Source organism: Natrix helvetica, assembly GCF_964273705.1.
Source record: "Natrix helvetica genome assembly, chromosome: 8".
Lineage (NCBI taxonomy): Eukaryota > Metazoa > Chordata > Lepidosauria > Squamata > Natricidae > Natrix > Natrix helvetica.
Window position 1 is genome coordinate 6,689,456 of NC_138559.1, and position 71,542 is coordinate 6,760,997.

General features: G+C 45.4%; 2 protein-coding genes across 2 annotated transcripts in view; both read left to right on the top strand.

The window, feature by feature from the left end:
- Positions 1-4,619, top strand: part of LOC309395996 (disintegrin and metalloproteinase domain-containing protein 2-like) — a gene marked incomplete at both ends in the record, with an annotated part of 23,016 nt that extends 18,397 nt beyond the window's left edge. Inside the window, 3 exons of the mRNA XM_081960708.1 lie at positions 404-484; positions 1,652-1,763; positions 4,432-4,619. Coding sequence (XP_081816834.1) covers positions 404-484; positions 1,652-1,763; positions 4,432-4,619 — 381 coding nt within the window. The remainder of the gene's footprint in view (positions 1-403; positions 485-1,651; positions 1,764-4,431) is intronic.
- Positions 4,620-15,288: 10,669 nt separating this feature from the next.
- IDO2 (indoleamine 2,3-dioxygenase 2) lies at positions 15,289-44,021 on the top strand. The gene is made up of 10 exons (XM_081960709.1): positions 15,289-15,417; positions 18,613-18,708; positions 23,712-23,831; positions 26,113-26,231; positions 27,237-27,290; positions 28,777-28,876; positions 30,369-30,486; positions 36,189-36,240; positions 41,303-41,451; positions 43,594-44,021. The coding sequence occupies exons 1-10, from the start codon at positions 15,319-15,321 to the stop codon at positions 43,938-43,940; spliced, it is 1,254 nt and encodes a 417-aa protein (XP_081816835.1). The 5' UTR covers positions 15,289-15,318; the 3' UTR covers positions 43,941-44,021.
- Positions 44,022-71,542: the final 27,521 nt, after the last annotated feature.

Consider the following 71,542-nt stretch of genomic DNA (forward strand, 5'->3'; position numbering starts at 1 on the left):
TTTCTCTCTCTCTCTTTCTCTTTCTCCCTCTCCCTCCCGCTCCCTCTTTCTCTGTCTCTTTCTCTCCCTCCCCCTGCCCTCCCCTCTCTTTTTCTCTCTCTTTCTCTCCCCCCCTCCTGTCCCCCCCTCTCACACACACTCATACAAATCTTCCCTCGCCACTAGTGCTGAATGATGTTCTACTTCTGGTTGTGTAGATTTTATTTAGCAAAAACACTTTTTTGTGGGGTCCTTGGTGCTCTCTGAGTTTGGTTGCTTTCTTGCAGGCGGACAGCTGCTCTGAATTGCCCTGTGGTGACTTTGTCCCAGTTCAAGTTTAAATATGCTTGGAGTGAGCACATGGTTATCATCGGGGGAAAATAATAAATTTTTTTTTAAAAAAAATCCCTTTTCCTCTTTTAAGATTTGCATGAATCAGAAGTGCGTCGATCGGGCCGTAATCAGAACAGCCTGTAATCCAGAAGTACAGTGCCACGGGAAAGGAGTGAGTCCATAATAAATTCTGCAGGGTCAAGTTCACTGTTGCATGCCTACATTGATTTCACCATCACGCCTTCTCCTGGGGCAATTATAGGACAGGTCCCTTTTGAGGCGCGGCAAAGGATCACTCCTTTGGGGTGAAGGGTAAACAATTTTAGCTGGCCGACATGATAGCGGTGTTCCAATACTTGAGGGGCTGCCAGTGAGGGGGGGGGGGTCCAAGCTATTCTCCAAAGCACCTGAAGGCCAGACGAGGAATAATGGATGGAAACTGAACAAGGAGAGATTCAATCTGGAAATAAGGAGGAATTTTCTGAAAGTGAAAAAATGCACCAGGAAAACGACTTGCCTTCAGAGCCAATGCAATCCTAAATTGCATTAACAGAGGGATACAATCAAGATCAAGGGAGGTATTTATACCACTCTATAAAGCCTTAGTAAGGCCACACCTAGAATCCTGCATCCAGTTTTGGTCACCACGCTATAAAAAAGATGTGGAGACTCTAGAAAGAGTGCAGAGAAGAGCAACAAAGAGGATTAGGGAACTGGAGGCTTAAACATACGAAGAACGGTTGCAGGAAGTGGGCATGGCTAGTTTAATGAAAAGAAGGATTAGGGGAGACATGATAGCAGTCTTCAAATATTTGAGAGGCTGCCAGTGAGAGGAGGGGGGGGAAGCTATTCTCCAAAGCCCCCAAAGGCCAGACAAGGAATAATGGATGGAAACTGACCAAGGAGAGATTCAATCTGGAAATAAGGAGGAATTTTCTGATAGGGAGAACAATCAACCCATGGGACAGAAGTTGTGGGAGCTTCATCCCTGGAGGCTTTCAAGAAGAGACTGGACTGCCATCTGTCAGGAATGGTGTAGGTCTCCTGCTTGGGCAGGGGGTTGGACTAGATGGCCTACAAGGTCCCTTCCAACTCTGTTAGTTAGAAACTTAAGGGAAGGTGGTGCTGGTAAATTGACAGCCATTTTGTGAGGGCACCCCAGCCGGCACTCAAGATTCCTTGTGGGATCTCAGGCCTGAAAATATCAAGGATTCCTGCATCCCCCACCCAAGCCCCAGGATTGGAAGGGTGGGAGGGAAATGCTGGAGTGGAAGAGGGAGCTGAGACCAGGCAAATGATGATGTTTTTCTTCCCTTCCTCTTTCTCGGATGCAACTCAGAAGTGCAACAACAAAGGCCATTGCCACTGCAACCCAGGCTGGGCTCCCCCGGAGTGCGATGTATCAGACGAAGGAGGCTTAGGCGGAAGCATCGATAGCACTTTCCGAAGCGGTGGGTTTCCTCGCTTCTACATAGTTTGAGAAGGAGAAGTTGTGCTGAACCCTTGTGTCGTGGGCAGGGGTGCCTGCAGCAAAACAGGACAGGTTGTGGCTAGCTCTGCCCTGCAGCGACAGCACCAGGGTGGGTGGGTGCTACGGGTTCTCCCACCTTCGGGATAACCCTTAGCTAAAGTTATGACCGGTTCGGAGAAACTCCAGATCAGGGGTGACTCTAGCAGGTTCTGACAGGTTCTGGAGACCTGGTACTGGAAATTTTGCATACTTCGGAGAACCAGCAAATATCACTTTTCCTTTCCTTTCCTTTCCTTTCCTTTCCTTTCCTTCCCTTCCCTTCCCTTCCCTTCCTTCCTTCCTTCTCTCTTTTCTTCCCTTGTAAAAGAGCTATCCTTCCTTCCTTCTCCTGGTTTTCCTTCCTTCCTTCCTCCCTCCCTCCCTCCTTCTTCTCTCTTCTCTCTTTTCTTTTTTCCTTCCTTCCTCCCTTCCTTCCCCTCTCCCTCCCTCCTTCTTCTCTCTTCTCTCTTCTCTCTTTTCTTTTCCTTCCTTCCTTCCTTCCTTCCTTCCTTCCTCTCTCCCTTCCTCCCTCCTTCTTCTCTCTTCTCTCTTTTCTTTTTTCCTTCCTTCCTCCCTTCCTTCCTCTCTCCCTCCCTCCCTCCTTCTTCTCTCTTCTCTCTTTTCTTTTTTCCTTCCTTCCTTCCTTCCTCTTCTCTCTTTTCTTGTAAAAGAGCTATCCTTCCTTCCTTCTTCCGTCCTTTCTCCCTCCCTCCCTCTTCTCACCTCTCTTTTCTTTTTTATTTTTCCTTCCTTCCTTCCTTCCTTCCTTCCTTCCTTCCTTCCTTCCTTCCTTCCTTCCTTCCTTCCTTCCTTCCTCTTCTCTCTTTTCTTCCCTTGTAAAAGAGCTATCCTTCCTTCCTTCTCCTGGTTTTCCTTCCTTCCTTCCTTCCTTCCTTCCTTCCTTCCTTCCCTCCCTCCCTCCTTCCTTCCTTCCTTCCTTCCTTCCTCTTCTCTCTTTTCTTCCCTTGTAAAAGAGCTATCCTTCCTTCCTTCTGGTTTTCCTTCCTTCCTTCCTCCTTCCCTCCCTCCCTCCTCTCTTCTCTCTTTTCTTTTTTCCTTCCTTCCTTCCTTCTTTCCTTCCTTCCTTCCTCTTCTCTCTTTTCTTCCCTTGTAAAAGAGCTAGCCTTCCTTCCTTCTCCTGGTTTTTCTTCCTCCCTCCCTCTTCTCTCTTTTCTTTTTCCTTCCTTCCTTCCTTCCTTCCTTCCTTTTCTCTCTTTTCTTCCCTTGTAAAAGAGCTATCCTTCCTTCCTTCTCCTTGTTTTCCTCCCTCCCTCCTATTCTTCCTGACCTTTCTTCCTCCCTCCCTCCCTCCTATTCCTTCCTTCCTTCCTTCCTTCCTTCCTTCCTTCCTTCCTTCCTTCCTTCCTTCCTTCCTTCCTTCCTTCCTTCCTTCCTCCCTCCCTCCCTCCCTCCCTCCCTCCCTCCCCTTCCCTTCCCTTCCCTTCCCTCCTTTCCCATTTTCCATTTTGCAAGGTGTTTTTTGGGGGGCGAGGTGTATGCTGCAAATAGAATTTATTGACGGTATAATTTTATTATGATGTTTGAAGTTCCACTTTTGAGCCCGGATTTTTCCTGATTCGAAGTAGCATCATATTTTCAATTGAAAGTTGTGCAGAAAGGTTGCTAATTGCCTTCTGGATTCAGTTTAAACAGTTGATCATTTTAGGTGCTTGATAAGATTTGTTGATTTGAAGGAATAAGGAATTTTAGGGGTAAGTGATGTAATTTGTAAGGAGAGAAGCAACTTAGAACTGAGGAGAAATTTCTTGACAGTGAGAACAATTAATCAGTGGAACAGAAGTTGCCTCCAGAAGTTGTGAATGCCCCAACACTGGAAGTCTTTAGGAAGATGTTGGAGATCCATTTGTCTAAAATGGTATAGGACAGTGATGGTGAACCTTTTTTGGCTCGCATGCCACAAGTGGGGAGAGCGCAGGGGGGTCGTGTATGGGCGTGCCGCACCCATAATGCAATGTGTGACCCCCCCAGTGCGCATGCGCACACAACATGTGCGACCCCCCCATTTTTACATACTTTTTTCACTCTCCCCAGGCTCTAGAGGCTTTATAGGAGCCTGGGGAGGGTGAAAAGAGCCTTCCCCGCCCCCCCAGAGGCCCTCCGGAGGCTTCAGGGACCGTCCGGAGGCTTCCCTGAAGCCTTCGGAGTGCTCAAAACGACCCTCCGAGCAAACTGGAAATGACTTCCGGTTTGCTCGGAGGGTCGTTTTAAGCATTCCGAAGGCTTCAGGGAAGCCTCCGGACGGTCCCTGAAGCCTCCGGAGGGCCTCTGGGGGGGCGGGGGAGGCTCTTTTCGCCCTCCCCAGGCTCCTATAAAGCCTCTGGAGCCTGGGGAGGGTGAAAAAATGGCTTTTAAAAACGGTGAACTCAGCTGACGCAAACTGGCCAGCTGACAGGGCAGTGCCTCGCGTGCCCTGACAAATGGCTCCGCATGCCACCTGTGGCATAGGTTCGCCATCACTGGTATAGGGTTTCCTGCCTAGGCAGGGGGTTGGACTAGAAGACCTCCAAGGTCCCTTCCAACTCTGCTATTGTATTGTATTGTATTAATTTCCTTAGAAGAATTTTACATTGTTGTTCTTTCTTTTCTAGTTGTAGTCCGGAACAATAATCAACCCAAACCGTTTTCAACAAGAAACTGGCTTCTTGTGGGTTTCTTTGTCTTTCTGCCTGTTGTGATTGGCGCCCTCATCTTGGCCATCAAACTGAGAGAAGCTTTATTACACCCCAGCGTGGAGGAGGAAAAAGACGAGGAGGAAGAATACGATACAGAAGGGTAAAGTAACGAGGCTAGAGTTTTTAGTGCAACCTTCTCAGAATAACAGAAGAGTTGGAAGGGACCTTGGAGGTCTTGTAGTCCAACCCCCTTGTTCAACAGTCTTCCTTTGCGGGAGGGGAGATGAAATGCAAAGAATATTTTGTTTTTGCAAATCTGAATGATTGTTGTAGGGAGCACTTGTTCTCCCCCCTCCTTCTCTCCCCTCTTCATCCATCTATATCTATATATCTATCTCTATCTCTATCTCTATATATCTATATCTATATCCTGTCTGTCTGTCTGTCTGTCTGTCTGTCTGTCTGTCTATCTATCTATCTATCTATCTATCTATCTATCTATCTATCTATCTATCTATCTATCTATCTATCTATATCATCTCTAATAGCTATTATCCATCTATCAATTATCTGTCTGTTTGTCTGATTGTCTGTCTACCTACCTATCTAATATACTGCCATTCTCACCTAGAGGTGACTGTAGGCATTTAACAATCAATAAAAACAACAATAGGAAATATTAAAACAATGAATAGTGACACTAAAATTTGAAGTTGACAAGAACTTCTATTATTCTATTCTATTCTATTCTATTCTATTCTATTCTATTCTATTCTATTCTATTCTATTCTATTCTATTCTGTGCCGTGCCGTGCCGTGCCGTGCCGTGCCGTGCCGTGTCGTGCCGTGCCGTGCTATGTCATGCCATTATAATTTTCTTCTGTTCTGTTGTGTCCTACTCTACTCTACTCTACTCTACTCTACTCTACTCTACTCTACTCTACTCTAAAGTTTCACATGTTCCCCAAAAGATTATTTTAAAAATGCGTATCTTTCTTCCTTTTGCAGATCAAAATGTCCGGAAGCTCATGAGTCAGCAAGTGCAAGGTAGATTTCTGATGATGCATTCTTTACCTGTCCCTGTTTCCTTTTGGTTTGAATAAGTGGGTGTTAGATTCGGGCAAGGAGAGGACAGACTCCATGACGCTCTGGAACAGTCCAGGGGCAATACTCACACCGAATTGTAGGCGGTTGCATTTGAACGCACCCCTATGCGTCACAATAGTCTGGGCCTCCGCTGTGGCGCTATCTACAGGCAACTGCTGGTAAGCCTGTGCCATGTCTAATTTTGCAAAGATTTTTCCTGGCCCCAATGAGTGTAATAGATGTTGTACTACGGGCACAGGGTACGCACTCTGCTGTAGAGCGACATTAATTGTACATTTATAGTCCGCGCAGATGCGGACTGACCCATCTGGCTTTACCGGGGTTACTATTGGGGTTTCCCAACGAGCATGGTTGACTGGTTCTAGGATTCCTTGGTCGACCAGCTTGTCGATTTCCTTATCAATTTTTTGCCAGAGGGCAAAAGGCACTCTCCTGGGTTTTAGTCTGATAGGCGCCACGTTTGGGTCCAAATTAAAAGAGATTGGCGTCCCCACGTACTTACCAAGGCCGGGGCTGAACACGTCCTCGAACTCCTTAAAAATCTCCTCGGTGCTGCTGTTTCCCACGGCGTTGACTTCCAGACCCAGGGCTTTGAACCAGTCCAGTCCCAGGAGGCTTTGCAATGGTGCGCTGGCCATGGTTACGGGCAGCTGGGCTGTGATGTTCTTGAACTGGACCCGGAATGTGCTTTGACCCACGATGGGGACCCTGTTCCCCTGGTAGTCGCGTAGCAAGATGTCTGGCTTACGCAGCTGGCGCTTCTTAAGACAGGGGATCGCCTTTTTCATGGTCGACCATGAGATGATCGTCAGCGATGAACCCGTGTCGACTTCTAGCTTGCATGGAGCGTCCTCAAGGAGGACAGTGAGTTTCAGCTTTTTGGGCCGCTTTGTCGTTGTGAGATAGGTTCTCAGTGGTTCTCTCTGGGAATACTCTCTCTCGGCTGACTCCCTTGGTTCTCTTTCTGGGCGCCCTTTGTTTTTCCACCAAGCCCCTGGGGTGGGCTTCTGTTGGCAGTAAGATGGCGGTTGCCATGTTGGGGCAGGGACCTCGCTCCGGCACACCTTAGCAATGTGCCCTATTTTGTCACAATGCTGGCAAACAGCGTCCCTGAATCTACAGGTAGACCGGGGATGTTTTCCTCCGCAACTCGCGCAGGGCGGCAAACGGGATTCAAATTTCCGCGCCGGTTTTGTGCGGCTGTTGCGCATGTGGTGGCTGTCTTCGCACTCGCTGTCCTCGGTCTCTTGGTTGGTGGCTTCGTGATGCACACGGGTCTGTCTAGTCCCGGATTGGGGTGTGCTGTGCTGGCGTTGTAACGTCTCCGTTGATCTGTCTGCCGATTCCGATGCTCTTGCCTCATCCAGTGCGATCTGCAACGTTAAGTTGGATTTCGCCAACAAACGTTTCTGCAGGGAGATGTCCCGCACTCCGCATATGAGGCGTTCCAGGATGTGTTCGTCCAGATTTCTGAATTCGCAATACGTTGCTGCCTTCCGAAGTGCTGCAACGTATTGGTTGATGGTTTCGTCCGCCTTCTGATTCCTCATGTGGAATTCGTGGCGGCGAACGTGACGGGAAGGCTTTGGTGCGTAGTGTGTCTGCAGCGTCTGTTGTAAAGCCGTCCATGTTACTGCCTTGATGGGGGTTGGCTCCGATAGATCTCTGGCCGTCTCGAAAACCTCCTGACCGCAGTAACCCAGGAACATGTTTTTTATCCGGGAGTCCGGTACTCCCATGAGATCGTTTGCCTTGAGGAAGCATTCAAACCTCAGCATATAAGATTCCCAATGTTCGGCCACTGGGTCGTACAGGGTTGGCGGAGCGTGCATAACCATCTTGTCCTGCGATTTGAATTTGCCGCACCGAAATGGCTGCTGGAGTTCCCGCCGATTCCCCGGGCTGGATCACTTGCTGGAATGTCTGTTTGTGGTTCTTCATCCTATCTGCCTCTCGATCCCACCTTCGTCGCCAGTGTTAGATTCGGGCAAGGAGAGGACAGACTCCAGACGATCGTGACAACAGCTCTTTATTTAGTCAAGTAGATCCGATCCAGCTCTGATACGGGGTCGTGCAGCTCCCCTTTTATGGGGAGCTGGCAGACCTCCTGACCAATCAGAGTAACTCTTTGTTCCCGCCTTAACGGCGGACCTGAGTGAAGACTACAGCAGTTTATGCAAATATCTAACAGTGGGGCTCAGTGCAGTCACCTGGCCAGCCATTCCAGATGCCTCTAGAAAAACCCTCAATGATTTAAACAGTCAATGGTGACATTTGCACAGAGTACTTAAATTGATTGTGGAATTAACCCATGGTCATACAGCCATAAACTAATATAGAATAACAGAAGGGACCTTGGAGGTCTTCTAGTCCAACTTCCTGCCTATACAGGAAACCCTACATCACTTAAGACAAATGGTTATCCAACATCTTCTTAAAAACTTCCATTCAAAACTTCTGGAGGCAAGTAGTTCTATTGATTAATTGTTCTAACTGTCAGGAAGTTTCTCCTCAGTTCTAAGTTGCTTCTCTCCTTGATTAGTTTCCACCCATTGCTTCTTGTTCTATCCTCAGGTGCCTTGGAGAATAGTTTGACTCCCTCTTCTTTGTGGCAACCCCTGAGATACTGGAACACTGCTGTCATGTCACCCCTAGTCCTTCTTTTCATTAAACTAATAATAATAATAATAATAATTTGAATTTATTAGCCGCTCCCTTTCCAGACAGGACTCGGGGCGGCGTACAATGGAGCATATAGAACATAAAACATGAGTACAAACACATAAACATACATATATACAAAGACACACATGCACGGAGGAGGTAACAAATTACAACATTTAGACAGTTAAAAATCACCATTAAAATACCCCAATTGTAAGAAACCCAATGTACAATTAAAATTTAAAATTTAAAAAGACAGTCAGGAGGAGTAAGAAAAATTACGGTTGAGCCAGGCCAGATAATTGAAAGAGGTGGGTCTTCAGCTGTACATGGAAGGAGCGGAGATCGGAAGTAATCCTGATGTCATGGGGGAGGTCATTCCACAGGGCTGGGCCCATCACAGAGAAGGCTCTGCTCCTGGGTGTCGCCCCCCGACACTGTTTGGCGGACGGCACCCGGAGAAGTCCCTCTCTGTGTGAGCGAATTGGTCGTAGGGATGTGTGGGGCAGGATGCGATCCTGCATGTAACTAGGTCCTGTGCCATGAAGCGCTTTAAAGATCATAATCAAAACCTTGAAACGCACTCGGTAGACCACAGGAAGCCAGTGCAGCTCGCGCAGGAACTAGACATACCCAGTTCCTGCAACTGTTCTTCATATATTTTAGCCTCCAGTCCCCTAATCCTCTTCATTGCTCTTCTCTAATCCCAAAGATTGGATTGGTGCACAATGGTAAACCAAGAAAACATGGCCAAGCATAGCAGTTGGGGAGTGCGCAATGTGCTAGCTTTCCCTCCCACTTCATGTGGTTGAACACGGGGTGTGAAAAGGGTGGAGTACTTTAAAAGTGTGAGCTCAAGAAACCTCTCCCATGGTGAGCCATGTCCAGAATAATTCTGAACAGAATAATAGAGTTGGAAGGGACTTTGGAGGTCTTCTAGTCCAGCCCCCTGCTCAAGCAGGAGACCCTATAATGCAGGGCTGTCAAACGCCCAACCTGCAGTCCGAATACGTCATGCGCTGGCCATGCCCACGCCGGTTTAACGAACGGGGGGAAAAGCTCTGATACATCATGTGACGTCACCATGACGATGTGAGTTTAACATCCATCCTGTAACATTCCAGACAAGTGGCTGTCCAGTCTCTTCTTAAAAGCCTCCAGTGATGGAGTAGCCACAACTTGTGAAGGCAACTTCTGTTCCACTGGTTGGTTGTTTTCACTGTCAGGAAATTCCTCCCTAGTTCTAGGTTGCTTCTCTCCTTGATTAGTTTCCATCCTGTTTTGGCCCTCCAGCGGCCAGCAGATTCGGACAGTGAGGAGGTTGGGGAGGGAAATGGGCCGGTCCTGGAGTCTGGGGAAGGCTCTGATGAGGGCTCTGTGTCGGAGGCAGAGAGGGGGCCAGGGCCGTATGCCAGTTATCAGCTGCCTTCGGAGTCAGACATCAGTGAGGCAGACGAACAGCTGGAGCCTGTTCCCATTTACGCATGTGCAGAGCTGCCAGACAAAGGGAAGAGCTAAAGAACAGGGGGTGACTTGAGAGTAAGATCACAGATCGACGATGAATGACCCCTTCCAGAAAAAATAAAAGAGGAGCGAAAGGGGAGTGGAGTTTGCAGGAGACCATTTGTTCCCTTAATTGGCTCCTGACTCTCTGAGATTCCTGGCCAAGTTTTGCAGATATCGGCTTGGCATCTCTCCAAGCCAGATAAGGTCGGTGACTGTAAATCCTCCCTTGAAAGACTTTGCTGGATGCGAATGAGCAGAATTCACAATTAATAAAAAGGTTTTTTGTCGGGACAAGGAGTTTGCTTCATGCTCTTGGGAGGCCTGGGTCAGAACATGATGTCCAAGCATAGCAAAATCCCCTGAAGCTTGGAAACGGGACTTATGAAAGTGTACAATTTTCTCTTGAGCATTCTGAAAACCCCCAAGTTCCTTCTCCATTCCTTCTTTCACCATCCTTTTGTCTGGGGACGATTGTGAAAGAAGGCGGTTAATAAGGTTTTGCATGGAGAAGGGTCCTAAATAGATTTTCCCCTGGTCTCTCCCTGGGGTGGAATTCTAAGCTGTGATATTTACAATGCGAGCATTGTGTCCCTCCAGTGATTATGCAGGCAATATGTTCTTCTGGATCAGCTAAATCTGCTTTAAATCTCATCAGCTCTTGACTGATCAGCAGCAAAAAAATATCTAGGTATTACTCCATCCCTAATTTTACTGATGGCCCTCAGGGATCTAGGCTGGGAGACAAGATTTGTATGGCTTGTAGGAAGTTACAACCAATTTCGTTGAATTTAAGTTCAATGAGAATAAAGATTATACTTATTATGTTAGCACCTGCTCCTCTCCTGGAAAAATGAAATATTTTAGGAAACATTAAAAAGGGCAGAATATCCCCCCTAAAATGAAGGCCGAAAGTCAGCCCCCCTGCCTTTGTCAATGGGCCATTAAGGCCTGAGCCAGTCTATTCTACATAACAAAGATCTGCCTCCTTCTGGCAGATCCATAATAGGAATCCCAAAGCTCTTTCATAGCATCATCACCCAACAAGAGTCAACCAAGCCTGGGACTCAGGACAGCCTACAGAGTTGCCCCTGCATGGCCCCATGGGAGCCTGACAACCAATCTCAATCAGAATGCAAACTCAAATTCAAAGCCCAACAGAGGGTATAAATCTCTCTCTCTCTCTCTGTCTCTCTCTGACGCTCTGTTTGTCTGTCTCTGTCTCTCTCTGTGTGTCTGTCTCTCTGTTTCCCTCTGTCTCTCTCTGTCTCTCTGTCAGTCTCTCTCTCTCTCTCTCTCTCTCTCTCTCTGTGTCTCTCTGTCTGTCTGTCTGTCTCTCTGTCTCTTTCTGTCTCTCTCTGTCTCTCTGTCGCTTTTTGTGTCTCTGCCTGTCTCTGTCTCTCTCTTTCTCAAACCATGTGTTCTTATCCACCATTAAAAGCCATCTTTCCAAAGAGCCGCCATTGTTTCCAGTCTCTTTCTCCCCATTTGGAACTGAACCCAGAAGGACATTTCTTCCAACAGGCTTATATTTTGGATTTTGACCACCTTCCATGTAAGACCCAACTAGCCAATTTGAAATATTTGAAATAGCACAGGAATGGTGCGTATGGTGGGAAGAAGGAACAGCAATCAATTTGCATGGATTTTCCACCTGGTGTCTATTTCCACTAACTTCCCTCCTCTGTTTTTGCTCTTCCTTTTTTGTAGTGTATAGACGGCGACCCCAGAAGTTGCCAGAAGGTGGACCAATTTCCGAAAGGTTACAAAAGATCCTCAGGAAAACAAAAGCCCTTATCCCTCCCTGTCTGTCTGAGTCCTCCTCTCCATCTCTTACTTTATACTGTAATATAATTCTTCAAACAGTTCAGTATCTACAATAAAATGCTTTTATGCTACAGTACCATGACCATGTCGGTTGTGTGGATGAAATTATGTGAGCCTGAGGAAAGATGTGGTAAGTTAAGAGGAGAGTGAATCTGGCCCCCAAGAAAGGACTTTTGACTTACAGTGTCAGGTTTCCAAACAATGCCCTAATTGATTCATGAGTCTCGAGCCAAGTTTCAAAAGAAAACTAGTCATTTATTAGGAGTACCATTGGGCAAGACCTTATGCAGTCAGATCTGAGCCTTTTTTTAAATTATAGCTGAATTTTACCCCTGTTCCTTCCCTCCCCTCAGTCTGTGTCATAAATCACATTCTCCAATGAGGTATACCCCTCCCAAACCTGCTGCAGTAATCTGAGATCTGACTCTAGCCAAAACTATGCATGGAATGCGCTCCCCCCCTTCCTCACCATGGCAACTTTATGAGTTGACATTCGGCTCCCCTCATTTTCCAAAAGCAACCTTTTGGTTGACATACGGAGTTTGAAAATAATTTTTAAATGGATTTTATTTAACCCACCAAGTGCGCTTGAGACCCAGCTTAATTTTAAATCTCAACACCCACAGCCAGTTCCGTGAAGTGTGCCATAGTATTTTAAGATCAGAGAACAACTGGAGAAATTGCTAGTGAAATGTCACAACTAGGATGAAGGAATGAGAAAGGTTACAGGGTATCCTTAATTTACAACCATTCATTTAATGACATGTGTCAAGGTTCTGAGGGATGCCCTAATTAGCTCATGTGCCTCCAGCCAGATTTCTACAGAAAACCAATTATTTATTAGGAGCAACATGTCAGCACATACCTGAGTGAAGTCAGCTCTGCCCCCACATAAATTACGGCCCAACTATGACCCTGTTTCCCCCCTCCTCCCAGGGTGTGTCATAAATCACACTCTCCAACGGAGGACTTTTGTGGGCTGTAGAAAACACGCCTCTCCAGCTGGCTCTGGTAACCTGAGATACAGCCTTGAAAAAGGTATGCATGGAATGTGCCTCTGGTTGTGGCTGCCGAGCTGCTCCGTCAGTTCTCCCCTCTCCTGCCTATGGCAACTCGAGAGCAGATCAGGGATGCTTTACGAGTTGACAGACTGTTTGAAATTACAATGGCACTGGAAAAAGTGACTTATGACCGTTTTTCACAGTTATAACCATTGCAGTATCCCCATGGTTTGCCGTTCAGAATTTGGACATTTGGCAACTGGCTCTTATTTCTGACGGTTGCAATGTCCCAGGTTCATTTGATCCTCTTTTGTGACTTTCTTGATAGGCCACAAGTCAACAGGGAAGCCAGATTCTCCTATTCTATTCTACTCATCTTCATCTTCATCTTCTCTTTTCTTCTATCCTACTGAACTGCTGACCTTTCTGTTCGACAAGCTCAACATCTTAGCCACTGAGCCACTGCGTGCCCTACAAATGTACCTATGTGGTTGGAAAAAAAGACAAAACAACATATTGATTTAAAACCAGAAATATTTCTATCAGGGATTCTACCCAAAAAATACAGTAAGGAAAATGCATATTTAGTTATCCGTATATTAACTGCTGCTTGCATTGTATTTGCACACAATTGGAGGAGTGAAGAGATACCTACAGATGAGAATGTGATTAGGAAAATATTAGAATGCACAGAAATGAATAGATTAACACCGGCAATTAAGGAGAAAGAGCAAACTGAGATCTATTTTGCCAATGGTTAAATAATAAAAATGGGAGTTAGAAATAGGGAAACAAAATAAAGAAAATATGTTAAAAGAGATAGATAAATATTATGACTAGTATGTTGAATATTATTATGTTAATATTGTAGAATTAATATGTGGAATATTATTATGTTCAAGACTGCAGAATCAATATTAATTTAACAAAGGATGTTGTAATTTTGATTATTGTGTAATAAAGATACACACTGTTCAACTGAAGATGGAATGATTATATTAAAAAATAAACTTTTTATTATTACTAAATAAAATCAAGGCCAGGCACACTGGCACAGGGGAAAAAATATTCTGAATTGACGTCTCAATATTTACATCAGCATATGCAAAATATTCTTTCAACAGCTCCTTTGGCAATATGCAAACAACCAGCATAGATTAAGTGTCCAACAAGCCACAAAGATTTCTTGAAGGAAGCAATAGAATTCCAAAGTCTCAAGTGGGGAAGATTTCCCATCATCGCTTCATATCCAGCCTTTCTCCCTGGAAGCAAGCAGGGGTTGAACTTTGGACATCTGTAAGCAAATTCCAGGCACTGCTGCTGAGATTTGGCTCAACTTAGTCTGCCAACAATCTTCTTGTTATCTAGGGGGTCTTACAGAACAAGAACAAGAACACAAGTGTTGGAGAAAGAGTGTTTCTGCAATTCACGCTAACAAATGTTTAATCCAGCATTCTCCACAGGCAAACAAAGATGAGATGGCGATTACCCAGAGCCGAAATCAGACGACAAGGATGTGTCCTGTTTAATAACTGAATTAGAAGTTCAGCTGAACTATCCCAGATTTCTTGACACCCTATAATCAAGGAACTGCAAAACAAGCAAACATTAAACAACCAAAGAATCTCCACGACCTCTTCCACCATCACTGATAGGCAGAGGTGGGTTCTGGCAGCCACTACTGCTGGTTCGTTCATGAGTGCGCAGCGCATGGAGATGCGCTGTACAATAAAACTTTCTGCACATGCACAGAAGCCAAAAACAAGGTGGCACTGCCAATCATCTTGGTTGCTCTTCATTGTTCATTTTCTAGAGTCTCAACATCTTTTTTACAGTGTGGTGACCAAAACTGGATGCAGGATTCTAGATGTGGTCTTACTCAGGCTTTAAGACTTTGGAAAAAAGCTTGACCACCTCCTCTCTGGGGCAGCCCCTCAAATATTGGAACGCTGCTATTATGTCTCCCCTGGTCCTTCTCTTTTCTTCACTAGACTAGACATGCCCAGTTCCTGCAACCATTTATCATATGTTTTAGCCTCCAGTCCCCTAATCATCTTGGTTGCTCTTCTCTGCACTCTTTCTAGAGTCTCCACATCTTTTCCATAATGTGGTGACCAAAATTGGATGAAGTATTCCAGGTGTGGTCTCACTAAGACTTTATAGTTAGTATATAGTTATAGTTAGTATAAGTTATAGTTAGTATAGTATAGTTTAGTACAGTACTAGTATAGTATGGTATGGTATGGTATGGTATGGTATGGTATGGTATGGTATGGTATGGTATAGTATAGTATAGTATAGTACAGTACAGTACTAGTATGGTATAGTTAGTATAGTTAGTATAACTTTATAGTTATAGTGTTAGTACCACACCTTCCAACTCTGTTATTCTGTATTTCTTTTGTTTTTTTATACTTATCAAACAAGTTGGCAGATTTTGCCTTTATGCTTTGTAGATGCTTTGTAGATGCTCCCTTCCCTTCTAAATTCTTTTCTGTTTCTGAATTTGGCCTATTTGAGGGTGTTATCAGCGCACCTCCCTGATGTTTATCCAGCGTCACCGATCATTGGTCAGTGACATTCAACAGGCCAAAGGTCTGGGACTATGAGGAGGAGAGGAAATAATTCACCCAATCAAGATCTACTAATAGTTACAACTAAGCTTGTCTTGGTCAACAATTACTGTGGGATTCTGAGCTTCACTTCATCCCAAATCCAGTCCGCTAAAAATTCCCAAGCGTGGCTGTTAAATCTCATAAGAATGGAGAACGCTACGCATTCTGTGAAACAGAAGCCGGCATTCACACTGAAGAGATTTCATATTTCTGAAGACTTTGGTTTCCTTCTTCCAAATCCACTGGTAGGTACAGCCTTTTGCCAAAGACTAAAGGTGTGGGAAGAAGGAGAAAGCGTTCAAACGGCTGGGTCCAAGGAAGGAAGGAAGTTGAGGAAGAAGACTCCCTCTGATCTTTCCCATGATTGTCTACTTTTGTTGATGGATTTGGGCTTGCAGAGAGAGGCAGAATGATCTGGGATCGTTTTGGGATTTGGGATTTGAATATTTAAGAGACCAAACCAAGCTTTCTGATCAGGAGAAGGAGGAAGAGGAAGATTTGTCTTTGCTCTGGTATCCTTACACAGTTGTAAGAATGACACTGGTGAAGGGAGTCTGGTACCAACAAATGTGAGAATAATTTTCTCCCCAATCTAAAGAAGGACAGATTAGTAGAATGGAATGTAATAGACTGGAATAGAATGGAACAGAATAGAATAGAATAACAGAGTTGGAAGGGATCTTGGAGGTCTTTTAGTCCAATCCCCTGCTTAGGCAGAAAACCATACCCCACTTCAGAGAAAGGGTTATCCAACATCTTCTTAAAAACTTCCATTCAAAACTTCTGGAGGCAAATTCTTCCACTGATTAATTGTTCTAACTGTCAGGAAGTTTCTCCTTAGTTCTAAGTTGCTTCTCTCTTTGATTAGTTTCCACCCATTGCTTCTTGTCCTACTCTCGGTGCTTTGGAAAATAGCTTGACCCTTCCCTCTCTGTGGCAGCCCCTCAAATATTGGAAGACTGCTATCATGTCTCCCCTGGTCCTTCTCTACAGTAGACTAGCCCTCCCCAGTTCCTGCAACTGTTCCTCGTATGTTTTAGCCTCCAGTCCCCTAATCCTCTTTGTTGCTCTTTCTAGAGTCTCCACATCTTTTTTACATCGTGGTGACATAATGAATGTTGTCTGTCTCTGAATAAGTAGAGACTTGAAGATACCATTCCATTGAGCTAGTGATCTGTGGAATGACATAAGATAAGCTTTGTTGGGAGAAGAAAGCTTTTTAATGGATAATTTTTTCATTGATAGCAATCAAATGCCTGTAACAATGCATAACCTTCTGGGGCAAAAGATCTAAGGAGAGAGAATGATTGAAGCTAGCAGAAAAATATATATAATTGATACAAAATAAATGAGAATTAAGTCTGCTTTACATAGTAGTACGTTGCTCAGAGTAGGTAGGATGTTGTTAGGTAGAATGGGAGGCTATGTAAATTAGATGAATGAATAAATAAAATCAGTTACCTTAATGTCAATTATGAATATATCCCTTTGCACCTGCTGAAAAAGTTTCTTTCCATGCCTCCCCAAACTCTTTGATGTGTCCTTCTGCTATATCTCTTGTTGAGAGTTGAGACTCTAGAAAGAGTGCAGAGAAGAGCAACCAAGATGATTAGGGGACTAGTGGTCACAGGAAGTGGGCTTGGCTAGTCTAGTGAAGAGAAGGACCAGGGGAGACATGAGAGCAGGGTTTCAATATTTGAGGGGCTGCCACAGAGAGGAGGGGGTCAAGCTGTTTTCCAAAGCACCTGATGCAAACCTAAATTGCATTAACAGAGAGATACAATCAAGATCAAGTGAGGTACTAATACCACTCGATAAAGCCCTAGTAAGACACACCTAGAATACTGCATCAAGTTTTGGTCACCACACTATAAAAAAGATTGGAGACTCTAGAAATAGTGCAGAGAAGAGCAACCAGGATGAAGAGGGGACTGGAGGCTCAAACATTTATTTATTTATCTATTTATTTATTTATTTTATCAGACTTATTAGTCGCCCCCTCTCCCCACAGGGACTCGGGGCGATGTACACAAGCAACGGTCTACGGACTACAAAGGAGGAGGTAAAAATAAATAAATACAATAATCAGGGAAGTTAAAACCCCAATAAGAATAAAAGTTTAAAAGCTAACATTGACAATTAAAATTAACCAAGGGGTGGAACAGTTGTCAAGATTATGCCAGGCCGGCTAGCCGAAACAGGTGGGTCTTCAGTTTACTGCGGAAGGAGCAGAGATCGGTTGTTGTCCTGATGTCTGGGGGGAGGTCATTCCAAAGGGTGGGACCCGCCACAGAGAAGGACCTACTCCTGGGCACCGCCCTCTGACAGTCTCTAGAGGACGGCACCCGGAGAAGGCCCTCTCTGTGTGAGCGAATGGGCCGCAGGGATGTATGGGGCAGGACACGATCCCGCAGATAACTAGGCCCTATGCCATGGAGCGCTTTAAAGATGGTGACTAACACCTTGAAGCGCACCCGGTAGGCCACAGGAAGCCAGTGCAGCTCGCGCAGGAGAGGTGTTATATGGGAGAACCTCGATCTCCCCATGATTACCCGCGCGGCTGCATTCTGGACCAACTGCAGTCTCCGGGTGCACCTCAAGGGGAGCCCCATGTAGAGAGCATACGATGAACGGTTGCAGAAACTGGACATGGCTAGTCTAGAGAAGAGAAGGACCAGGGGAGACATGAGAGCAGTTTTCCAGTATTTGAGGGGCTGCCACAGAGAGGAGGGAATCAAGCTGTTTTCCAAAGCACCTGAAGGCCAGACAAGGAATAATGGATGGAAATTGATCAAGGAGAGATTCAACCTGGAAATAAGGAGAAATTTTCTGACAGAGAGAACATTCAACCGAACAGAAGTTGCCTTTGGAGGTTGTGGGAGCTCCATCTCTGGAAACTTTCAAGAAGAGACTGGACTGCCACCTGTCAGAAATGGTGTAGGGTCTCCTGCTTGGGTAGGGTGGGGTTGGACTAGATGACCCACAAGGTCCCTTCCAATTCTGTTAATCTGAAACAAATCTGTCTTAAAGAAAAACAAGAAACGAACACATGACATTCACTATCCTCACACAAATCCACTGTATGTTGGCCAAGCTTAGAATATTAGTTCTTCGGGACACAGGTAGCGAATGTGAAACTGGATTTTCTAGCTGGTGCACCTGGGAATTAGCAACTATTGGAGAACTCCAAGTTCTCAATTTCTCCACTTTGAGGATGATAATTCCTTTTAGAGGCTTTTTTCAATTAAAGGATAGAAAAACTGCACTGAACTATCCTCAACATCCTAAGCCAGTGTTCACAGTAGGCATTGGATGCTGGGAATTGTAATCTCACAATGACTAAGGATCATGGGCTCTTCATTTCCTACCTAATCTGTACAATTCCATGTATACATTTAATTTATATAAACACATTACTTTTTTTGATCTCTCTTTTTAAGGAAGAACTTCCTCCTTTCTATAGTCCATGGATGGAGATTGCTCACCAGTTGGTTTACTTGATTGAGAGCCATCAACTTCGTTCCCAGGTCAACAAGGTACTGAAATCCCTTCTCACGCATGGCATTTAACCATGGAGATCCCACATTGTGCTTCATCATGCTATAGGACAGGGGTCTCCAACCATGGCAACTTTGTGGACTTCAACTCCCAGAGTTCTTTTGCTGGCTGGGGAATTCTGGGAGTTGAAGTCCACAAGTCTTAAAGTTGCCAAGGTTGGAGACCTCTGCTCTATGAAGCATGTTTCCTTTCTTTATTGCATACTAGAGGAGTGGATGCTAGCTTTCCTATCAGCCTTGTCTTTGAGTTGGGATCTCCACTTTTACTTTTTGAAACACCCTGAACCATTTGTGTATATTGTGGCCCATGAACGGCCAGCAGAACTGGCAGCAAAGTCGGACAGTGAGGAAGTTGAGGAGGAGCATGGGCCAGTCTTGGAGGCTGGGGAAGGCTTGGACGAGGGCTCTGCATCGGAGGCAGAGACAGGGCCAAGGCCGTCTAGCAGTGATCAGGTGCCTTCGGAGCTAGACTGAGGCAGAAGAACAACTGGAGCCTGTTCCTAGTATGCACATGCGCAGAGCTGCCAGAAGAAAAGAACAACTCAGAAATTAGGGTAGACTTGGGAGTAAAGGCACAGGTGGAAGGTGATTGGAAATAAAAGAAGAGTGAGTGGGCTTTTGCAGGAAACTATTCGTTCATTCGGTCGTTAGATTTGTTTCAGGAGTGTGAAGATCTGTCCATGAATCTCAGAGACTCTGTGCCCAGTCTTTCCTTGCACAGCACCCCATTTGGAAAACATTTACATGGCAGCTTTTCAAGATTGATAAAGTCTGTGGTTATAAATATTCCTTTGAAAGACTGTTTGCCAGGCCTTGGCTGAATGTGAATGAGAGGAATTCACATTCGTTTAATAAAAGAGGTTTTGTCTGCCTCGTGCTTTTTGGGGAAGCCTCGGTCAGAACAGTGTGCTTATTCTCTCAGTATTTGTCTTGTTGATTAAAAATAGGATATGAGTTGGCAGGAGATGTTTGATTTTGAAGTGCGAGGCAGGACAAAGCAAGAGGAAGAGAACAAAATGTTTGCAAACCATTTGGAAAGGTAAACAAAACACGAATTCTTTAAAAATACATCTGGAATAGTGAACCTTCCGCTTTTTCCTCTGCAATGCTGCAAACGTTCCTGTAGGTGGCACTTGTTCCACAGAAGAGAAAATAACGTTGCTTAGATGTCATATTTAAAATCTGCTTTCTATTTATATGTAATCCTGTAATTTACATGTAATTAATGACACATCAAAAGACAAAACAGAAAGTAACAAAAACAAGATGGTGCAAAAAATAAAAAGAAAGTATATATATGATGAGAGCTAAATAGCTCGAAATGGATCTATACTAGTCTCCCTTTATTTTATCAGCACAAATACAACATATATATATATATATATATATATATATATATATATATATATATATATATATATATATATATATATATATATATATATATATATATATATATATATATATATATATATATATATATATATATATATATATATATATATATATATATATATATATATATATATATATATATATATATATATATATATATATATATATATATATATATATATATATATATATATATATATATATATATATATATATATATATATATATATATATGCTGGTTTTGTTGTATTCGGGTCTTTTCCTGTGTAACCTTACACGGGAAAAGACCCGAATACAACAAAACCAGCATACCTACACCCGTGAAAATCTACGAAAACAAATTATATATATATATATATATATGTGTTGTATTTGTGCTGATAAATAAATAAAGGGAGGGAGGAGTGAGTTCCCTCCCATATTTGGGCATACCAGGGGTTGTAACACAAAAACACACACACACACACACACACACACACACACACACACACACACACACATATATATATATATATATATATATATATATATATATAGCAAACCCTATATAGAAGGGGTGTCCAAACTTGGGAACTTCAAGACTTGTGGACTTCAACTCCCAGAGTTCTTTTGCTGGCTGGGGAATTCTGGGAGTTGAAGTCCACAAGTCTTAAAGTTCCCAAGTTTGGACACCCCTGCTATATACCATTTCAGACAAAGGGTTCTCCAATCTCTTCTTAAATACTTCCAGTGTTGGAGCATATGGATATTTCCAACCTTCTTTCCAACAGATTGTTGTAACCTTATTTTACAAATATTTTACGAAGCTGCTCACCCCTCGTCTGCTTAACCTTTAATTCCATAAATCATCCATCCCTTTTTTTTCCCATCAAGAAGGGCATACAAGGCTCATAGTCTTCCCCCAAAATGTTTTTGTTATGTGTTCTTCGACCAAATCTCTTTAGCCATTTCTGCAAATTCTGACATTCCCTCTCCTTTTAAAGTAGACTGGTAACAATTAATATAAAGAACTTGAACATTGGGCACTATCTAACAAAATGAAATTCAATGGTGAAAAAAGTAAAGTTCTACATTTAGGCAAGAAAAACGAAATGCACAGCTACAATATAGGTGGTACCTTGCTCAACAGTACTAACTGTGAAAGGGATCTTGGAGTCCTAGTGGGCAACCATTTAAATATGAGCCAGCCGTGTGCAGCAGCTGCCAAAAAAGCCAACACAGTCCTAGGCTGCATCAACAGAGGGATAGAATCAAGATCACGTGAAGGGTTAATACCACTTTATAATGCCTTGATAAGGCCACACATGGAATATTGTATCCAGTTTTGGTCACCATGATGTAAAAAAGATGCGGGGATTCTAGCAAGAGTGCAGAGAAGAGCAACAAGGATGATTAGGGGGCTGGAGGCTAAAACACATAGAGAACGGATGCTGGAATTGGGCATGTCTAGTTTAATGAAAAGAACGATTAGGGGAGACATAATAGCAGTCTTCCAATATCTCAGAGGCTGCCACAAAAAAGAGGGAGTCAAAGTATTCTCCAGGGCACCTGAGTGTAGAACAAGAAGCAATGGGTGGAAACTAATCAAGGAGAGAAGCAACTTAGAACTGAGGAGACATTTCTTGACAGTTAGAACAATTAATCAGTGGAACAGAAATTGCCTCCAGAAGATGTGAATGCCCCAACACTGGAAGTCTTTAAGAAGATGTTGGATAGCCATTTGTCTGAAACGGTATAAGGTTTCCTGCCTAGGCAGGGGGTTGGACTAGAAGACCTCCAAGGTCCCTTCCAACTCTGCTATTATATTGTATCGTATTAAGAATCTAGCACTCAATAATCAATAATATTGATGAGAAGGAATGATAAAGGTAAAAGAGTTCCAACAAACACCCTTCTTGAAACAGGCAATGTGGCATAGCAAATCTCTTGCCCATTTCTTCTCGGTTTTTCTGTGTTAGCTTGCTTTTCGTGAAGCAGTAGTAGTACCAATTACTGTTTTATAGTCTCATTCCTAAGGAAAGCAGGGGCTAAGACTCTGAGCTTGTCGATCAGAAAGGTTGGCAGTTTGGCAATTCGACTCCCTAGCACCGCGTAATGGAGTGAGCTCCCGTTACTTGTCCCAGCTTCTGCTAACCTAGCAGTTCGAAAGCATGTAAAAAATGCAAGTAGAAAAATAGGAACCACCTTTGGTGGGGAGATAACAGCGTTCCATGTGCCTTCGGCATTTAGTCATGCCAGCCACACGACCACAGAGACGTCTTCGGACAGCACTGACTCTTCAGCTTTGAGAGTCGGGAACGACTAGCATGTATGTGTGCGGGGAACCTTTAGCTTTACCTTAGTCTCATTCCTAACGGTGTAATAGCTCTCATGTAGCTGAACTGGGAACAACATACAGCCAAGCCACATTTGAAGTTACCTTATTCATGTTTTAATAGGCCATGTGCAGGAGCTACAGTGGCGTTAGAATGCAGTATTGCAGGCTAACTCTGCCCACTGCCAGGAGTTCGAAGCACAGTGTGACATATAGTCATAAGTCATTTTTTCCAGTGCTGTTGTAGCTTTGAATGGTCACTAAATGAATTAAGGACTACCCATGCAACAATCTCTACTGTATGCTTTTCCTTCCTCTTTGTTTCTTTCCTTTTCAACCATTCTTAGGGGATGCATTAGATCAGGGGTGTCCAAACTTGGGAACTTTAAGACTTGTGGACTTCAAGTCCCAGAATTCCCCAGCCAGCATAGCTTGGTTGAAGTCCACAAGTCTTAAAGTTCCCAAGTTTGGACACCCCTGCATTAGATAATGAGGTGTGATCGGTGATTTCCTTTCTAGTGTTTGATGTATGATGGCTGATTTACACACCATCATCTTCAAGCTGCAGAAATTGAGTGCTAAATGCACAGGCTTGTCACTTCCTAGCCCTCAGCAGCTGTTGCGCTGTGATGCGCCGGAGAAAAATGGGAGTTTTGCAGGCGTTATGTCGGAATGAAAGAGGCAAACTTATCAAAGTTAAATAGAAATGGAATGAGTTTATTGATCAGATGTCTTCCACAAGAGAAAGTATTCAATTGTGTAAAAAAGGGTTCAGATGGTTTGAAAAACTGCTTTTATGTATTTATTCTTAATAGAATAGTCTTTAGTGGAAGGAAGGAAGGAAGAAAGGAAGGAAAAGGAAGGGAAGGGAAGAAAAGGAAGGAGAAAGAAGAAGGGAGGGGAAGGAAAAAAAGGACGGGAGGAGAAAGAAGAAGGGAAGGAAAGGAAGGAAAGGATGGAAGGAGAAGGAAGAAGGAAAGGAAGGAGAAGGAAGAAGGGAAGGGAAAGAAGGAAAGGATGGAAGGAGAAAGAAGGAAAAGAAAGGAAGAAAAGGAAGGAAAGAAAGAAGGAAAGGAAGGGAAGGAATCACTGGAGGCTTTGTCTGAAATGGTATAGGGTCACCTGCATGGGCAGGGAGTTGGACTAGAAGACCTCCAAGGTCCCTTCCAACTTTATTGTTCTATGTTCTATGAGGGAGGGAGGGACGTGGTGGTGGGATGAGACCCATTAATAACAATATTATGTTTCTTTAACGATTTTTCTCTTTCAACAGATGCCTCTACTAAGCTGCCAGTACCTCCAAGGCCACCGAGAACTCTACTTGGCCCACCTGGTCCTCAGTTTCATCACGATGAGCTACGTCTGGCAGGAAGGCGAAAAAGAGGTCCCCAAGGTATATTAGCCTGTACTTGAGAATGTTGGTCTTTCTTAAGCCTGATTTGGCCCAGCGGTATCTGCAGGAAACCAGGAGGATGCAAAGAGTAAACCCAGATGCAATGGTGCCACCCTACAAATGCCACAATTAAATAATGCCGGTTTGCCAAGTGCCCAAATTTGATCCTGTGACGATGGGGATGCAGCAACAGTTGTAGGTGCAAGGAGCAGTTCTAAGTCACTTTTTTGTGGTTATAACTTTGGAATGGGTGCTAAACGAATGGTTCTACGTTAAGGTCTCCTTGTAGTTTTCTTCAGTGCTTTTAGTCTAACATTGGGCAATAGGGACTTACAAAGTTTTCTTCTTTTTGTCCCAAAGTTGCTTTTTTTTCAAGAGGCAACTGGACTTTCTTGGTTTTTCTTTTGAAGACCTTTCGCTTCTCATCCAAGAAGCTTCTTCAGCTCTGACTAGGATGGAGGGGAATGGAAGGATTGATACTCCTTGAAGACATCTGGACATTTGCATCCTTTTAGAGGGTCGTTGAGGCCACCTGGAGGTTTACCTGTGTCCTCAGGGTCACCTGAGTGGTGTGAATGGTTCCTGTAGTCTGCAATTTTTTCTCTGGGAATCCATTCCTTCTCCCACACCATTCAAAGGTTCTTCATCCCAAATCGTCTAGCTAAAAGTCTGTGGAGATTCTCAGCCATTCAGGTCATGGATGTCCCACAGGTGCTTTTTCAGGAGGCAACTGGACTTTCTTGTTTTTTCTTTTGAAGACGTTTCGCTTCTCATCCAAGAAGCTTCTTCAGCTCTGGCTGGATGGTGGGGAATGGAGGGATTTATGCTCCTTGCAGACAGCTGGACATTTGCATCCTTTTAGCACTGTGAACGTATGGCACAGGTGGCACAGGTGGCACATGGAGCCCTCTCTGTGGGCAGGCGAACCATCACCCCAGCTCAGCTCTAACCTGCATGCTTGGGTTCCCTCCCACTGGCCAGCTGATCTTCGGGTCACTGTCACACATGCGCAGGGGAAGGGGAGCATGCAGGAGATGCTGATGCATATGGGGGGCACACATGTATGCACGGGGGGTGGGGGAGCAGCGTACCCCCTGTGCTTTGTTTTTGGTCCCAGGAGACTGCAGGGAGCCATGCTAGGTCCAAAACGGGGCACGCAGGATGGGGTGGGTTCGCACACACTGTGTGTGTGTGTGTGTGGGCACATACATGTGCATGGGGAAGAGCGTATTGTGGTGCACACATTGCATTATGAGTGTGGTCACGCATGCATGCACGCTTTCGGCACAGGACAACAAAAAGGTTAGCAAATCAGAGGTGGGTGCCCACCAGTTTGGACCGGTTTGGCTGAACCGGTAGTGGTTTGGTGGCCTGGGTCTCTGGAACCAGCAGCGACGCAGGCCTGCCACGCCCCTGAACCGGTTCTCCAATGGGGCTGCCATCTTGTGCAAATGTGCGAGCGAGCGAAGCAAGAGTGTGACATTTTTGAGCACACCAAACCGGCAGTAATGCTGGAAGCAACTCACCCCTGGTGCAAATGGGTGTGCAGCCGTGGTGGGTTGCAGGCGGTAGGCCCCGGTAGGGGCGTACCAGTGCCAGTGCCTGCCTGGAGCACCGGGTACCGTTCCAGTACGGTGCTCCAGAGGGCCCACCCGCCCGCCTGAGCTCCTTACCTGTATTTGAGCTCTTTGGCGCTTCCGCGTACAGAACGCACGGCACCTGCGCCATGCTCCGCCGAGCAGCTGGAGCGTCGCTGAGGCTTGTGGAGGTGTTGCAAGAGATAAGGACGCATGTGCATGCTGCGCGCATTCATGTAGTGGATGCCGGGCCCCAACCTTGTTGCACCATACCGGTTGCACCAGGATCCGGAACCCAACACTGGTGTGCAGCCTTCTTGGAACTGTCGACATGACTGTTCAACAGTTCCAAGAAGGCTCCCCACCCATTTGCACCACGCAGGTGACGCTGAGGACACAGCTAAACCTTCAGGTGACCTTAACGGCCCACTAAAAGGATGTAAAAGTCCTGCTATCTGCGAGGAGTGTAGATCCTTCCATATCCAGTCAGAGCTTCTTGGATGAGAAGCGAAACGTCTTCAAAGAAAAACCAAGAAAATCCAGTTGTCTCTTGAGAAAAAGCACCTTTGGGACAACCGTGACCTGCATGACGGAGAATCTCCATAGACACTTTCTACTTCTTCTAACCATCTGGAACTCTACTTAAACCCAGTAAGACATGGACACAGGAGAGCTGGTGTTGACCTGCTTGTCTTGTCTTCCAGATTTTGCCACGAAACCTGGCCATCCCTTTTGGAGAAGTCTCTGAAATGCTAGGTCTGCCTCCGATCCTGGTCCACACGGATTTTATTCTGGCGAACTGGAAGAAGAAAAATCCCCAGGGGTAATAAATCTATTGGCAATGATATCTGTGCTTAATCATTGGAGATCGATCGTAGCTGGAATCTTCAAGCTCAGGAAATCGGGAACCCAAGGGGTTCAAATGAATATCGCCTGTTAACGCTCTCTACAAGAATCTGAACTACTAACGGTCAAAGCAAAATGGCGGTGGATAAGAGTCAGGGGAATTCAAGGTGGCCTGTAGATAAGAGTCAGCGGAATCTCTCTTTTTTGGGGGTGGGGGGGGGAGAAATAGAATTTTTTAAATTTTTGTTCTCTTACATACCATTTTAAGTATACATTAACATAATTCTTCTTCTCCTTTACCTTTGTCATTCTTATACATTTACATTTATTATTTCATTTAATAGGTTATAATATACAGTTTGGGTTGCTTTATTTATCATCCCTTCCTCCTGTTGTGACACCACCTCTTTCTTCTTTCCCGTCTTCCTTTCATGCTCTCCTACTCTCTCCCTTTCTTTTTCTATTGTTGTAGGTGTCTCTTTCAGACATTTCCTTGGGATAGTATTTCGAGTCAGCGATGAGAATCTCTGATGGGCACAAAGGCACTCGAGACTGATGACATGCTTGACCCATCCCTCTGGCTCAGTGTGGTCATCTTCTACATCAACCTTAAATGTTAAATTGTCTAATGGGCTGTTTCCACATGGAGCAGTTTTTATCAGCAACTTTTTTTTTTTAAAAAAAGCAAATGACTATAGAGTTTATTGGAATTCTAATATTAAAGAATTACATTTGAACAATAGCTTACTAGCTCTGTTAATATCTCACGAGGCTCAAGGTTGACTCAGCCTTCCGTCCTTCCTAGGTGGGTAAAATGAGGACCCAGATTGTTGAGGGCAAGAGGCTGACTCTGCAAACTGCTTAGAGAGCGCTGTAAAGCACTGTGAAGCGGTATATACATCTTATGTGCCATTGCTATTGTTGTTAAAAGCACAGTTGTACCATAATGGACTTTACTGATTTCATCTCTTGATTTTGCTTCCTTGGGTATGTTGGCGGATGTCACCTCAATTTCTCCAAGGCGTCTGGAAATTGAGTAAGTCTTTGAGAATCCCTAGGGTTTTTTTTTTTTTTTTTTTTTTTGCAGGACAAGATCGGTTTAGTGATCACCTTGGAGTCAATTTTCAGGCTGTTTGAAGTCAAACAGCTGCTACTTTTAGGAAGTCAGCTTACGTTTACATTGTTCACAGCTCCTATTTTTTTTTGCCAGTTATGCTCCCACAGAATAGCAAATGGAGATTTAGGAGAATCATCTTTCTTCATCAAACACCTGCTTGGTGGTAGGTTGTAGCTTTCCTCTCAAGCGCAAATGGCAAACTAACCAGAAATGGGTTTGTTTAGCAAGTAATTGCTTGCCTCCTTTCTGGGCCATTACTGACACCCAAGGTGTATTTGACTCTTTATTTCACCGAGCTTTGTTTCTCCTTGGCTTAGGATTCTCTATTGGAATTCTAATCTAATGCCAAATTGAGATATGCCCTTCAAGTGGTTCTGGTTTATTTCATTTTTCATTGTTAAAGGTAAAGGTTTTCTTGCACATATGTGCTAGTCGTTCCTGACTCTAGGGGGCAGTGCTCATCTCCATTTCAAAGCTGAAGAGCCAGTGCTGTCCGAAGACGTCTCCGGGGTCATGTGGCTGGCATGACTAAATGCCGAAGGTGAATGGAACGCTGTTACCTTCCCACCAAAGGTGGTCCCATTTTTCTACTTGCATTTTTACATGCTTTCGAACTGCTAGGTTGGCAGAAGCTGGGACAAGTAATGGGAGCTCACTCCATTATGCAGCGCTAGGGATTCGAACTGCCGAACTGCCAACCTTTCTGATCAACAAGCTCAGCGTCTTGGCCACTGAGCCACCACTGTTACGCTTCCCTTTTTAAGTTACTTATAAAGAAACAGGGTGGAAAAAAAAGAAAAGGCTAGCAAACCTTTTGGTGTTCAGGCACGAGTGCCCTGTGAGAGGGAGCACATGCAGTGAATAGACTTGTATAAGGTCAGCTAGGAATTACCAAACATCATACAGCAATATGCAATATTGTTTTTGTTGGAATTCATTGTTGAAATGTATTTTTATGCAACAGCTACAATAGTATTCAGCCAGTAGATGGCACTGTTTACAACTTAGGATCGATAGTATATTCTCTATGCTCTTTTGTTCCTGTTTCCTGTCACAGTTAAAATAGTTGAGCAGTAAAGCACATGGTGACTGTACTCTTTGTTTACTCTGTGCTGCTGTATATAAACAGAATTTTTTTGGCCAAACAGAATTTGCCCAAAAAACAGCCTGAAAAACGGCCTGAAAACAGCTTGAAAAATAGCTGGAAAATAGATTTTTTCTGGGCTGTTTTCCATGCATGCACATGTATTTCGGTTTGGGCATTGGGTGGCGAAAATGTTCGCCATCCCTGTTAAAGATTGTTTTGTACACCTTGGGCTTTTTCAGAGAAACAACCCTTCCTTTGAAAGCAGTAATAAACACTCGTACCTCCTTTCCTAGACTTTTGGTTTTGTTCTCTTCCCAGGAATCTGGAGCCCATAGTTACCTTCCCTGGAGGAACAAGCACAGTTGGGTTCATCCTTGTCAGTTTACTGGCTGAGAAAGTTGCTGCACCAGGATTGAAGGTCTAATTGCCTCCTAAATTAATTATCAATGTTTGCTTTGGCTGTTTTTTAAGGGATGAACAGGAGCATTCCCAGCATTTTGGCTAATCTGAAAACACGTTGAGTTACACCTAACAAGCTAGACTAGGTTAAAACAAGCTAGTAGCCTATAATTCAGCAGATGGTGGTAATCCAACCAGCGTCAATGTGGTCATTACATTAAGTTCTAATACAGGAGTGACAAATGTAATTTCATTGAGGGCCACATCAGGGTTGTGTTCAGGGGTGAGTTCCTGCCAGCATTACCACCAGTTCGGTGCCCCAAAAAGTTTGCTCTGCATTTGCACCTTAAAAGTTCTGCGCATGCACACAAAATTAAAAAAGGAAAAAAGATTTTTTTTTTCAATGACAATTGTTCTGTACATGTGCAGAACAGAAAATCAAGATGGAACCGCCGAGGATAGAACCAGTTCGGGTGCTTGTCCGGCCGAGTTACTACCTCTAGAAATCAAATAAATAAATAAATAAATAAATAAATAAATACTTGGCCGAACCAGTCCGAACCAGTAGGAACCCACCTCTGGTTGTGTTTGGCCTTGGGGTGGGTGGGATGGGGGGTGGGGGTGGTCAGCTCAATGTCACACATGTGGGGGGCGCCTGTGGTGACCCGAGGGTTCTGCCAGTGAAAACAGGCTCCCGAGCTTCATTTTCGGCTGCGTCGGCCTCCTGCAACCCTCTGCGACCGAAAGAGGAGCACTGGAGGGCCTCATGCAGCCCTCCCAATCTCCCTTTTCATTGGAAGAGGCACTTCGAGCCAGTCCTTATCTGTTTCCAGGGTGGCCCCGTAGGCCGTATCTACCCATCCCAGGGGCCGGATCTGGCCCCCGGGCCTTGACTTTGACACCCCTGTTCTGATGTAATGCCTTGGCAAGTTGGGGAGGCACAGCATGTTCTGTGAACAAAGCACATGTGTTTTGTTCATCCTTGTTCAGGGTGATATGAATCCAGCTACGGCTCACATGGTAGAAGTAGAAGAAGTGCAAGAACGAGCGGAGTAGAATTCTGCCTATGCTAGGCATCGTAGAGACCGTTCTCTGGGTGGTCTGTAAAATGACTCAACCAGGGGTGGGTTCCTGTCGACATTGCTGCTGGTTTGGTGCGCGTGTGTGCGTTTGCACCTAAAAAGATCTGCACATGTGCGCAACGTTAGAAAAGGGAAACAAATTACATTTTTGCAATGAAGGTTGTTCTGCGCATGCAGAAAACAGAAAACCAAGAGGATAAAAACCGGTTTGGGTGTGTGTCTGACTGAGTTACTACCTACTCATCCGAACCAGTACGAACCGGTACGAACCAGTAGGAACCTACCTCTGAAATCAACGCTTTAAAAATAAATAAATAACCCGCAAAATGGAAAGCTCGAATGAAGCCAATGGATTCCTGCAAGGCAATTCAGCATTGCTGGGGATCAGGCAGCATGTAAATTTAAACAGAGTTGTCTCCTTTCCTGCAGGCAATTTCCAAGGCTGTGAATGGACTTCTTCAGCCAGATGACAAAATCCTGGCTGAAGCCTTGCAAGAAGTGACAAACACACTTCAAGAAATGACCAAAACTCTGAAGAAAATGCATGGTAAGCCTGTGATCCCCACATACTTAGATATAGACATAGAACATCAGAGTTGGAAGGGACCTTGGAGGTCCTTTAGTCCAACCCCCTGCTCAAGCAGAGGTCTTTATACCATTCCAGACTGGCTGTCCAACCTCTTCTTCATGAGCTGGCAATAAAAACATACTCACATTTAGAAATGTCCACTGTAAGAGAATATTAATGTTTTAATATTATATATTAAATAATAAAATAATGAAAGGGACGCGATGGCTCAGTGCCTAAGATGCTGAGCTTGACAATCAGGTTGGCAGTTCAGTGGTTTGAATCCCTAGTACTGTGTAATGGAGTGAGCTCCTGTTACTTGTCCCAGCTTCTGCCAACCTAGCAGTTTGAAAGCACGTAAAAATGCATGTAGAAAAATAGGGAATTCTCACCTTTGGTGGAAAGATAACAGCGTTCCATGTGCCTTCGGTGTTTAGTCATGCCAGCCACATGACCACAGAGATGTCTTCGGACAGCGCTGGCTCTTCGGCTTTGAAACAGAGATGAGCACCGCTCCCTAGAGTTGGGAACAACTAGCGCATATGTGCAAGAATGTGAACATGCATGTATTTTATTGGTTTGGGCGTGCACACTTTGGGCACTCGTTCTGGAAATGGTTAGCCATCACTGGACTAGAAGATCTACAAGGTCCCTTCCAGCTCTATTCTGATTCAGGATTGAACTTCCTGGCAGTCAGCAGAATTAGCCTGCAATACTGCATTCTAACCACTGCACCACCACAGCTTATATACAGTTATGTAAGACTCCTGTGTTTTGATTTTTTTTTAAAAAAAGATGCAATCGAAACTGCCTAAATCTCAAACCGGAATAAAATACCTGAGAGAGAGAGAAAAAAAAAATATAGCCCATGGATTCTAATTGCACCTGAACTGCACAGGGATAATTCTAGTAAGAAAACCATTTTGCTGAATCTTCCTCCAGGGTTGCTTCGGGGGGAACATTAGAAAGAGCATCAGTAGTTGTGACAGGAGAGAGAGCAAATCTTTAATGTTGCAAGGAGGCTTTGAATTTCCCTCTGTGCTCGACAGATCTCAGCTGCTTTTGAATCACAGCATTGTGTGGCTCAATATTGTTGATTCGTTGCTTGGTTATTTTCTCAGCATTTTTTTGCAGCCTCGATATTAACGAAGCCCTTTGATGATTACCCACCGTTTAGTTCTGTAATGATCTCTCGTGATTAGGGAAAGCAACCTCCATTGGGGGCTACATGAATAGAATTGATTTTCAAATGTTGGCCCCTCTCCTGCCTCCAATCTCAGCGGTGCATTTGGAGGCAGATAATAGATGGAGGCAGGGCCAACCAGAGGTAGCATTTACCAGTTCTCTAAACTACCCAAAATTTCTGCCACTGGTTCTCCAGAACTGGTCAGAACCTGCTGAATACCACCTCTGGAATGGGGCTAGCAGAGTGTTTTAATGGCCGGATGCCCTTCCTGTCGCCAATGTGGAGTTTTGTTCAGCAGATACTGTATATTCTCAGTGTGCCCAGAGGAAAAAAAATCAACCTCTAGCTAGGATATAATAATAATAATAATAATAATAATAATAATAATAATAATAATAATAATAATAACAACAACAACAACAACAACAACAACAGCAACAACAGCAGCAGCAGCAACAACAACAACAACAACAACAACAACATAACCTGGCCCCATAAAAACTCGCCAACCCATACAATATGGTGAAAGAAATGACTAAAAATTCTATACCGCATTGGTCGCGGGTTAACAAGGGCCGCGGCGGATGTTGAGGTCCCTGGGCATCCATCGACAAGTGGGCTACAAGTGGACCAGCTAACAAAACGACAAAAATATTGTGCAGATGAAAATCGTGCCATAATGGCCTGTTATTACAACTCAGAGCCAAAAAAAAGAGGCTATTTAAAGCGAATGTATGATTTATGGAAACAACAATATCCAGATTCAAATGTTAGTGAACAACGACTAGCAGATCAAAGGCGATTTATTATACGGAATAAAGTGTTTAGCGAAGTTGAACTTGAGGAAATTCAGGCAAATTGCAAAACAACAACAACAACATCACAAGAGGAAATAACTGATACTCATGACACAACTAAAGAAATCATAGGAGAACTCCCAGAAGAAGCTGCTGGAGAGGAAATAACAACACTACCACCAGAACTAGTTACCATTGAACCAACTGATGAACCAACTCAAAAACAAAATGAACTGAAGGACAAGATCATGGAGCATTTTCTGGCTAGGGAGGAAAGGCAACGTTTACCATCATTAAAAACTGTCCCTAAGAAAATTTTGGGTCCTATCATGAAAATGGTTAATGCAGTGCTTTCAACAATTGAACCGGGATCCATCTTGGAAACGAATGAGTTAATGTACAGTGCAGCTGTAATAGTCACTAATGAACTAGGCATTAAAATCAAAGTACCTAATCACACAATGGAAAAAGCATCAAAGCCAAAGTGGAAAATCCGATTAGAACAAAAAGTCAAAAAATTAAGGGCAGATGCTAGCAACATGAAGAACATGCGTGAGCAACGGCTTAAAAACAACAAAATTATAGATCAGCTAATCAGAAGATATAGATTGGATACAAGAAACATCAATGAAGCTGTAGAGATTGTAAAATAGCAGATAACAGCAACAGCTAGAAAAATTGAGAGAGATGAGGCACGAATCATCCAATACAAACAAAATCAACAATTTCGATCAGACCAACGGCATTTTAATCAAAGTCTTAATGTGAATGGTGACACCAAAAGTGAAAAACCAGAAAAGCAGGCCACAGCTGAATTCTGGAAAGGATTGTGGAAAAATGCAAAGGACTACAATAAGGAAGCAAAGTGGATACATGACTTTGAGGAAAGCATTGGTAATAAACAAATGCAAGTATTAGAAATAACAACTGAGATGGTCAAAAATCGAGTAAAAAAAGTAAAGAATTGGACATCACCTGGAAATGACCAATTACATGGTTTCTGGATCAAATATCTGACCAGTTTACATTCAATACTGGCCAGGCAACTACAAAATGGTCAAATTGATGAATGGTTGACAACTGGAAAAACATACTTGATTCAGAAAGATGCAACTAAAGGAACAATACCTGAAAACTACAGACCAATAACATGCTTGCCAACAACCTTTAAATTACTCACAGGCATTATTGCAGATAATATTATGGATTATTTGGAAACAAACAACATCTTGCCAGTAGAGCAAAAAGGCAATAAAAGAAGGAGCAGGAGCACAAAAGATCAGCTCCTGATTGATAAAATGATATTAGAAAATTGTAAGAAAAGAAAAATGAACTTGAATATGGTCTGGATTGATTATAAAAAGGCATTCGACTCATTGCCACATAGTTGGATCATAAAATGCTTAGAAACAACTGGCATTAGCAAAAATATTACATCATTCACTGAAAAGGCGATGAAACAATGGAGAACTTAGTTGGCAGTAGGGAATGAGAAGTATGGAATGGTTAATATCAAGCGAGGAATTTTCCAGGGTGATTCACTTTCACCTCTTCTCTTCATCATCGCGAAGATCCCGCTATCGGTAATCTTAAAAAAAAAAAATTAGGCTACCAAACAGCCACTGAAAAAAATTCACATTTATTATATATGGATGATTTGAAACTCTATAGTAAGTCAGAAATAGAAATCTAATCACTGGCAAACACAGTTCAAGTATTCAGCAGCGATATTTCAATGCAGTTTGGCATGGAAAAATGCGCCACTGTATCCATAAAAAGGGGCAAAATCACTGCGTGTGAGGGAATTGAAATGCCCAATGGCCAACTAATTAAATGCAACGAAAATGAAGCCTACAAATACTTAGGCATTTTGCAGTTGGATAACATCAAACATGGAGAAGTAAAAAGTATTGTCAGGAGAGAGTACACCAACAGAGTTAGGAAAAATCCGAACAAATGTCATTAAGGCCAAAATAGAAAAATCCTCTGATGATGCCAAATGAAGACTCTGCAAAGAAGTTGATGAAACTGTTGACCACATACTCAGCTGCTGTAAAAAATTGCGCAGACTGATTATAAATTGCGGCACAATTCAGTAGCACAAATGATCCACTGGTATTTGTGCAAAAATTATAATATTAAAACAACAACAAACTGGTAGGAACATAAGCCTGAAAAAGTCACCGAAAATCAGATGGTCAAGATCCTATGGGATTTTCGTATACAAACGGACAAAATACTGGCGCATAACACACCAGACATCACACTGGTTGAGAAAAATAAGGTTACAATCATAGACATCGCAATACCGGGTGATAGCAGGGTCAACGAGAAGGAACAGAAAAAATCACAAAATACCAGGACTTAAAAATTGAAATTCAACGATTATGGCACAAACCAGCAGTGGTAATTCCAGTAGTAATCGGTACACTGGGAGCTATTCCAAAAGCACTGGAATTACATTTAAAATAGTTAAAACTTGACAAAATCACCATCAGTCAAATGCAAAAAGCTGCACTGCTTGGATCTGCACGTATATTACAAAAAGAAGTTACGACATCCTTAGGCGCCTGGGTGGGGCCCGACAAGTAATCAATGCCAAATCCGGCGAAACAACTGGCCGCTGTGATACAATCGAATAATAATAATGTAATGTAATGTAATGTAATGTAATGTAATGTAATGTAATGTAATGTTATAATAATATAATATAATATAATATAATATAATATAATATAATATAATATAATATAATATAATATAATATAATATAATAATATAATATAATATAATATAATATAATATAATATAATATAATATAATATAATATAATATAATATAATATAATATAATATAATATAATATAATAAATATAATATAATATAATATAATATAATATAATATAATATAATATAATATAATATAATATAATATAATATAATATAATATAATATAATATAATATAATATAATATATAATAATAAGCGTAGCGTAACGTAACTTAACATCACATCACATAACATAACGTAGTGCAGTGCAGTACAATACAATGCAATTATGGTTAGGACAAACATCCTCTTTGTCTTCAATAGAAAACAAACAACGGTCATACTTGATGGTCCGTAGAGCAGGCATGCAGAATTACACAATAGCAGAGCTGAAAGGGACCTGGGGAGGTCTTCTGCTTGAGCAGGTCTCTTCTTAAAAACCTCCAGTGATGAATCACCCACAACTTCTGGAGGCAAGTCGTTCCTCTGGTTAATTGTTCTCACTGTCAGGAGATTTCACCTTAGTTCTAGGTTGCTTCTCTCTTTCATGATTTTCCACCCGTTGCTTCTTGTCCTACCCTCAGGTGCTTTGGAGAATAGCTTGACTCCCTCTTCTTTGTGGCAACCCCTGAGATATTGAAAGATTGCTATCATGTTTTCCCCTAGTCCTTCTCTCTATTAAACTAGACATACACAATTCTTGCAACTGTTCATCATATGTTTTAACCTCCAGACCCCTGAAATTATCTCTGTTGCTCTTCTCTGCACTCTCTAACTCACAGCACTGCTGTTGAGCCATGTACCACCTATTCTGTGTTTATGCACTTGGTTCTTCTTGTGTAAGTGTAAAATGTTACATTCATACTTAATCTTGCACTTATTAAGTATATCCAGCAAACTGACCTGATCTTTATGTGCTCTGATTCCTAGATTATGTGGATCCGTCAGTCTTTTATGGAGTGACAAGAATATTTTTTTCTGGGTAAGTACAGCTATATTCCTTTGGTTTTAAAAAGCATTTTCCAAGGAGAACCGTAGAGAGGAGCAACTGTTGATATTGAGAAAACCCACAGTGCCAACTGACTTGGGGGCTTTTCTTGTTCTCCAAGAACTGACCCAAACATCTGTACTGATTAGACATGGCAAACAAGGGTTCCTACCATTTTCCTTTGGGATGTACTATTCCTTTTCACAATTTTCAGACCATTTATTCTGAAGTGATACATATGGCTACAAAACTCTTTATCTGTTTGGGAAAGGGGGGTAGCTCAGGATTATCTTCCTTCTTCTTTCCCCTTTCTCTCTCTCTCTTTCTTTCCTTTCTCCTCTCTCCCTCTTTGGAAGGGTATCTCAGGACTAAACTAACTTCCTCTTTCCCACTTTCTCTCTCCTTCCTCCCTCCCTCTTTGGGAGGGGTATCTCAGGCCTAAACGTCCTTCTTCTTTCCCCTTTCTCTCTCCTTCCTTCCTTCCTTCCTTCCTTCCTTCCTTCCTTCCTTCCTTCCTTCCTTCCTTCCTTCCTCCTTCCTTCTTCCCTCCCTCTTTGGGAGGGATATCTCAGGACTAAACTTCCTTCTTCCTTCCCCTTTCTCTCTCCTTCCTTCCTTCTTCCCCTTTTTCTCTTTCTCTCCCTGCTTCCTCCCTCCCTCCCTCCCTCCCTCCTTCCTTCCCTCTTTGGGAGGGGTATTTCAGGGCTAATTTCCTCTTTCTCCTTTTCTCTCTCCTTCCTTCCTTCCTTCCTTCCTTCTTTCCTTCCTTCCCTCCCCCTTTCCCTTCTCTCCTTCCTTCTCTTTTCTTCTTGAGCAACCATTCATCTCACCCCATCCTTTGGCCTGCATTTTCCATTAATATCTATGTTTTAATACCCCATTATTTTGACCCTCCCCAAACCACCATCCTTCGGTGTGAGAGGACAGATTTCAGCACAAAGGATGCCTTCATTTGTTGCTCCACTTCGAACATGTGAACTGTGCAGAATTTGCATCGAAATCTGAATGGGGGGAGTGCCTTCCTGACCTTTCTGACTCCTTAGTGTTGCTTTGAGAAAGTGCCTGGATTGTAAACGAAGGAGGAGAATGGATGAATTCAACCCCTGACCAGCACACTCTCAATCCAAATCTTTACGACCCCTTCTCTTGCACAAAGCATGCCAGAGGGGGGCAGGGGGGGGGCTTGTCAATCTCTTCCCTAATGTTTGGTTTCCCAAGGCCACATTAGCTAATTGTGTTGCCTTCACTTAATCAAGGTCCCTCATTAAACCTTCATTAAAATTCGGATGTGTTGAAGCGGAGAGGGGAAGAAATGATACTTAGGAGGAAATGGAACTTGACTACAAAGCAAAATTCTCCCTTTGGGCATTGCACAATCCCTACATGGCTACAAACTTGTTGCTAGATCGCCAGTGTAAAAGTAGGTTACGAGAAACCATTTTGTCAGGGTTCCAAGTAAGACCCCCAACGAAAGAAAACTCCGAGGCTTGAGTTTCCTCAAAGTTCCGTTTTATTAGAGAAATGGCACATCTGGGAAAACCTGAATCTGAAAGGCTCCAGGTTTTTCCCACCCAAAAGCAAATCCAAGTCCTTTCTTTTAAATAAAATTTTTATTTTATTTTAATTCAAACATCATCTTCCATTAAGCAGTGTGTCATCTGGGTACACATATATCGTGTGCAAATATTTTATACAACAATTACAAATTTCAGCCAGATTTATTATTTTATCTATTCTTAACTTAATACTAATATATACCATACCTAATACTGTAACAATCCTCTTAACTTATTTAGCTTTGTTAAAACATTATCTCTTATTTCACTCCTTTGCTTTTTTCCATTTTTCATATTTATTCTCTAACCATGGATAAAATAATTATATTGTAATAATCAGATAGTTCCTTCTCTTTAATTTCAAGAACCTATTCATTTCTGCACATTCTAATATTTTCCTAATCACATCCTCATCCGTAGGGATATTTTCATTTTTCCAATTTTGGGCAAATACAATCCTACCTGCAATTATGACATCAATTACACGGCAAGATGTCCTTAACTCTGAGAAAGGAATGTTATTATGACTATATATCTCCCATACTCCATATAACTCCACCTCCCAGTTTCCCCCACTTGAAAATATAGCAGGCCTGAAGGCCCAATGTAAAAGATGGCTTCCAGGCCTGACACCTTTGTGACTGACACAAGATGAGGCTTTTGCAGGGTGGGATTCAGCCGGTTCGCAATGGTTCGGCAGAACCAGATGTTACTTTTGCATCCAGTTCACCAAACCGATTGTTGTAAGAACCAATTGACCCTGCCACCCCTCCCCTCCCCTCCCAGGAGTCTCCATGTGGCCCGTTTTGGGTGCGAGGTGAGAGCAGGGCCATGCGGAGGTTCTGGGAGACTCAGGAGTTTGGGGAGGGCAAAAACTCCCCCCCTCACCTTGGTTCCTGTAGTCTGCAATTTTTTTCTTTGGAAATCTGATCATACCCCAACACCATTCCAAGGGTCTTCATCCCAAATTGTATAGCTAAAAGTCTGTGGAGATTCTCAGCCATTCAGGTCATGGATGTCCCACAGGTCCTTTTTTCAGGAGGCAACTGGACTTTCTTGGTTTTTTTCTTTTGAAGACGTTTCGCTTCTCATCGAAGAAGCTTCTTCAGCTCTGACTGGATGGCGGGGAATGGAAGGATGTATGTTCCTTGTGGACAGCTGGTCATTTGCATCCTTTCAGAGGGTCATTGAGGCCACTTGGAAGTTTATCTGTGTCCTCAGGGTCACCTGAGTGGTGCAAATGTTTCCTGTAGTCTTCAGCTTTTCCTCTGGAAATCCATTCTTTCTCCCACACCATTCAGAGGGTCTTCATCCCAAATTGTGTAGCTAAAAGTCTGTAGAGATTCTCAGTCATCCGGGTCACAGTTATCCCAAAGGTGCTTTTTCAGGAGGCAACTGGACTTACTTGTTTTTTTCTTTTGAAGACGTTTCACTTTTCATCTAAGAAGCTTCATCAGCTCTGACAGGATATTGGGGAATGGAAGGATTTATATACAGACTACAGGAATCATTTGCACATTCAGGTGACCCTGAGGACACAGATAAAGTTCCAAGTGGCCTCAGCGACCCTCTAAAAGGATGCAAATGACCAGCTGTCTGCAAGGACTATAAATCCTTCCCTTCTCCACCATCCTGTCAGAGCTGAAGAAGCTTCTTGGATGAGAAGCGAAACGTCTTCAAAAGAAAAAAAAACAAGAAAGTCCAGTTGCCTCCTGAAAAAGCCCCTTTGGGACAACCATGACCTGGAGGACCGAGAATCTCTACACATCTTGTCTTCTCCGTTTCTGTTCTAGCAACTCAGAGATTGGGGTGTCCATGAAAGCTCACCAGCCTTGAGCTGCCACTCTCTGCCTTAGATTTACAGTAAATAGCAAAGAAACTCTCTTCTGAGCATCCGAAATAAAAGGCACGTCTCCAGCTGATCTATTAACTTTATTATGATTGCTGATTGGCATTGAAGAGATGGAGAGCGCAGGCCCTCAATGGGCTTCTTCGCATTCCTAGTGGAAAAAGGTCTGAACAGAGGCTGCGTGCATTCACAGTACATAGCACATCTCCTTCATGGTCACCTGTTGCTGGCCAAAGAGGCTGCGTGGCATAGCAAATGCTGCCTCTCCACCTCTTGAAAAGGGCTCCCTGTTGCTTGGAGAAATGCCTCCGGGCAACTCAGGTCTTCTGAGCAGCTGCTAGGAAGGCAGCTTCTGTTTTAGCTCTGTGTGAGCATTTGAATAAAACAGCAGCCTCAAAATAGATCGGCTAGCTCCCTGGTGCTTCGGAAACATCTGGCGAGGAGGGCAGGTGGCACAGGTCAGCTAATGAGCTGCACACAGCTTGAGTCTCTATGAGCACCAGCTTCTCCACAGTTGATCTGTGGCTCTTGAAATGCATCACTTGGCAGAAGAATTGGAGGCTCAGAAGCTGCCACCCTCCTCCTTTTGCTACTTCCTCCTCCTCCTCCTCCTCCTCCTCCTCCTCCTCCTCCTCCTCCTCCTCCTCCTCCTCCTCCTCCTCCTCCTCCTCCTCCTCCTCCTTTTGCTTCTACCTCCTCTTATCCCCCTCCAACTCCAATTCCTTCTCCTTCTAATTTTGCTTCTTCCTCTTCTTATTCTCCTCCTCCTCCCCATCCCCCTCTCCCTCCTCTTCTTCTCCACAAACAGTACTGTCTTCCAGCACTGATGATGTTACTTAGTTGGATCATGAAATGTCTGCAAGGAACAACCAAGCTCAAAGAGAACCAAGGATCCCAACCTCCTCTTCTTCCTTTTGCTTCTTCCTCTTCTTATCCTCCTCCTCCTCCTCCTCCTCCTCCTCCTCCTCCTCCTCCTCCTCCTCCTCCTCCTCCTCCTCCTCCTCCTCCTCCTCCTCCTCCTCCTCCCAGATCGGAAAGATTCACAACAGTGAGGGAGTGAAGATAGTTGCAGTTGCAGATAAACTGTGGTCATACAACATAGATCAGTTAGATACTGTAGGTAGAATAACCTATTCCAGTGCCTTGAAATTTCCTGACAGATCATTCTTGAACAATATGCATTATTGTTTGTTCTGATGCTCCACAATCGCCTTGCAGCCTCTCAGCTATTCCCCACATAGAGCTTTGCCTTAGTTCTGGCCTGTCCTGATTCTGTTGAGGTCTTAGGGTATTATTTCACCATTATTGATTAGCTGCTGCTGCTTCTGCTTATTTGGTACTGAGTCGTGGTGGTGCAGTGGTTAGAATGCGGTGCTGCAGGCTACTTCTACTGACTGCCGGCTGCCTGCAGTTTGGCACATCGAATCTCACCAGGCTCAAGGTTGACTCAGCCTTCCATCCTTCCGAGGTAGGTAAAATGAGGACCCAGATTGTTGGTGGGCAAGAGGCTGACTCTGTAAACCGCTTAGAGAGGGCTGTGAAGCACTGTGAAGTGGTATATAAGTCTAAGGGCTGTTGCTATTGGCTGCTACAGAAGGCTATGCATTGGTCCTCTTTTGTGCAACCCATCGGTGCCTTTTCCCTTTTCCAGTTGGAAAGATAATCCCGTGTTACCAGAAGGGTTGCTGTACGAAGGCCTTTGCGAACAGCCTCTGGCGTATTCTGGAGGAAGTGCAGCTCAAAGCTCCACCCTGCATGCCTTCGATGAGCTGCTTGGTATCCAACATCAGAAAGAGAGTGGTAAGAGCTGTCCTTTGCTTGCATGTAGATCCGGCATTGTGCATTGCAATTAGGATGAAACCCCAATGGGTTTTCCAAATCTATCAACTCTTCTTGACCTGGTTCCCAAACACAACAAACCTTCTACAGCTAAATAAATGTTTCCTTTATTAGGAACGCCAGTAGCCCAAGCAAAAAGTCTCTCTCGGTCACAGCAGGCTAACAAATCTGTCCGGTAGGGAGATGAATAGTTGTCTGCCACATCTATTCATCTCTGCCGCCTGCCTTTTAGCCCCAGAGCTACGGTGGGGCTTTGCTAGCAGCAGTGGCTCTTCCGTCCCAAGGACCGGCCCATAGATTTCTACTGCTCTCCTCTCCTCTGCCTTCTGAGCATCCGTGCAACAGGCATTGGACCCAGCTGTTCCTTCTATTCCTCATCAGCCCCCTCCAAACCTGGGGGCTGTTGACTCTTCATCTGAGGGCCTAGGCTCCACCTCTGTCTCTCTCACTCTCTCTGCCAGCTCTATTCCCTCTTCCTCCTCCTGCAGATGTCTCCCCCATGGAGGAAACTAATTAAACTTCTTGTAGCTCCTCAAAAGTTGAAAATTAGAGGTCAGGGAAGAAGACTTCTTCCTTTGCCAAGTTAGTTTTGATGCTCAGGATGAATGTTGACGAACATCAAAGAGGATGTGCAGATTGGAAATTAAACAAAGAGATTGTGAAAAGGCATGGAAAGAATTTGGATAGTAATCCCATCATGTACTGTATTGGCTTGTCTATAGTGACTCAGTTGCTGATACTATAAAACAGTTTTCCTTAGCCATATACTTATTTCTGTAACTTTTACCAAGTTGCGTTTCAGGTGTGAAGAATCAACACCATATGTTAAGTTGTGTTAAGATTTGTTGCTCAAACCTATCCACAAGAATCTAGTCAACTAATTTTTTTTGGCCTTTTAATGACCCCGTAATCCCTTACAGCGGGGTGGAGTCATGGCAACTGAATGGAGCGGTGTTTTTACTGGCCAGATGCCCTTCCTGTTGCCAATGCAGAGTCCGCAGTGCCCAGAGAAAAATATCTGCCGCTACCTAGGATCGAACTCACAGCCCCCTGATTGTGAGGCAAGACCTTCACCTCTAGGCCACTGCACCACTCAAATCTAGTCAACTAAATGTCAAGGTTCCGAAAAGCATCCAAAAGTAAATCAGAGTCCAAGGCAAAGTATTGCTCAAAGTTCCAATTTATTAAGAGAGCCATATTGGCACAATCTGAAAGCTTCCCAATTTTCCCCACCCAGTTGAAAGTTCAAGATCTTGCCCCCACACCCACAAGTCCATCACATGGTCCAATCTCCCACTGCCATGCTGACAGCTTCCACCCATCCAGTTCTGGTCAGGTGCAGAGGTTCAAAGACAAAGGATGACCTTCCCCCACACCCACAAGTCCATCACATGGTCCAATTTCCCACTGCCATGCTGGCAGTTTCACCCATCTAGTTCCGGTCAGGTGCAGAGGTGCAGAGACAAAGGATGACCTTGGCTTTCTAGAACGAATGTTGTTATGGCTACATATCATCTAACTCCTTACAATCCCCCCTCCTATTTTCCCATAATAGAAAATGCATAGTAGAATAATAGAAAGTGTGTCAGGCCAAAGAGCCAAAAGAAAAGATGGCTGCAGGTCTGACACTAATGCGTAGTGCTAAATTGACACTGGATAAGAGTCAACAGAGTTTGAGAGGGATTGGATTTAGATTGTTTATGGGAACATGATGACTCTAGGCTGATGACTTGCTTCACTCTACCCACAGGTGGGTTGCTAATTTTTTTAGTAGCAGTTTGGGTGTGCTCCCACACGTGTTTGCGCTCACACACAAAACACTTCTGCGCATGCAGGACACCTCTGTGCAGAAGCGTCCAGGCAGGTGGGCAGAGCCTCCTGCCGCCGCTACTAATGGTTCGGCCAATCTGGGCCAAACCGATAGCAACCTACCTCTGACTCTGCCCCCTAGCTTTCCCGGCTCTTCTCCTACATCAACCTTGTGGGCTAGAAATTATGAGGGATTTAAAGATATCTAAAGGGCTATTTGTTGAGTAGGCGGACTCAATCATTTTAAATTGCCTTGAACCCCACTTATCCATTGCTTTGGTATCTTTTTACCAGCGGCATTTTTGCACAGGATGAGAAAATACATGCCCCCTCACCATCAAGCCTTCATTGAAGAAATCCGGTCTGTTCCTCGACTGAAGGATCATGTCTTATCTTCTGGAAACCAAGACCTCCAGACCCTGTATAACAAGTGTGTGGCTGCTCTTTCTGAACTAAGGACCTACCACATCACCATAGTCACCAAGTACATCGTCATAGCAGCCAAAAAAGCCAAGAGCAACGTTTCTCAAACCACGAGCCCTCCATCGTTCCTGGAAGGGGTGGGGACTGGGGGTTCGCGGGTTCTGAAATTCTTAAAAAGTGTCCGCGACACAACAAAAGATGCTATGATGCAACTCTAAAAAGACTGCACTTTTCTGTCTAGTATAGTCTTTATTGACATTGTACATCATGTATACAACAAAATGTATTAAATAGAGATTAAAGCAGTGGTGAAATTCAATTTCTTTTACTACTGGTTCTGTGGGTGTGGCTTGGTGGGTGTGGCAGGGGAAGGATACTGCAAAATCTCCATTCCCACCCCACTCTGGGGCCAGCCAGAGGTGGCATTTGCTGGTTCTCCAAACTACTCAAAATTTCCGCTACCTGTTCTCCAGAACCTGTCAGAACCTGCTGGATTTCACCCCTGGATTAAAGTCCTGATTATGGAGCCCACGTCAGTCAACATCTCTTGATATGCATATAATAGTAGTGAGCAACTCTTCACCCAGACTGTCTAAAGCAGGGGTGTCAAACTCAAGGCTGCAGTGCCTCTGCCAGTGAAAATGGAGCATGAGAGGGCTGGCAGCGGCCCTCCCAAGCCCCGTTTTCACTGGAAGAGGGTTGCAGGAGGCCAACACAGCAGAAAAGAGAGCTCAGGAGCCCATTTTCACTGGCAGAGCACTAGGGCCACCGTAGGCACACCTGACACACCTGATGTTGAGCTGGCCGCACCCACTCTGGCCACACCCACCATGCCCCCCCTCCCAAGGTCAAACACAACCCTGATACAGCCCTCAATGAAATCGAGTTTGACACCCCTAAAGGTTGAATCATGGCAACCAGACCAATCTTTGTTAATCTGAGGCATTTCATTGCTCATCCAAGCAGCTCCATTACTCAGAGCTAACTTAGTTAGGCAGAAAGTCAACAAGTTGTTGAAATGTACCAACTCTTGCCACACCTACTTCAGGGGTTTCTCCCCAAAATGCAGTCTGATATGTAATGAAGACTCCATCATCCAGGCCACCGGGGTCTAAATAGTTTATAGTTATAGTTTATTTAATTTATAGACCGCCCCCTCTCCCCGTAGGGACTCGGGGCGGTGTACAGACCATTCGTAATCAAAACAATAAAATGACATAAGACATAAGACATGCAACATAAACAACTCACACACACGGTCTGTTATAAAATCCCAAAACCAATTAAATATGAAGAACAATTTTAAAACCCATTAAAACCCCAATATAAAATTTAAAAATTTAAAAAGCCATCCAGGAAGGTTTGAATAGATGTTAAATGCAGTTACGGTTATGGTTGTAATTAAGCCAGACCTGCTACTCGAAACAGGTGGGTCTTGAGTTTCTTGCGGAAGGAGCGGAGATCAGAGGTGGTTCTAATATCGGGGGGGAGGTCGTTCCAGAGGGTTGGGCCCATCACAGAGAAGGCCCTACTCCTAGGCACCGCCCGCCCGCACTGTTTAGTGGATGGTACCCGGAGGAGGCCCTCTCTGTGAGAGCGGATTGGTCGCAGGGATGTATGGGGTAGAATGCGATCCCGCAAATAACTAGGTCCCGAGCCATGGAGCGCTTTGAAGATGACAATCAACACCTTGAAACGCACCCGAAAGGCCACAGGTAGCCAGTGCAGCTCGCGCAGGAGAGGTGTTACATGGGAGTACTTAGTACTCCCCATAATAACCCGCGCGGCTGCATTCTGGATCAGCTGGAGCCTTCGGGTGCATCTCAAGGGGAGCCCCATGTAGAGAGCGTTACAGTAATCAAGGCGAGAAGTCACTAGGGCATGAGTGACTGTGCAAAGGGCGTCCCGCTCCAGTAAGGGACGCAATTGGCGCATCAGGCGAACCTGATGGAACGCCCCCCTAGCCACGGCCGTCACATGATCATCTAGCGACAGCCGGGAATCTAGGAGGACGCCCAAATTGCGTACCCTATCCACCGGGGGCAGTTGTACCCCCCCAATGGCCAGAGATGGAACACATTGGCTAAAGCGGGGCGCCGGTAGCCGCAGCCACTCCGTCTTGGAAGGGTTGAGTCTGAGTCTGTTGTCGCCCATCCAGACCCGCACGGCTTCCAGACACCGGGACATCACCTCGACGGCTTCGTTGGGGTGGTTCGGGGTAGAAATGTATAACTGAGTGTCATCTGCATACAGATGGCACTCAACCCCGAATCCTCGAATGATCTCACCCAGCGGTTTCATGTATGTGTTGAACAGGAGAGGGGAGAGGACCGACCCCTGTGGCACTCCACACGTGAGTGGCCTCAGGGTCGATCTCTGCTCTCCCGCCAACACACATTGCGTCCGACCGGAGAGGAAGGAGGAGAACCACTGCAAAACGGTGCCCCTCACCCCCATCCTCTCCAGCCGACGCAACAGGATACCATGGTCGATGGTATCGAAAGCCGCTGAGAGGTCTAACAGGACTAAGATGGAGGAACAACCCCCATCTTTCGCCCTCCAGAGATCATCCACCAACGCGACCAAAGCCGTCTCTGTGCTGTGGCCCGGCCGGAAACTGGACTGGTGCGGATCTAGATAAGTAATTTCCTCCAGGTGTCGAGGGAACTGCTGTGCCACCACACTCTCAACAACCTTCGCTAAAAAGGGAAGGTTGGAGACAGGACGATAATTGGCTAACTCAACTGGGTCTGGGGAAGGCCTCTTAAGTAGGGGCCTCACCACCGCCTCCTTCAAGGAGGCTGGCAGGAACCCCTCCTCCAGCGAGGCGTTCACCAGACCCAGGAGCCAGTCACGTGTAACCTCCCAGGTTGCCAGTACAAGGCAGGAGGGACACGGGTCCAATAAACATGTGGTGGCCCGCAGTCGCCCGCGTAGCCTGTCCATATCCTCGGCGGCAACAGAGTCAAACTCCTCCCAGATAGGTACCTCAAGACTCGCCTCCGGTGTCTCCTCACGATCACTGAAGGGGACCCATTCGCTCCGGATCTGAGCGATTTTGTCCTACAGATATTCCCCAAATTCCTCTGCCCTCCCCTGTGAAGGGGCTTCCCGCGACCTCTGTGATAGGAGGGAGCGGGTCACCCGAAACAGGGCGGCAGGGCGGTTTTCTGAAGACGCAATAAGGGTGGCATAATATCGACGTTTAGCCACCCTTAGTGCCACAAGGTAGGTCCGTAAATGGGCTCTTACCTGTGTTCGGTCAGATTCGGCCCGAGAGGATCTCCATCTGCTCTCTAGGCGTCTCTTGTGGCGCTTCATCACCCTCAGCTCCTCGGAAAACCAAGGGGCCAGGGTGGTTCGCTGCCACCGGAGAGGCCGCAAGGGCGCTACCCGGTCCAAGGCCCCGGCCGCCGCACTGTTCCATGCAGCCGCCAGGTCCTCCGTCCGGGAGCGGGTCAGGGCAACAGGAGGTGGCCCAAGCTCCGTCTGGAACCTGTCTGGTTCCATCAGTCGCCTGGGGCGGAACCATCTAAGATCCTCTGGTTCCGCCTCCCCGCGATGGGGGGTGGCGTCAGGGAAGTCCAGCCGGAGAAGCGAGTGATCTGACCATGACAGGGGAGTGATCACCTGATCCCCTATTCCCAGATCGCTCTTCCATCGACCAGAGATAAAAACAAGGTCCAGCATGTGTCCTCCTTCGTGTGTGGGGCCCTGAATTATTTGGGTCAGGTCCAAGGCTGTCATGGAAGCCATGAACTCCTGAGCGACCTCGGATGATTCACCCGTCGATGGCAAGTTGAAGTCCCCCATGACTAATAGTCTAGGGGTCTCAACTGCCACCTCCGCAATCACCTCGAGGAGCTCAGTCAGGGTCGCTGAAGCATAGCGAGGAGCCAAGTATGCAATCAGCAGGCCCAACTGACTCCCTGGGCCCCATCTCACACCTAGAGTCTCACATCCGGATATCTGAGGTACGATGAATTCTCTCGGTGTCAAGGCTTCCCGTATAATGACCGCTACCCCACCACCCCTACCCCGGGCACGAGGCTGATGGAATACACGGTATCCTGGTGGGCACATTTCCACGAGGGGCACACCCCCCTCATGGCCCAACCAGGTTTCCGTGATCCCTGCAAGGTCCGGCTCCCCCTCAGAAACCAGATCATGGATGAGGGGGGCCTTATTAACAACGGACCTTGCGTTACATAACATCAGTCTCATGCCACGGCTCTGTAAACCCTGACCACCTAGGATGCGGGGGTTGGTACAAACGACCGGGCGTAACCAACGCCCCCGGTCTCCCAACCGACTGCAGGATCTTCTTCTGTCCTCGCATCTACCCCTTCCTGCGACCGTTGGAATATAGGAACCCTCTAAAGGAACGTTATACTGACTCCCCTCCCCCGCTCCGCTCCCTTCCTCCTCAGCCCCACCTGTTCGTCTGGCTCTACTCCTATTCCTGGTCTGGCTAGACCCACCCCCGCCCTGGATCCCATTAAAACATTTAAAAAACATTTACACAAAAACCCCCGGAGCCTCCTCTTCTTCCACCTCTCTGGATTAATACATCCGTCATCAAGGTGGGCCCTCGAAAGGGCAGAGGGCCATATTTGCGAGAGGGGGGACTCCCGCAATAAAATCAGGTCTACCCTAGAGTAAAAATAAACCATGGTTCAGCAGGGCCTCAGATCGAATTGAGGGTGCTACAGATATTAAAATTACTTTACAAAGATGTTAAAATAGGTGCTGCATACAGCACTGAGTCCAGGAGAAAAGGGAAATGCAGAGGGATATAGGGAGCCAGGGCCTGGATACTGATGGTAAAAGGCCATAAGTCCTAGGTGGGGATTATGGGTGTAGCAGACCAGTCCATCAGTCTGTACCTGGTCTATAGATGGTCACAGGATGGTCAAAAGATGGTCAAAGGATGGGTGGGCAGTAGAAAAACAGTAGGGAGACGATACAAGCAGATGGTCGATAGATGGTAAATAGATGGTAAACCAGGGATAGTAACAGGGCTAATAGGCAATGATGAATAAAGCAGTGGTGGGATTCAAACTTTTACTACCAGATCTGTGGGCATGGCATGGCGTGGCTTGATGGGCATGGCAGCGGAATGATACTGTAAAATCTCCATTTCCAACCCCACCCCCCTAACCTGCTTTCCAGCTTTATTTCCCTCTGCAGGGCAACAGAAGAAGAGCCAGCTGATCAGCTGGGACTTGGGAGGCAGGGAATAGATGGGGCGGGGCCAGCCAGAGGTGGTATTTGCCGGTTCTCTGAACTACTCAAAATTTCCGCTACTGGTTCGCCACAACTGGTCAAAACCGGCTGAATATCACCTCTGGTCTAAAGGTTGAATCATGGTAACTGGGCCAAACTTTGTTAATCTGAGACAATTGATAGTTAATTTTTGCTTTGAGTGATGAAGTTACTTGGAGGAGCAATGAAAGACTCCTTTGGCCTGGATGATGGCATCTTCATTGACATGTTGTGGCGGGCCACAACACTTAGTACATTGAATTTGACATTGAATTCCTACCTGTGTTTCTTCGCAGCCATTTTGAAGCTGTCTCCTTTCTTTTTGCTTCCCCCCCCCCCCCGACCTTTCAACAGACGGCTTCAGAAGTTTCCCATATTGGCAGCTGTTTATCCTGTGCAATCTCAGAAAATAATTTGTTTTCTTTCCAACCAGTTATTCTTCAGGCATCTTTAGATGGTCCCTGCAGCTGGATGGGATGCTGCAGTGGCTAAATGTAAAAATTAATGTTCTGAGACCTGGAGGTTAAATTCTGTGCCAAGAATTTTCCAGGCAGATAATATGCAAACCTGCTTGTGATAGGCAAATCACAAGATTGTTGATTGGCAGAAAACCTGAATGGTGGCCAAACTGAAATGAAAGAAAGTTCAGAAGAAAATAAAATGGGAAGTAAAAATCAGCACAAATCCCCAAACTGACCACTTTTCATGGGTGAAACTTCACACCACATATTTGCTGTTTTTTTGGTTGATTTCACATGCATCTTCTATTGTACCACATCCATTTTCACTATTCAATTTAGTTTGGGGGGGGGGGGGGGAAGACCTCATTCAGTAAGCCCATAAAACAATGTTTTTCATCCTTGATAGGTTCAAGCTAAGATGGGTAGACTTCAACTCCCAGAATTCCCCAGTCAGGGTGCAGATCATCTGGGAGTTATGTGCTGCTTTGGGAGCCTCTGGAGTCGGACATCAGCGAGGCAGAGGAACAGGGGAAGCCTCTTCCCAGAGCGCGCATGCGCAGAGCTGCCAGAAGGCAAGAATAGTTAAAACAAAAGGGAGAACTCGGGAGTAGGGCTTGGAGGTGATTGGCCCCTCCCATAGGACATAAAGGAGGAGCAAAGGCACGTGAGCCTTTCCAGGAAGCAACTCATGTTCATGTTGGTCGGTTTACATTCTGAAGGTCTGTTTTGACTCTGTGCTCCATGTGGCCTTGCCAAGCTAATTGCCAATTAAGTCTTTGGCAGTGTTTCAAGGAAGATAGAGGTAGGTATTTATCAGCCTTATCCCGAAAGACTTTGGCAGCCTACTGTAGGACTCTTTACAACTATTTGGGACTCCTTACGGGCTGTGAATGAACATAATTCACAGCCTTTGAAATAAAAAGAGGGTTTTGGGGATTAAGCATGTGCTTTTTACTGTATCAGGAAACCTAGGTCAGAACAGAACTCATGGCATGTGTGCCTGAGCCCTCTCTGGGGTGTCACTAACTGCACCTGAGAACAACCCAAAAAATGGCCATAAATGCCCCCCCCAAAAGACCGTTTTTGGGCTGTTTTCTGGGCCTTTTTCAGGCCATTTTTCAGGCTGTTTTTCAGGCTGTTTTTGGCCCAAAAGACGGCCTGAATAACACCCCCCAAAACAGCCAATACTGGCCCCAAAACAAACATGCATGTGCCAGCCAGCTGATCTTTGGGTTTCCAGCCCTTGGGCACATGCACTCAAATGCACGAACGTTCCGGTTTGGCCATTCAGTGCCGAAAAGGTTTGCCATCACTGGTCTAGGGTCTCCTGCTTGAGCAGTGGGTTGGACTAGAAGACCTCCAAGGTCCCTTCCAATTCTATTGTTCTGTTAAAAGACTGATCTAAGTATTCAGCCCCAAGGACAATTAACATCACCGGGGCACATATAATGGAAAGTCAGGGTTGGACTCAGCAGGAGTTCAACAGGCTGCCATCTTGGCTTTTTTCCACCTCCCTGTGGCCCTGCCCTACAATAAAATCAGTTATCCCCTTAAATACCTTGTGTATTGCTCCAAAACCTTCATAGTAGAATTTATTGCTACTCTACACAGTTTATCTTATTATCTTCTCCAAAGATCCCTTGCAATTGTCTTGAGATTGCTAAATCTTTTAGTTTCATATAACAATGATTTAATGGAGCCATTTCCTTTTTTTTTTATTTCTTAGTGTAAAGAAACCGGCCCTCTAATAAAAGGATGATGAGGGGACTGGAGGCTAAAAACATACAAAGAACAGTTGCAGGAACTGGGCATGGCTAGTCTAGGGAACAGAAGGACCAGGGGAGACATGAGAGCAGTGTCCCAATATCTCAGGGGCTGCCCCAGAGAGTAAGGGGTCAAGCTATCCCCTAAAGCAGCCTTGAAGACCAGACAAGGAGTAATGGATGGAAGCTGCACAAGGAGAGATTCAACCTGGAAATAAGGAGGAATTTTCTGACAGTGAGAACAATCAACCCATGAAACAGAAGTTGCCTTCGGACGTTGTGGGAGCTTCATCACTGGAGGGTTTCAAGAAGAGATTTGACTGCCATCTGTCAGAAATGGTGTAAGGGTCTCCTGTTTGGGTTAGGAGTAGATGACCTACAAGATCCCTTCCAACTCTGTTATCTGTTACAGCATATGATGAATGGTTGCAGGAACTGGGCCTGGCTAGTCTAGTGAAGAGAAGGACCAGGGGAGACATGATAGCAGTCTTCAAATATTTGAGGGGCTGCCACAGAGAGGAGCGGGGCAAGCTATTCTCCAAAGCACCTGAAGGCCAGACAAGGAACAATGGATGGAAACTGAACAAGGAGAGATTCAACCTGGAAATAAGGAGGAATTTTCTGAAGGGAGAGCAATCAACCCATGGAACAGAAAAGTTGCCTTCGGAAGTTCTGGGAGCTTCATCACTGGAAGCTTTCAAGAAGGGACTGGACTGCCATCAGTCAGAAATGGTGCAGGGTCTCCTGCTTCAGCGGGGGGTTGGACTGGATGACCTACAAGGTCCCTTCCTAATCTGTTATTGTGTCTTCTATGTTCTAATACAGTGTTATACAAAATTTACTTTTTCTTCACGACTTCATTTTTCAGAAACATTGCTCAATAAATCCTAGGTCTGGGGAGAATTGCCTGTTGCTAAACATTATTGATGGTAAACAAATTCGCTTAGAATAATTCCACTACCAGTGCACAAAAATCTACTTTTCCCTTTCCTTCCCCTCTAAGAAGAAAAACTCTCAAGATCGTTGTAAGTTTTAAACAGTTTTTAAAGGAATGGTAAAACAATGAGTCAGCTAGTTAATCTAAGTATCAATTAAAAGACACAGGCTGTATATCTAATTACATTATTCCACAGCTATGACTTCATTATACCTGATGTTCTTTCTACAAATAGGTCCTTAGCGTGTGAAAAATATAATTGGATCATCTGCATTCTCCAATAGGTGTTGCAATTTTCTGAATTTAGAATCCTTTTGCGTTTGTTTGTCCCAGTTATCTCCTCAGATGTATTTGATTTGGTGATACATTCGTGCTGCTTAAATAATTCCTGATTCGGAGGAATTAAATACATATATATTTAGTCTTTCCCCCCCTGCAGCTGGTTGAAATAGATACCGTTGCCTTCTATCCAGTCCACAATTTAATCATTCTATATTGTTGCCATGTGGTAAATTATCAACTTTTGTACTTCACTGCGGATCACAGCAACTGAAACCCCCTTGTGGGTTTAAACAACATAAATAAACTCTCAATTTCCCCTTCAGCTATTCATAAATCTGGAAGGATATAAATAATCCAGCAGTCCTGAGTGCCTAGAACTTCACAATTCAGCTGATTTTTAGACTGCTATCTGAAGTGTATTCTTCTTCTTGTGCCCTATCCGTCATTAGACGTTGGCAATTATGTTGGCAATCCTATTTTTATCGACAGAAAAAGCGCTGCTGAGTTTTGTTCCAACCGGTCCCGTAGATTTTGAAGCCATGATGTTCTTCTTCTGCCTGGACCTCATTTGCTTTCAGTCTTTCCCTAGAGGATGAAGTGAAGGATGCCGTATTTTTCCAGGTGTCGCATCATATGTCTGAAATATTCTAACTTTCTCTTTTTGATGGCTTTGATGATTTCCCTTGGCTTTCTCAGGCAGCTTGTCCCCTCCTCGTTTCTGATTTTGTCGACCCAACTTATATGTAACAGCCACCTGTCAATCCACATTTCAAATGCTTCTAGTCCCTTCCAGTGGCTTTCTGTCCGAGACCAACTCTTCACTCCGTAGAGCAGGATAGAAAAGATGTAATATCTGACAAGCCTCATTTTCAGTCTTAGTCTTAGGTCATGACTGCAGAAGACCTTTTTCATCTTGAAGAATGCGGTTTGAGCTTTCTCTATCCTTGTCTTTACTTCTGAAGACCTCTGATCTAAGTGGAGAGATTACAGAGGAAGGGATTACAAGAGAGAAAATTAAGCCGGCTGGAGAATGCTGGGAGTTGAAGTCCACAAGTCTTTAAGTTTGAAGACCCCTGATTTAAATGGAGAGATTGCAAAGGAAGGGATTACAAGAGAGTTAAGTTATGCCGGCTGGAGAATTCTGGGAGTTGAAGTCCACAAGTCTTTAAGTTTGAAGACCCCTGATTTAAGTGGAGAGATTGCAAAGGAAGGGATTACAAGAGAGTTAAATTAAGCCGGCTGGAGAATTCTGGGAGTTGAAGTCCACAAGTCTTTAAATTTGAAGACCCCTGATTTAAGTGGAGAGATTGCAAAGGAAGGGATTACAAGAGAGTTAAGTTAAGACGGCTGGAGAATTCTGGGAGTTGAAGTGCACAGGTCTTAAAGTTGCCATGTTTGAAGACTTCTGCCTCTGAATGTTCACAATTCCTCTGATTTTCAGACTGCTATGTGAAGTGTATTTCCACTCACAAATCTAAAAGCAGGAACCCAAGCACTGCTAACAATCATGAGTTCATCCGTGCATTTGTTGGTAGGTTGCTCTAAAATCACAAGATGCCACTGAAGAAAAGTAGCTGTTGCCCCGATTCCAAATATAACTCACTCCCCACTTATTATTGGCCCTATCTTAATTTCTTCTCTGTCCCCCACACAGTGAATATAAAGGTCAACTAAAGGTCAACCAATTCAATAAGCATTAATCTAAGGCAGGGGTCAGCAAACTGCGGCTCTGGAGCCACATGTGGCTCTTTCTCTTTCCTCTGCTGTGGCTCCGTCACTGGTCGGCACCACAATTTTGAGAGGAGCTTCCGGTGGGGGGGGGGGGGGGGGAGAAGCCCAGTGCACCAGGAGAAGACTCTATGGCAAGGGGAGGGTTTTCCAGTTGTCTCCACAATTGATAGGGCTTTCGGTTAGGACAGGTAGAGGAAAAAGTATGCCGCGCTAGGAGGAGACTCTATGGTGGGGGAACTGAACTTCCGGTCAGCTCCAGAATTGAAGAGGGGGCTTCCGATTAGGACCTTTGTGGCTCCCGGTGTTTTCTTTCCTGTGGGAAACGGGCCCAAATGGCTCTAAGTTTGCTGACCCCTGGTCTAGGGCCATGATGGAGAACCTATGGCATGCATGACACAGGTGGCGCGCAGAGACCTCTCTGCGAGCACGTGAGCTGTCACCCCAGCTCAGCTCCCTGTGCATATGCGCATGCCTCCTGCTAGCTGGCTGATTTTTGGGTCTCTGTTGTGCATGCGTGGTCCCGAGGTGCATGCGGGAGATGTGTGTGCATGCATGGGGGTGGAGGTGGAGGTCATCCATGCATGTGCAGGGGACGGGGGAACATGGGGAGGTGCTTTTTCATCCCAGGAGGCTGCAGGGAGGCTTGCTAAACACAAAACAAGGCACATGTGTGTGTGTGTGTTGGTACGCGCATGTGCGGGGGTGGGAGAGCACGGAGGGTCATGTACACATGCGCAGGGGGCAAGGGGCACACATTGCATTATGGATGTGGGCACGCATGTGCACTTTTGGCAGGTGGCGATAAAAAGGTTAGCCACCCCTGGTCTCCGGTCACATGAAGCACAAGTGCATCAGCTTACAAATTACAGTTTACAACCTTACATCAGCTGGCAGCTATTAAATCCTCATTACCTGACCCTCCTTCCATTTAAAGCTGCCAGCTGATGTAAGATTGTAAACTATCATTTGTAAGCTGGCATGTTAATGTAACCTAAGAATAAAAATAGAGCTAGTATTCTTAGGGGTGCTTCCTGTCTGGACCATCTCACAAAACTGATAATTGTGTGACATCATCTCTTTGTTTACATGTCTCCCTTATGATTATGCCGGCCACCCTGTCTTCATTTGACTCCCCGTTGAGGACTTTCCCAGTTCAGCACAGAAAACCACAATTTTTCTGTTCAATTTTCTTTCCTTTTCTTTTAAAAGGGACTTCTAATGACATTTTAAGAAAATGAAATAATTTTCAATTATCTACACATCTCCTTCCTTTATGATCCCATCTGTAGTTTATGTTAAAGAATGAGCTCAAAAAATGCTTTCCAAAACCATAAAGAAAGATGTTTTGTTGTTGTTGAATAAGAATTTTTAATTCTATTCCTGGTGTGGGAATGTGTTGCAGTAATATTTGTCTTATGTTAAATTGATGTAACATATATTTAAATTTATTGCTGTCCCTTTCCCTGAACATTTACCGCGTCCCCATCTGCTAGGTTCATCCTTTTTTCCTAGTACATGAGAATTTAAAGCTTGTGACTGTTTTCATGTTGAAAATTCAACTCCTAATTATCCTGCTGACATTTTGTTATCTTCAAATATTAAACTTCCTGCCTGATGAATTCCTGTAGTTCTATAAAATAAAAAGGTTGGCTTGGCTTAATCGATGTTAATTGTTCTGTTCTCAGAAGATAAAATAATATATCTTATTATTTCACCTTGCGAGAATACAACAGTTAACATCTCTCTATCTCTGTCTCTCTCTTTCTCTCTCTCTGTCTCTGTCTTTGTCTCTCTCTGTCTCTCTCTCTGCCTCTCTGTCTCTGTCTCAGTCTTTCTCTGTGTGTCTCTGTCTCTCTCTATCTCTGTGTCTTTGTCTCTTTCTGCCTCTCTGTCTCAGTCTTTCTCTGTGTGTCTCCGTCTCTCTCTGTCTCTGTCTCTGTCTCAGTCTTTCTCTGTATGTCTCTGTCTCTCTCTGCCTCTGTCTCAGTCTTTCTCTGTGTGTCTCTGTCTCTCTCTGCCTCTGCCTCTGCCTCAGTCTTTCTCTGTGTGTCTCTGTCTCTCTCTGTCTGTCTCTCTCTGTCTCTTTATCCCTGTCTGTCTCTGTCTCTGTCTCAGTCTTTCTTTCTATCTCTATCTCTTGAGAGTACGCATGCCCAAGATGGTGCCCTGTCACGTTTGAGGAGAGCTTCGGGGAGATGATTGTCCTTCTTGGGGATTGCAGGGGGTACCCTATCCCATCGTTGGTTCCAGGTCCAGCTATGAGAACTTCCTGGGACCTTGGAGATACCCTTGAGCTGCAATGTCCTGCCTTGTAGCCCTCCCCCCCCTGGACATGTCATCTCCTCGTTCCATCTCCCCATGATGTTATCCCGTTTCGTTGATGCCACACTCTCCTCTATGTTATACTGCGACGGAACTTTACTCCCTTCGGGAGCTCTCCCTTTTCCGGGGATGGCCTTCTTGCCTATCAAGACGCTTTCTTAATGACGGATCTTGGGATCCCGAGAGGTGGCATGCAAAGAAGAGATTTCTTAGGGGTTTCTTACAGGGTTTTAAAATCAAATTTGAAGGGGGTGGGTGGGGGGGTTTGATTCAGGTGGCTCAGACAGGCTTGGGGGGAAGTCTACCAGGGCACAGGCCAGAGCTAACTAATGGGCGCGGGTTGGGAGGGCTGGGAAGGGTTGGGATTCCGTGGGAGACATTAAGCCATTCCATTGGGGGGTTCACCATCTCTACTGTTTGTGGGAGAGGCAGATATGGTGGGGGCTGAAGGCCAAATCATGTTCGGGGGACGCCAGTTTGCTGTTTAAGAGCGATTGCGCATTCTGACCCTCATCGCCCTTCTCGCACCCCTGGGTGCTCGGGATTACAGGAGCCTGGTCTCCGGCTGGTGTCGCTTAATGCCAGGTCCGTGGTACATAAGGCTTCCCTCCTTTACGACCACATACAAGAGGGTAGAGTGGACCTGTCATGCATTACGGAGACCTGGTTGGGCCATGAGGGGGGTGTTCCCCTTAGCGAACTATGCCAACCAGGTTTCAGGGCGTTTCACCAGCCGAGAGCCCAGGGCAGGGGCGGGGGGTGGCGGTGGTTATTAGGGAAAGTCTCGGACCTCAGGAGGTCACTGTGCCTCAGATAGGCGGGTGTGAGTCCCTCTTTGTGAAGTGGGGCCTTGGAGCTCAGGTGGGCCTTTTTTAACGTACCTGTCTCCCTGCTACATTTCATCGGCCCTGCCGGAGCTGCTGGATGTCTTAGCTGGATTGGGGGTTGATTTCCCCAGGCTCATGGTCCTGGGGGATTTCAATCTGCCTTCCATTGGCGAGACATCTGAGTCAGCTCGGGAGTTCATGGCTTCCATGACGGCTATGGACCTAACTCAGTTAATTCAAGACCCCACCCATAATGGGGGACACACACTTGACCTGATATTTGTCTCTGGGCAGTGGATGAATGATCTATTTATTTATTTATTTTATTTATTAATTTGACTTCTTAGTCGCCCGCTCTCCCCCAAGGGACTCGGGGCGACGTACACTAGCAGCGGTCACAACAATACAATATGGAGGAGGTGGAACAATAAATAAATAAATTACAATAATTTAACAATTAAAAACCCCAATGATAATTAAAGTTTAAAAATTAAAATTAACAATTAAAAATGCCCAAGAGGTGGAGAAGCTCTAGATTAAGCCAGGCCGGCTAGTTGGAACAGGTGGGTCTTAAGTTTTGTGCGGAAGGAGCGGAGGTCAGTTGTTGTCCTAATGTCTGGGGGGAGGTCATTCCAAAGGGTAGGGCCCATCACAGAGAAGGCCCTACTCCTGGGCGCCGCCCTCTGACACTCTCTGGAGGACGGCACCCGGAGAAGTCCCTCTCTGTGCGAGCGAATAGGTCGCAGGGATGTGTGGGGCAGAATCTAGATTTAGGGGATATTTCTATTCAACCCTTGTTATAGTCTGATCATTTCCTCATCAGGCTTGACTTCCATACTGCTACCCCTCGCCGCAGGGAGGCGGAACTAACTAGATAGTTCTGCCCCAGGCGCCTGATGGACCCTGAAAGGTTCCTGATGGAGCTTGGGACTTTTCCTGAATCCCTTGCTCACAACTCGACCGAAGCCCTAGTGGAAGCCTGGGATAGGGCGTCCGCTGGGGCCTTGGATCGCGTTGTGCCTTTGTGGCTCTGACCCAGTGTCGATCCTGGGTGGCTCCCTGGTTTACCGAGGAGCTCTGAGAGATGAAACGCCGGAAAAGATGCCTAGAGAGTGGCTGGAGGGCCAGCCGGTCCGAATCTGATCGAACACTAGTAAGAATTCATATTAAATCCTACTTAGTGGCGATAAAAGAGGCAAAACGGCAACATTTTTCTGCTCTTATTGCATCTGCAGAAAACTGCCCAGCCACCCTGTTTAGGGTGACCCGCTCCTTATTTAACCAAGGAACTGGGAAAGACCCCTTGCAGGGTAGGGCTGAAGAATTTGTTCAGTATCTGCAGGATAAAATTGCTCACATCCGGACAGGCTTGGACTCTGACTGGGTAGATTCAGGCAAGTCGACGGGGATGAATCTTGTGGAGACAATCTGGGATGAGTTTGACCCTGTGACCCCTGAAGGCATGGACAGGATTATGGGGAGACTCAGTGCTGCCACTTGTGTGCTGGACCCGTTTCCCTCTTGGTTAGTTTCGGCTTCCTAGGAGGTGACACGAGGCTGGCTCCAGGCGATTACCAACGCTTCATTGAGAGAGGGATTCTGTCCCACTGCCTTGAAGGAGGCGGTGGTGAGGCCCCTCCTTAAGAAGCCTTCCCTGGACCCAGCTTCTTTAGCCAACTATCGTCCGGTCTCCAACCTTCGCTTTGTAGCAAAGGTTGTCGAGAGTGTGGTAGCACATCAGTTTCCCCAGTACCTGGATGAAGCTGTCTACTGGATCTATTTCAGTCGGGTTTCAGGCCCGGGTACAGCACGGAGACGGCATTGGTCACGTTGGTCAATGATCTCTGGCGGGCCTGGGACAGGGGTTGTTCCTCTGTTCTGGTTCTATTAGACCTATCGGCGGCTTTTGATACCATCGACCATGGTATCCTACTGTGATGACTCAGGGGGTTGGGAGTGGGGGGCACCATTTTATGGTGGTTCTCCTCCTACCTGTTGGATCGGTTGCAGTTCGTGTTGACAGGAGGGCAGGGAACGACCCCGAGGTGTGTCACTTATGCGTCACTTGTGGGGTGCCCCAGGGGTCGGTTCTCTCACTTCTCCTGTTCAACATATATATGAAACTGCTGGGCAAGATCACGTGCAGTCAGGGGAGGCAGGGGAGGCAGAGCCGCACCGCTCTCATCATGAAAATTAAAAAAAAAGGGAAAAGGCGCCGAGGAGCCTTCTGCACACGTGGTCGTGAATGGGAGCGCTCCGTGGTCCCCTTCATGTTGACTCAGGAGTCAGGAAGGAGGGGAATGGGACCACGTGTGCAGGAGGCTCCTCTAGCCTCAGCCTCCCTCCTGCGCACGTCCCATTCCCCGCCTTCCTAAGTCAACATGAAGGGGACCGCGGAGGAGCACGCTCCGCGGTCCCCTTCATGTTGACTTAGGAAGGCGGGGAATGGGACGTACGCAGGAGGGAGGCTGGAGGGATCGCGGAGGAGGGATCGCGCAGCGTGAGCTGCGGTCCCGCGGAGCACGATCCGGTCCCCTTCATGTTGACTCAGGAGTCAGGAAGGAGGGGAATTCCCCTCCTTCCTGACTCCTGAGTCAACATGAAGGGGACCGCGGCTCATGCTAATGACGTCACCAGCCTAACCGCCATAAAGCTCACCGCACTTCACTGGTATCATCAATATGCTGATGATACCCAACTTTTCATCTCTACCCCAAACCACCCAAATGATGCCCTCGACGTGATGTCCCAATGCCTGGAGGGGAGGAACAGGCTCAAGCTCAATCCCTCCAAGACTGAGTGGCTGTAGTTTCCGTCATCCAGATTTGTGCATCTTGTTCATCTTTGATGATAGGGGGAGAAATTTTAGCCCCTCAGAGAGGGCCCGCAATCTGGGCACACGGCTTAGTTTAGAAGAACACCTGATGGCCATGACCAGGGGGGCCTTTAGCAGGTTCACCTGGTACATCAGTTGCGCCCCTTCCTGGATCGGGATGCTCTATGCACAATCACTCATGCCCTCGTCCTTTCTCGCCTGGACTACCGCAATGCTCTCTACATGGGGCTGCCCTTGAAGAGCACCCAGAGGCTTCAGCTGGTCCAGAATGCGACCGCATGGGTTATCATGGGGGTACCTAGGTACTCCCATGTTACACCCCTTTTAGGCGGCCTGCACTGGTTGCCGGTTGTTTTCTGGGTGCGATTCAAGGTACTAATTATGACCTTTAACGCGCTCCATGGCTTAGACCCAGGGTACCTGCGAGACCACCTCCTGCCACCAGTACCTCCCACCATCCAGTGCAATCCCACAGGGTTGGCCTCCTCAGGGTGCTGTTGGCCAGACAGTGTCGACTGGTGACCCCCAGGGGGAAAGCCTTCTCTGTGGGAGTGCCTTCCCTCTGGAATGAGCTGCCCCCGGAGCTTCACATAATCCCTGACCTCCAGTCCTTCCGGCGCGCCCTAAAAAGTTGACTTTTCCAGCAAGCCGGCCTGGTCTGTTGATTTTATCTAATTTTTAAAATGTTATTGTTATATTAATTGGGTTTGTTTTTTGGAAACTTATCTAATTTCCTTTTAACTTTTGTGATATATGTTTTTTAATGTTGTACGCCGCCCTGAGTCCTTTGGGAGAAGGCGGCATATAAATCCAATAAATCCAATCCAATCTCAGTCTTTCTCTGTGTGTCTCTGTCTCTCTGTCTCTGTCTTTCTCTATCTCTGTGTCTTTGTCTCTCTCTGTCTCTCTGTCTTTCTCTGTCTCTCTGTTTCTCTGTCTCTGTCTGTCTCTGTCTTTCTCTTTCTTTCTCTGTCTCTGTCTCTCTCTTTCTCTGTCTGTCTGTCTCTGTCTGTCTTTCTCTATCTCTGTGTCTTTCTCTCTCTGCCTCTCTGTCTCTGTCTCAGTCTTCCTCTGTATGTCTCTCTCTCTCTCTCTCTCTCTCTCTCTCTCTCTCTCTCTCTCTCTCTCTCTGTGTCTCTCTCTCTGTGTCTGTGTCTGTCTCTCTCTGTCTCTCCGTCTGTCTGTCTGTCTCTCTCTCTCTCTCTCTGTCTCTCTTTCTGTCTCTCTGTCTGTCTGTCTCTGTCTTTCTCTTTCTTTCTCTGTCTCCGTCTCTCTCTCTCTGCCTATCTGTTTCTGTCTCAGTCTTTCTCTGTGTGTCTCTGTCTCTGTCTCTCTCTCCTATTTAATAGGGAGTTCAACTCTTTTCCAGTCAAACCTCAACCTCAACCGACAAGGAAGAAGTTATCTACTTGCATAGAAAATCCTTTTGAACTGATAGATGAACAGAAGCTGAGGTGAATGACAGGAGGCCACCATGCAACACTGTGTGAACACTGGAGCTGAGGCCAACTCCAGCATCATGAAGCCACTGGGCCACCACGCCTATTATTCCTGTGAAGTAAGTTGGGCTGTACAGGGAAGCGTCTGGCCCAGAGTCACCCATAAGTGAGGGTTGAGGTTGAATCTGAACTTCCTTGGTTCTAAAGCCTGTAGAGATTCTCAGTTCTCCAGGTCAGGGTTGTCCCAAAGGTGGTTTTTCAAGGGGCAACTGGACTTTCTGGTTATTCTTTGAAGAAGTTTCGCTTCTCATCCAAGAAGCTTCTTCAGCTCTGACTGGATGGTGGGGAATGGAAGGGTTTATAGTCCTTGCAGGCAGCTGGTCATTTGCATCCTTTTAGAGGGTCACTGAGGCCATCTGGAGATTTATCTGTGTCCTCAGGGTTACCTGAGTGGTGCGAATGGTTCCTGTAATCTGCATTTTCCCCCCTCTGGAAATCCCTTCCTTCTCCCACACCATTCCAAGGATGCTCATCCCAAATTGTATAGCTAAAAGTCTGTAGAGATCCTCAGTCCTCCATGTCATGGTTGTCCCAAAGGTGCTTTTTTCAAGAGGAAACTGGACTTTGTTGTTTTTTCTTTTGAAGACTTTTTGCTTCTCATCCAAGAAACTTCTTCAGAAATCTCTTCAAAGAAATGAAACGTCTTCAAAGAAAAAAGAAAAACCAGAAAGTGTGCCTCTGAAAAAAAGCACCTTTGCGGCCTTGGTTCTAATATATCGCCTGGCCCACCACTACACCACACTGGTTCATGTAAGACGACCACTTATTTACCCACTTGGTAGGATACTATGATAGCATTTGGTTATCAAATGCTGCATAATTTATTGGGAACATATACGCGAGACCAGCTTATTCATTCTGAATGCGGAGTTTCCTTTTATAGAATGCAACAATCTGTCGGCTGTGTTTTGTACATTAATCCACCAGGTGGCAGCAGAGGGCTATCAGTTTTCTTAACTTCATAAGTCTTTAGTTGGGACATAGTATCTACAACCCCCCTACAAGATTTTTAACAACAACAACAAAAACAGATGACAAATGGATAAACTTCTTTGTGCAGCTGAAAGACTGACTCAGTGGGGAAAAAAACCCCTGAGTTTTCAAAAAAGCTGCCTGTTTGACCTTAAAAGAGATTAAAGTTACTAAAACGGCTGCAGAGAGATAGCAAAAGATTATTACTATAGTTATTTTTTACAGTGGCATCGAAGTAGATCTGTATTTACTTCTCCAAATTACCAGAGTAGCACTGGCCCATGACAAGTGACAGTCTTTTCCCAAATCTCATAAATCACAGTCCTTTTCTGCCCCTCATTTTTAATTAGAGATTCCTTGTTCATTTTATTTTTATTGCTGTCAATTTCTACGTGAGTTCAAACCTGTCCAAGTTAATCCCCGCGTGTCTGGGCGGGATGAATTGACTTTGGTGTCAGCTGCAGGCAGGCTAGCCCAATCTGCGCCATTGGCAGTCATGCACAGGGAAACAGGCAGCGGTTCTGAACTGGGCTTCACCAAATCACGAAGCAGACTCCTTGTCCCGACAAAATTCCTTTTTATGAAGCTAATGTGAATTCCTCTCATTCACATCCAGCAAAGTCCCAGCAAACAGTCTTTCAAGGGTGGATTTACAACCACAGACCTTATCAGGCTTGGAGAGCTGCCAGGCCGATATCTTTGCAACGCTGTACAAGAAAATAATTGGCAAGGAATCTGAGAGTCACAAACAAATCTTCCCACTAATTGTCTCCTGCAAACTCCATTCCCCTTTCGCTCTTCTTTTTTCCCTATGGGTGGGTCCATTCATCACCCAGCTGTACCTTTACTCCAGTGGTGAAATTCAATTTTTTTTTACTACTGGCTCTGTGGGCGTGGCTTGCTGGGCGTGTCAGGGGAAGGATAGTGCAAAATCTCCATTCCCACCTCACTCTGGAGCCAGCCAGAGATGGTGTTTGCCGGTTCTCCGAGCTACTCAAAATTTTTGCTACCGGTTCTCCAGAACTGTCAGAACCTGCTGGATTTCACACCTGCTTTATTCCCGAGTCGGCCCTTGTTCCTTAGCTGTTTCCTTCCCCTGACAGCTCTGCGCCTGAGCACACTGGGAACAGGCTCCAGCTGTTCTTCTGCCCCACTGATCTCCGACTCTGAAGGCAGCTGATAACTGTCAGATGGCCCTGGCCCCCTCTCTGCCTCCGACACAGAGCCCTCATCAGAGCCTTCCCCAGACTCCAGGACTGGCCTGTGTTCCTCCCCAACCTCTTCTAGTCCAGCCTCCTGCTCAAGCAGGAGAACCTATACTATTTTAGATAAGTGACTGCCTAGACTCTTCTTAAAAACCTTCAGTATTGGAGTGCCCACGGTTACTGGTGGCAGGCTGTTCCACTGGTTAATTGTCCTCATTGTTAGGAAGTTTCTTCTTAATTCCAGGTTGCTTTTCTCTTTGGTTAGTTTCCATCCATTGTTTCTTGTCCTACCCTCTGGTGCTTTGGAGAATAAGTTGCCCCCCTCTTCTTGGTGGCAGCCCCTCAAATACTGGAATACTTCTATCATATCACCCCTAATTCTTCTTTTTTTTAGGATATCCAAACCCAAGTCCTGCAGTCCAGGGTTGGGTTCCTGAACCGGTTAGCCCCTGTTAGTACTGGTTCGCTGTGCATGTGCTTTTTCAGCAGTCAGCAGAAATAGCCTGCAGTACTGCATTCTAACCACTGTGCCACCACGGCTCATAAAATCATAGAATTCTAGGGCTGGAAGGGACCTTGGAGGTCTTCTAGTCCAGCCCCCTGTTCAAGGCAGGAGTCCTTCTGCATCTCAGACAAATGGCTGTTCAGTCTCTTCCCTGCGACCACGGAAGTGAGTCTTTCCTGCCGAATTCCTTCTCTTTCTCTCCCCTTTTTTTGCAGAGGGAAAATACCGAGGGAAGAGGTGATTCACCTTTGCGGGAGCTAGAGTGAGAGGAACAGTGATTTTATTTGACCTTTGTTTTCAACCTTTGAAATTAGCAGAAGTGAAGACAAGCCAGTTTGCTTCTCAGCTGTTTCTTAAGTTTGGGACATGTGTGCAGAAGGTAGACCTGCCCTAAGAAAAGAGGGATTGGAATCTCAGGTTCCTCCCTTCCTGCCTTTCATCACAATGTACAAAAGAGCATTGTTTAGTTTGGGCCGGCTCAAAGATATTTCAGTGCCTGGGCTGGAAAATGGGAGGATTGTGCTCTGACCGAGGCTTCCCGAGAGCATGAAGCAAACCCCTGGGCCCAACAAAAAACCCTTTTATTAATTGACTGTGAATTCTGCTCATTCACATCCAGCAAAATCTTTTGAGGGAGGATTTACAGTCACAGACCTTATCTGACTTGGAGAGCTGCCAAGCTGATATCTGCAAAACTTGGCAAGGAGTCTCAGAGAGTCACAAACCAATTAAGCGAACTAATTGTCTCCTGCAAACTCCCCTTTCACTCCTCTTTCCTTTCCTCTGGCAGGGGCCATCCATCGTCCACCTGTGGCCTTACTCCCAAATCGACCCCTGTTCTTTAGCTGCTCCCTTCATCTGGCAACTCTGCGAATGCACACACTGGGAACAGGCTCCAGCTGTTCTTCTGCCTCACTAATGTCTGACTCCGAAGGCAGCTGTTAACTTGTCAGAGGGCTCTGGCCCTCTCTCTGCCTCCGACACAGAGCCCTCATCAGAGCCTTCCCCAGACTCCAGGACTGGCCCATGTTCCTCCCCAACCTTCTCACTGTCCAAATCTGCTGCCAGATCCGCTGTTGGGCCACAACAGATTGTCTTATCCTGCAGAGGGTGTAATTCAGCACCAACGTATACCTAGACAGCTCCCAGAATTCCTCTCGGGCTGGGAAATGACAAGAGTAGAAATTATACATTTAAACAGGATACCGGAAAGGCTGGTAAGCAGAAGTTTGGCTCTGTCTGCACCTTGATGTAATTCCCCCCTTTTCTGTCTGCAGTCTTTAATCTTAGCAAAGCTTTTCTCCGCTTCCGGTTCTCACCTTGTAGCACCCATTCCTTTAAAAAAACAACCCAACAGCGCCTTTGGGAATGGACCAGCCCCCCCCCCTCCCCCAATCCCTCATTTGCAGGGCAACGTTACAATTATGCCCTCATTGCCAGGTCTTTCATCCAGGGTGGTGATGGAGGTTGAAAGCACGTTGGAAGGAGGAGGGTTGTGTCGGAAGATCGCTGAGTAACGCGTGGTTTGTTTGCTTTTCAAAAGCAACCTGGTATTATAAAACTTGCAGAAGGTACATGTGGCAGCTGCTCACAGCTGTGGTTTTTAGCCTCGGATGGAGCCTACCATTAAACCGGCATACCTATCTGGAACTGGGAGTTGAAAACGAGTATTAAGGAGCAGCTTAATTTGGGTGCCACTGAAGCAACTTCAGATGATGCAACCGTCTGTCCATGTTTCCAACTTAAGGCAGGGGTGTCCAAACTTGGGAACTTTAAGACTTGTGGACTTCAACTCCCAGAATTCCCCAGCCAGCATGGCTGGCTGGGGAATTCTGGGAGTTGAAGTCCACAAGTCTTAAAGTTCCCAAGTTTGGACACCCCTGAACTAAGGCCATGCTGAACAACTCTTGTGCGTTCCTTCCCAGCTAGCTTTTCACCTTAATTGTGCTTTAGGAATTCTTTAAAAAGAGAAAAGGACAGAAGAAGGGCTTATGATAGTCTTTTCAGATCAGATGAACAGAGTTGGAAGGGAACCTTGTACGTCATCTAGTCCAACCCCCTGCCCAAGCAGGAGACTCTACACCAGGGGTGTCCAAACTTGGAAACCTGGCTGGCTGGGGAATTCTGGGAGTTGAAGTCCACAAGGCTTAAAGTTCCCAAGTTTGGACACGCCTGCCCAACATCATTTCTGACCAATGGCAGTCCAATCTCCTCTTGAAAGTCTCAAGTGGTGAAGCTCCCACAACTTTTGAAGGTAACTTCTGTTCCATGATTGATTGTTCTCACTGTCAGAAAATTCCTCCTTATTGAATCTCTCCTTGATCAGTTTCCATCCATTGTTCCTTGTCTGGCCTTTGGGTGCTTTGGAAAATAGCTTGACCCCCCCTTCCTCTCTAGGGAAGCCCCTCAAATATTGGAATGCTGATACATTGTCTCCCTTGGTCCTTCTCTTCACTAGACTAGCCATGCCCAGTTCCTGTAACTGTTCTTCATATATATTTAGTCTCCAATCCCTTTTGGACTAGAATAAGTTTTCTAGTTCAAATCCCTGCTCAAACAGGAGACCCATCACCATTTCTGACCAATGGCAATCCAGTCTCTTCTTAAAAGCCTCCAGTGATGAAGCTCCCACCACTTCCGAAGGCAACTTCTATTCCATAGGTTGATTGTTCTCACTGTCAGAAAATTCCTCCTTATTTCCAGGTTGAATCTCTCCTTGATCTGTTTCCATCCATTCTTCCTTGTCTGGCCTTCAGGTGCTTTGGAAAATAGCTTGACCCCCTCCTCTCTGTGGCAGCCCCTCAAATATTGGAAGACTGCTCTCATGTCTCCCCTGATCTTTCTCGTCTCTAGACTAGCCAGGCCCAGTTCCTGCAACCTGTTCTTCGTATGTTTCAGCCCCCAGTCCCATAATCATCCTGGTTGCTCTTCTCTGCACTTTTTCTAGAATCTCAACACCTTTTTTATAGTCTGATGACCAAAACTGGTTCAAACTCGGAGAGAAACTAGAAAAGCAAACTACCGTACTCAGTGGACGGAGTCAGTTTCTGTGAGACTCAGCAAGGGCTTCAGGACCGGAATTGAGCCCTGACACTTGGAAGGATCCACCCAGAAGTGTTTATTTAGCAGCTCTTTATTGGTTTTGACACAGGGAAAATGGTTTTCTCTTTTGGTGCATAGGTTATATAAGTATTGCCTTGGTGTGATAGAAGAATGTAGTCTAGGTAACTGTGAGAGGGATCTTGGAGTCCTAGTAGACAACCATTTAAATATGAGCCAGCCATGTGCAGCAGCTGCCAAAAAAGCCAACACAGTTCTAGGCTGCATCAACAGAGGGATAGAATCAAGATCACGTGAAGTGTTAATGCCACTTTATAAGGCCTTGGTGAGGCCACACTTGGAATATTTGCATTCAGTTTTGGTCACCACGATGTAGAAAAGATGTGGAGACTCTAGAAAGAGTGCAGAGAAGAGCAGCAAAGATGATTAGGGGACTGGAGACTAAAACATATGAAGAACGGTTGCAGGAACTGGGTATGTCTAGTTTAATAGAAATAAGGACTAGGGGAGACATGATAGCAGTCTTCCAATATCTCAGGGGTTGCCACAAAGAAGAGGAAGTCAAACTATTCTCAAAGGCACCTGAGGGTAGAACAAGAAGCAATGGGTGGAAACCAATCAAGGAGAGAAGCAACTTAGATCTAAGGAGAAAATTGCTGACAGAACAATCCCAATAGTTCCCAGTGTATAGGCTTCATGCAGGTAATTCTACTTCGGTCTGGCAACATTCTGTCTATAGGTGTGGAACATTAAAGAAATTTTCTTGGAAGAATCACAAACTAAGGGTGGGCTGCTGGGGGTTTGCAGGGGTTCAGGACAGTGGTGAAATCTAATTTTTTTTACTACTGGTTCTATGGGCATGGCTTGGTGGGCGTGGCTTGGTGGTGGTCATGTGACTATGTAGTCATGTAACTGGGGGATCAAAAGAAAGAAACTCACTTTAACAATGTCCTGCTGGAGCAGGGTTGGACTAGATGACCTCCAGGTGCCTACCAGTCCTGGATTATCCCCTGAAGCTTTGTCTAGTGCCAGGTTTGTAGTCCTTCCTTCCTCTCCTTTTTCCCTCCCTCCCTCCCTCCCTCTCTCCCTCCCTCCCTCTTTCTTTCTTTCTTTCTTTCTTTCTTCTTTCTTTCTTTCTTTCTTTCTTTCTTTCTTTCTTTCTTTCTTTCTTTCTTTCTTTCTTTCTCTTTCATGCTCTCTCTGTCTTTCCTGCTTTCTCTCTCAGCACTCCTCACCCCCGTTTTCGACCTAGCAGGTCTCAGGGAAGCAAAAACGAACCCCCCACCCCCTCTTTTTGGCTGTGCGGCTGTGATCATCGGAACGTTTTTTAAAAAACTTTTTTTAGTATTTTTTAATGCCAGTTTTGCGGACCGGTAGCATTTTTTACTACTGGTTCGTGTGAACCGGTAGCATTTCACCCCTGGTTCAGGAGAACCCCCAGCTAAGATTCTGTGTAGTTCAGAGAACCCCCAAATCTCCCTCCTGGCTGGCCCCGCCCACCCTTCCCCTCCGCTCCCAGGAGTCTCCAAGTGGCCCGTTTTGGGTGCAGGGCAAGCACGGAGGCTCAGGGAGGGCAACAAACAGGCCTACCGGAAGCTCGGGAAGGCCTCCAGAGGGCCTCCAGAGGTCCTGCGGGGGAGTTTTCACCTTACCGGAGGTTCGAGGTGCAGGGGGCCAACTAGGCCACGCCCACCATGGCCACGCCCACCATGGCCACGCCCACCCAGCAACCAGGCAGTGAAGCCATTGCTGCAATTTTTGAAGCCCACCCCTGATCACAACGTGTGTTTCGGTTTTTTTTGGGATCCTGACACTTGGTTGGTTTTCAAGTATAAAATCCCCCCATTTTACTAAAGACAATAGACAACCTTCCTAAGGTCTTCCCAGGATCTCTGGTTTTCCACCTTTGTCTGTTTTGCGATTCATTTAATATCGCTTCTTTTTTAAAGCCTGCCCTATGATTGGTTAGGATTTAGGGCTCATCTCTCCAAAGGTAGGCAATGTTTTTTCTTTGAAAATTGGCACATCGATACCAATTTTGCAACTCCATTCCAAATTTAAGGCAGTTTCATGTTTTCTCCTGCAAACTCCCCCCCCCCCCCGTGTTGACAGAAAGTATTACAATATTCATAGAATGGCGAGTTCTGAATGATAGCGAGCTTTAAGAGCGTGCATTTATTTTTTTTAAAAAAAATGATATTAAATAAATGTACATTGCAATGGGCACTAAATTAATTCTTTCCTTCAGTCCCCACTTTCAGTGTTACAAGTCCTTCGCTTGCTGCTTCATTGTGTACACCTGGGGATGCAGGTAGCTAAACAATTGGACTTGGCTTCTTTGCATGTCATCTTTAGTGAAGCGTGCAAACCAGCTTTTGAATTCCCTGCATGGGATTCGGAAAGCACATCTTTCTCCTTCTCTCCTGGACACTTTTTACAGAGGCACAATTGAGAGCGTTTTAACAAGTTGCACCCCTTTTTGCTTTGGTAGCAGCAGAGCCTCAGATAGAAAGTCCTTACAGAGAGTGGTGAGGAGAGTGGAGAAGATTATAGGAAGTTTGCTTCCTGTCATTCAGGATACTGCTTATAAGTACTATGTGCTTAGACCTTGAAGTATTGTTAGAGACCCCACATACCCACTTTATGGCTTATTCCTGTTGCTCCCCTCTGGGAGGAGGTTTTGAAGTAGTTATAGTAGGACTACTAGAAAATGTAACAGCTTTGTTCCTTATGCCATCCACTTTGTAAATTCACAGGATTCTTTTCCCCCGACCTTGTATATCAGAGGTGGTTTTCAGCAGGTTCTGACCAGTTCTGGAGAATCAGTAGTGAAAATTTTGAGTAATTCAGAGAATCAGCAAATACCACTCTGACTGGCCCTGCCCCCATCTATTCTCTGCCTCCCGAGTCCCAGCTGATCAGGAGGGAATGGGGATTTTGCAGTATCCTTCCCCTGCCATGGCCATCAAGCCATGCCCACCAAGCAACGCCCACAGGACCAGTAGTAAAAAAAATTGAATCCCATCATTGCATGGAACGGGTCACATTGACCAATTAGGATTCAGCTTTTTGTTTTGATACCAGTCAACATCTTGGCAGACACCTGCAGAAGTGTCCTTGACTCTCATGGTTGAAGATTGTAGCCTTTTCATTCCATCTCAACCTTCTCTACCTCTAGTTCTTTGGCAAGTTGAAAAGCAACAATAGTCATGGGAAGCTTAAGCTTGTTTCAGTCTTGACACATAGATTCACAGGACTGGAAGATCTTCTAGTCTAATTCCGTCTCCCGAATCCCAGCTGATCAGGAGGAAATGGGGATTTTGCAGAATCCTTCCCCTGGAGTGGGAAGGGAATGGAGATTTTACAGTATCCTTCCCCTGGAGTGGGGAGGGAATGGAGATTTTACAGTATCCTTCCCTTGGAGTGGGAAGGGAATGGAGATTTTACAGTATCCTTCCCCTGGAGTGGGGAGGGAATGGAGATTTTACAATATCCTTCCCCTGGAGTGGTGAGGGAATGGAGATTTTACAGCATCCTTCCCCTGGAGTGGGGAGGGAATGGTGATTTTGCAGCATCCTTCCCCTGGGGTGGGAGGGAATGGAGATTTTACAGTATCCTTCCCCTGGAGTGGGGAGGGAATGGAGATTTTACAGTATCCTTCCCTTGGAGTGGGAAGGGAATGGAGATTTTACAGTATCCTTCCCCTGGAGTGGGAGGGAATGGATATTTTATAGTATCCTTCTACTGGAGTGGTGATGGAATGGAGATTTTGCAGCATCCTTCCCCTGGAGTGGGGAGGGAATGGAGATTTTACAATATCCTTCCCCTGGAGTGGTGATGGAATGGAGATTTTGCAGCATCCTTCCCCTGGGGTGGGAGGGAATGGAGATTTTACAACATCCTTCCCCTGGAGTGGGAGGGAATGGATATTTTATAGTATCCTTCTACTGGAGTGTGGAGGGAATGAGGATTTTACAGTATCCTTCTCCTGCCATGCCCACCAAGCCACACCCAGACAACCGGTAGTAAAAATTTTTGAATCCCACCACCGTTGTACATGTATCCCTTCAAATTAGATTGTGATGTCTCTCTGTGTCATATTTGTGGTGTATGTGAGTATATGCATAATAGTTATCTTTTGAGAGCTGAATGCAA

Coding starts and splice junctions, on each gene's coding strand:
- IDO2 (XM_081960709.1), top strand. CDS start 15,319: ATGGAGAACGCTACGCATTCTGTGAAACAGAAGCCGGCATTCACACTG. Junction 15,418..18,612: donor TCCTTCTTCCAAATCCACTG/GTAGGTACAGCC, acceptor TCTCTTTTTAAG/GAAGAACTTCCTCCTTTCTA. Junction 36,241..41,302: donor ACAAGAATATTTTTTTCTGG/GTAAGTACAGCT, acceptor TCCCTTTTCCAG/TTGGAAAGATAATCCCGTGT.